This window comes from Gekko japonicus, unplaced genomic scaffold (assembly GCF_001447785.1).
Source record: "Gekko japonicus isolate JY-2015 unplaced genomic scaffold, Gekko_japonicus_V1.1 scaffold37, whole genome shotgun sequence".
Lineage (NCBI taxonomy): Eukaryota > Metazoa > Chordata > Lepidosauria > Squamata > Gekkonidae > Gekko > Gekko japonicus.
In genome coordinates, this window is record NW_015171503.1 from 2,628,281 (window position 1) to 2,700,369 (window position 72,089).

General features: G+C 44.8%; 2 protein-coding genes across 3 annotated transcripts in view; both read right to left on the reverse strand.

Annotated features, from left to right (window-relative positions):
• Positions 1-24,044: 24,044 nt before the first annotated feature.
• Positions 24,045-37,699, reverse strand: TAB1 (TGF-beta activated kinase 1/MAP3K7 binding protein 1). The gene is made up of 11 exons (XM_015419220.1): positions 37,634-37,699; positions 35,497-35,633; positions 34,723-34,876; positions 31,660-31,746; positions 30,916-31,054; positions 30,470-30,583; positions 27,625-27,736; positions 27,379-27,523; positions 26,296-26,518; positions 25,833-25,989; positions 24,045-24,627 (listed from the first exon to the last, which is right to left on the reverse strand). Exons 1-11 carry the CDS (start codon positions 37,664-37,666, stop codon positions 24,420-24,422), a joined length of 1,509 nt encoding a protein of 502 aa, XP_015274706.1. The 5' UTR covers positions 37,667-37,699; the 3' UTR covers positions 24,045-24,419.
• An 11,978-nt stretch (positions 37,700-49,677) lies between these two features.
• The window catches only part of SYNGR1 (synaptogyrin 1), a 36,561-nt gene continuing 14,149 nt past the window's right edge, over positions 49,678-72,089 (reverse strand). The window contains exons 2-4 of one of the 2 annotated variants that reach the window (XM_015419222.1): positions 63,875-64,112; positions 54,832-54,977; positions 49,678-51,255 (exon numbers count right to left, since the gene is read on the reverse strand). In XM_015419222.1, coding sequence (XP_015274708.1) covers positions 51,037-51,255; positions 54,832-54,977; positions 63,875-64,112 — 603 coding nt within the window. In that variant the 3' untranslated portion in view covers positions 49,678-51,036. Of the gene's footprint in view, positions 52,527-54,831; positions 54,978-63,874; positions 64,113-72,089 lie in introns of both variants that reach the window. The other variant, XM_015419221.1, reaches the window with a different exon arrangement.

Here is a 72,089-nt window from a genome sequence, read left to right on the forward strand (position 1 = left end):
ACCGGGAGTATAAAAGAAAGCTCCCCTGGGAATGGCGAGACTAGCGAGCTGGGGAGGGGCCCCTCCCATACGCATGATTGAAGCAATGATTCCTTAAAGGAGAGCCGAAGCATAAGCGTTTAAATTCGTTTTAAGGAGTGCACCAGAGCGATAACAAGTGTTTGGGCAAATTGCAGAGACTTTAAGAAGTTTTTCTTAAACGTAAACAATTCCTAAACATGGCGATGAGAAAAACAGAGAAAGAAAAGCAATCGAAACTTAAGCCACCTGGAAGTATGAGTCCTCGATCGGAAGATACCATTGAGTTTTCTAAGTTGCTAGCAGACTCTTTGTGCCTCTACTGGACCAGATGATGAATATCAATCAACAGTTGACAACATTAAACCAGAACTCTGCAGCTCAGCAGCTCCAACTGAATGAGACTATAAAATTGTCGGAGCAAACAGCTGAGAAGGTGAAGGAAATGGATGTCAAATCTAAAAAGGTGAAAAAAAGGGTGCAGTTGTTGGGAAAGAAGCAAATTTCTGACACAGCTTTTGCAGTTACAAATGGAGAAAGCTAACTTTGTCCTTCGGTTTCAAGGAGTCCCTGAGAACAAAGATGAGAACCTAAAACAACTACTGAGTGATGCGTTGGTGCCAGTTGCAGATTTAAAATCGGAATACCTTATAAGCGAAATGGATGTGGTCTATAGAGCCTATTCCGAATATATTAAGAAGAATAATCTGCCTGGGGAGATTGTGGTAAGGTTCTCAAAGAGACATGAGAGACCAAATTTTGAAAACAACGTCAGGAACACCCTTGAAAATTGGAGGTAACATTATCAGGATTTTAAAAGACATTCAATTTGAAATAAGGAAGAAGAGAAAGAAATATAAAGACTTGGCAATCTTTTTACAAACAAACAACATTCCTTACAGATGGATGGTCCCCTTTCAAACTTAAGGAGAAAAGGGAAAAAATTGACTCTGTTTCCAAAGCGCGTGAGTTCATGAGACTGCAATTGGGAGGGTCGGGTGAGGACGGCAAAGAAGAGGAGGATGGCAAACCCAGTGGTGGAACTGATTCTGACACTTCTACTTCCGAAGAGGGCTCACGTTCTGAAAGTGGGGCTGCGGCCCCCAAACGTGATTACCACTTGAGGAATAGAAAAGACCAAAAAAATGAATGCTGAAGTTCTCTGAATTGTGCCTTATAAGCTTTTTATTAATTATAGATCCTCTTGTGTTTCTCCCCTGGGCCCCGGCAGCACTCCGTCCCTCCCTGCCACCCCACCTTTCAACCGCTGCAGCGAGCGGGGGGAAGGCCTACTCCAGCCCCCCCTCGCCTGCCGCTGCCACACCCGGCCGCACACAGGCCTCCACCCACCCCCACCCCACCTTTCACCCCTCAACCACCGCGGCGAGTGGGGGGAGGCCTACTCCAACCCCGCTCGCCTGCTGCAGCAGCACACAGGCCGCCAGCCAGCCACGGCCCACCTTTCACCCCTCAACCACCGCGGCAAGTGGGGGGAGGTCTGCTCAGGGGGCCCTCACCCGCTGCCACACCCGGACGCACAGGGGCCTCCACCCGCTCCCGACCTAGGGAGTCCCCCAAATTTGCAGAAAAATTTATTTAGCCTCCACGTGGCCCTGATCCACAAATTTAGATATCCACAGCTGGTGGCCACGGGTGGCTTGTAGTATATAGACGAGGGGCCGCAAGACTTGTGGAGGGAAATTCCATATTCCCCCCCCCCATTGCTGAGCTGACGAGGCTCCAGGCTCCACAACAAACAATGAGCCTGGCAGCTAGCATCCACTGCCACCGCCCCTCGGCCTGCAGCAACTCTTGGTGTCCACCATGGCAGCGCTTGGACGTGGAGCAGCTACTGATGTCTGCTACCCTCTCCACTCAGGCCCAGAGTGGCTGCTGGCATCTGCTGCTGTGGCAACCAGACCCACTGAGGCTGCCAGTGTCTGCCACTGCTGGGCCCACTGCAGCCAGCATCCTCCTCCACTGTAGCAGCCATTGGCAGCCATTTCTCGAAGTGCATTGTCTGCACATTTGTAGTGGTGGGAGGGATTAAATCCCCCTATGCATTTTTTGTTGATTTAAGATCAAGTGTACCAAAAAATCTCTTGAGCCTCCACGTGGCCCCAATCCCCAGATTTAGGTATTCACAGATGAGAGCCATGGGTGGTTATTAGAATATAAGATATGACTTTGAGGCTAATATTTTCAATTCTGATGACATCACTACCCACCATCTTTTCTCAAAGGTCTTTCCTTTCTACTTGTAAACAATAGATATTAGTAATTGTTTCCCACTTTCCACTATTGTCCACTCTTTTTTTTAACGTAGTGACCAAGGGCTGCTGTCCACCCAGGGGAAGTTTTGATTATTATTTTTTTGTCTTTGAGTAGCAGAAACAATTCACAAATCCAAAACTGTTTTTCAAGATCTCCTGATTTTGAAAATGTGGCATGAAGAAAGAGGAGCTGCTGTTTGGAAATCCAACATAAAGCTAGAGAAGCATTTATCTGGATCTCTTTAAGAGCAACAAAAACAAACAGGAGTCTTGTGGCATCCGAAAGACTAACACACTCTTATTCCAGAATCAGCTTTCAGGGCCTAGAGCCCACTTTGTCAGACATGTGCCGTGCGTCCACATGAGGCAGACATTTACGTAGAAAGACTCCAGTTTATTTTGGATTAACACTGATGCCCCTCTGGAATTAACAGCGGTACGAATCTTATTCAGTTTGGGGCTTGGTGTGTTTCTGCTTTTCCTAGCCATAAAGAGAGGCAGAAAAATCTCTCCATCACATTTCAGTGAGCTGAAACAATGAAATGGAAGCATGTCAGATTAAATAACAGGCTTTCAGAACAAATGAACTCTTGAACTTGCCACTTCAGAAAGAAATGTTTCGTTCTGGAAGTTAAATGCAAGTTTTATGTTTGTTTATATATTGATTGACCTGCTGGCCGCGACTGCTCAAATGAAACAACTGGCGGCTTTTCTTTTCACCATATTTGTACTGGATTCCATCTTTGTGGGGTCTAATTCCTTGCTAGTCTGTGAGTGTCTGGCTCATCCACATGCTATTGTATCTGGAACTGGCTGCAAGTCTCTGCGGGATGGAGTCTATTTGGTCTTCTGCAGCCTAGAGAGCATGATACGGGTCTCTAAAAAGCATGCCGGAACAAGGATGCTTGTGACATCATTATTTCCCATCCTCTCCATTCCTTCAGTAGCCCCTGAAACTTCAAGAATGTTGACACCACAAGTCAAGGGACCTATGTGGACAAAAGGCCACAGGGTTTATGGTGGGGTGCAATGAAGGAGGAGATCTGGCAAAATAACCCTCCTTCCTCCCACAGCAATGCTGGCCCACCTGGTCCCTCCCCACTACAGGACCCTCCCCATTATTTTTAGATTAAAATGCTATAACTATTTTGTTGTCAGACAGCTCTCTACCAACACACTAGACTATCCATGTCCTCAGAATCTGGTATCAGCTAGAAGAAGTTGGGCAATCTGCCCCCTAGACAACCTATTGTCAGAACAGATTAATACATAACAATATCAGGTATGATCCCTTTCAGAAAACAGGTGTGAAATCTAAGGAGCATAGCTCATATTTTCTTGCTGTCTGCGTCATCAGTGACTCCACAATGGGAGAGTTGTGTCAGGGCCCCTGACGAATTGCTTGCTCCCTCTGCTAGCAGAATGTTATCAAAGGAACTGGCATGTGGTTGCAGCAAGAGCTCCAGCAGCAAAATGAGCCATGTATGTGGCAGAGCGTGACTCTTTCAAGGTCTCTTTGTGCTAAAAGTACTACCAGTTTACCTTGAACACATGCAACTACCTTATATTGGATCAGACCATTGATCTATCAAGGTCAGTATTGTCTGCTCAGACTGGAAGCTGCTCTCCAGGGTCTCAGGTAGAAGTCTTTCATGTTACCTCCTACCTGATCCTTTTAACTGGGGATGCCAGGGATTGAACCTGATACCTTCTGCATGCCAAGCAGATGCTCTACTGCTGAGCCACAGCCTCTCCCCCTCCTTTCCCTCGTGATTTCTGCTTGGAAAGCTGCCTGTTCCAGTAGTTAGGCCTGACTTGAAAGCGGTGTTTATGGGAAGATCTGGTGCAGTGCTTTTGTCACTGTTGTCCACTGAGAAGGTTGACTGGGTGTGGAGGCCAGGATTATGTGGCCTACAGTACCACAGAATGTTAGTTGTGCAGTTACTGAAGTACTGCTCCGTTATCTTCGGGGGGAGGGAAGGAAACAAGTCTTTCACAAATAAATAAATGGGAGGTATGCATTCTCCCCCACTACACGCCCACAATGAGGTCACGTCCATATCTCTTGAACGCCACAAATCCATACCTTGCAGTGATGAAGTCTTTTCAGTACATGGTTGATGCTGGAACACAACTGGAGCTACAGTCAGGTGCACTGGAAGTGACCACCCTGTGGTAGGATATAGGCAGTTACAAACACCAGCTGCTGCTTGTCTTTCCTCTAGGAAATTAAAAGTGGATCCTGGCTTCTTCAATCCATCTTCATAATTACGCTCAAGTGGTTAAGACGCTGAACTGCAGGCTGTGGAAGGTCAGTAGTTCAGCAGTTCAAGACCCGGGTGCCGCAAGACGGGGTGAGTTCCCGTCTCTAGTTCCAGCTCCTGCCAACCTAGCAGTTCGAAAGCAAGAAATTGCAAGTAGATAAATAGGTACTGCTTCGGTGGGAAGGTAACAGCGTTCCGTGTGCCTTGGGTGTTTAGTCATGCCGGCCACAGGACCACGGAAACGTCTTCGGACAGCGCTGGCTCTTTGGCTTTGAAACGGAGATGAGCACCGCAACCCTAGAGTCGGATTCGACTGGCTTTCGAGCAAGGGAACCTTTACCTTTACCTAACATCCCTTTTGCTTTGGGGCCCATTAGTCTTCAGGCTCCAGAAAGGGGCCTGGAATAGGGTTGCCAACCTCTAGGTGGTGGCTGGAGATCTCCTGCTGTTACAACGGATCTCCAGGCGACAGAGATCAGTTCCCCTGGAGAAAGTGGCTACTTTGGAAGGTGGCGTCTATGGCATCACACCCCAGCGAAATCCCTCCCTTCCTCAAACCCTGCCCTGCTCAGGCTCCGTCCCCTACATCTCCCAAGTATTTTCCAACCTAGAGCTGGCAACCCTGGCCTGGGATCAATCGCTTTCCTTGATAAATGCTGCCACCCTCCAAAAGGTGTTCTGTGATTGCTTTTTTCCTCCTAGTGCCAACATCCCCCTTCAGCAGCATCTGGTTTAGATTACAAACGTTTAGTGCTTCCATCTCAGATCCTTGATATCAATTTGCATTTTCCTTTCCAGGCTGGAGAACAGAACTACACACGTTCTCTCTCCCACCCACTATTTCCAGGCTACTTACTCGGCTGTTTTAACATTGCATGAAACTGTTCTGTGAAGAAAAACATTTGGTGGGGGGGTTTTTTTGCACCAGCTTTGCCCTGCATGCTCCCTATTTGGCTGGCACATTCTTTAAAAAGCTGTCCCTAGTCGTGCAGCAGTGCCTTTGTTTTTCTTCCCTCCTGCAGGACATTCGTCTTTCAGAAGGATTGAATTTCATCACGTTGCATTTAATGGGCTGTGTTCCAGCCTCCCCAGGAGCAGAATGTGGTTGGGGTACACCCCTCCTGTGTGCTTGTTACATATCCGATATATTTGGAATCACATTGGGAAATCTGATCGCCTCTTTTGTTGATCTCTTCTTGTACCTCTCTAATGAAAGATATTAAAACATGCATCTCCAGCAGTATCCTATTTACTGCCGTTCACCCACACTCTCCCTTTGGTACTATTTAGACTTCTGTAGCACTGAAAGAAAGTGGTGTTTCTCCTTGTTCTTTATGGTACCGCATCAATACATCCCTCCATGCTGTTATCGCAAACATGTTAATGCCTACATTTACTAAGTAGGCAATTATGTTGAAGAAGTGAGCATAGCCTGACCTATATTTAATCTGTTTTTAACAGTTCTTATTTCTTGTCTCAGAAAGCTGCTAATCGCTGGCTGGTTTAACTAAGCTAAAGTGAAAATAAGTTTTATTAATTAGACATTAGCATTGCACCTAATGAACAGCTGATACAGGGGTGTGATGTACCCTGTCTGGGCTATGGAAATACCAAATCTGTGCTCTGACTAAATTAGGAAACTCACAAATTGTATTTATACATGAGTTACTCTCACCGTGATGTTTAGGGTTTCAGAGATTTGTGGGTATTTGGGGACAAATATGAGGATCATGAAGGAGAAAGGAACAAATTGCTGTATTGACCAAGGAAATGAGGAATGCCAGGCTGTTGGGATGAAATTAAGAGCTCTGCTAAGGTGAGGAGGTGTACTTAACATCTGTAGGGCTTCTGGGTATTAGATTCTGGCTGTTCCCTTTTGCATTGTCCCGCACTCTATATTTGACAATATATAGCTATTTCCTTTGCAGTCAAAATGCACTATTGGTTGTGTAGTCTACATTTGCTGCTTATGCCAGTGATTCTAAATGTTGGAGTCCTGCTTTTCTCACTGGCATGTTGCAAGCCCACTAGGGAAAAAGTGAAATGAGTGAGCTGGGAGAGGAGGCTCTAGAAGGTCTTAATGGCCATGAAATACAACCTGTTACTCAAGAATGCTAGTTTTTTCCCCAAAAAACAATTGTATTAATTTTTGTCAAAGATACATAGTTTAAACAATGTAAACGTAAACAGGTTTCTTCACCTGAAAAGGAAGAATAACACTGAAAAAGAGTAACATCCTAAACTTTTTGAGTCATCAGGAGTGCAGAATACGGTAATAAAGTTTTAACAGTTATATAACATTATCTTGTATTTAGCCTCTGTAATGGTTTCCCAATCAAACTTTTCAAAGGTTATATTTTCTAAAATAGGATACCATTTCCCCAGGGGGTTATATAGCTCACACTCATTTTGATCACTTGAATTATATATAGATATGGTTTCTAGCATGAAAAAATCCCATAATTTATGTCACCAGAATTCCATGCTTGGGGGATGACTATCTTTCCAACTTTTACCTATTGTTACCTTAGCGGCTGTTATTAATATGTTGATTAATTGTTTTCTAACAGTAGGTGGACCATCTTCCGGCCAGAGATTTAAAAGTAATAGCTTTGGGTCGAGAGGTATTTCATAGCCAGTAAGTGTATGAATGCATGTTACGATTGACCTCCAAAAATTTGCAATATGCTTACATCACCACCAATTGTGGAAATAATTAGCCCTTTCCCCGCATAATTTCCAGCATAAGGGAGAAGCTTGTGGGAAGATATGTGAGAGTTTTGATGGTGGTAAGTACCATCTTAGTAGTACTTTAGTTGATGCTTCTTGAATCTCTATAGCTTTGTAAATGTAAGCTTGGGTTTTCCAAACAGATTCCCATTGATCTTCATTTAATGCATATTGAAGGTCGGCTTGCCACGCTGTCTGATAGCTCGTTGGTTTTGTGGTAAGTCTATTTATCAATAAACTATAGATTTTGGATATTAGACCTCTTTTCTTATAGTCCTTGTATAAGAGTCTCTCAAAGTCAGTGAGGGGGAGTGATACTGAATGTTTGAAGTCCGTAGATTCTATTAGTTGTCTTACTTCCAAATATTCATGCCAATGTATGTTAACATTGTATTTTTCTTCTATTTCAGATTTCATCAGCATGTGCTGTCCTTTAAGTATTTATTTATTTATTTATTTATTCGAATACGGGGGGGGGGGGAGGTGTGACAGCCTACCGGCACCTTGGTGGAGGCTGATGTCTTTCGGCTGGCTTCATTCCCGGTAGTCTGCTGCCTTTCTGCTGTTTCTTCTGGTGCTTGGTCGCAGTCTACGTTCTTCCCCCCGCCCCCGCTGCGTCCTTTCGGCTCCGCCGTGCCTGGGGATGACGTCACCGCATGCCTTTTTTCACTGTGCGACAGCCCATCGTTGTTCCCGCCGCTGGCCACCAGGGGTCACTCGTCTGCTGTTGCTTGCTGCCGCTGCTGCATCGCCATGCCAGGTCGCATTCACCACCGGTGGTCCGCCATTGCCGCTGACGCCATTTCCGCCGTTGCCATCCACACACGCCTCATCGAAGGAGGGTGCCCCCCACCCTTCTAAGGTGGGTGCCCATTTATCTACTCGCATTAAGATTTTACGTTTTGCTTTCGAGCCGCTGGGTCTACTATCCGAGCAATGTCAGCCCGCTTCCAGGTGAGGAATGTGTTCCTGTCTTGTGCCGGGTGGAACCATTGCTGCCCCATAAAAGTACTCAATTTTGAGTTGGGAGTAGTCAATTTTGCTTTGTTCTGATACCATACCTTAAGCGTAGCTTTAGTGTATGGGTTTGATGTAAAGTTCCTGTTCAAGAATCTTTGTTTCTCCCACAGCATTTCATGTAGTTTTGTGTTGTTCGAAGTTGCTTCTTCAATCCAGTTCCAGTTGAGGGAATTAGAGCCATGATATTGTCGTACCATCATGGCTATCATTGTTGCCTTATAGTATAACTGTAGATCAGGAGCAGCCATGCCTCCTTTCCTTTTTGCTCTGCAAAAGGTATTGTGTGGGACTCTGGGTGGTTTGAATTGCCAAATGAATTTGTTGATGTCACTCTGCCACTTCTTCAACTGCTGGTCTGAAATAAAAACCGGTAAGGTACGGAAACAATAAAGATATTTCGGCAGAATATAGGATCTTACAATATTCTGTCTGACCAAGTAAAAAAAACAGTATTCCAGATTGTCAGTTGCACCATGTTAGTCTTGTGTAAGTCAGAGAAGTAGTTTTGTGACCATCGGTAGGTGTAGTTTCACTGAATTCTCTTCTTCATGTTTGACGTCACATTAATGGGGTATAGGAATGATTTCTTGTGATTGACTTTTAAACCTGCTACAGTGCTGAATGTGTCCAAAGTTTGTTGGAGTGCCAATAGAGATGATTCAGGCTTTGTCAGGTATAAAACGATGTCATCCGCAAACATACTAAGTTTGAATTCATTCTGGTTGATGGTGACGCCATGTATTTCTGAATTATTTCTTATGGCTCAGGCTAGGGGCTCCATAGCTAACGCAAATAAAATAGGCGAGAGTGGGCAGCCTTGCTGTGTACCCCTACATAAAAAGATGTCATTTGAGGCCGAGCCATTTATCAGAAGCTTCGCCTTAGGTTCAGAGTAGATTGCTTGTAGTGATCTACAAAAAATAGGACCAAATTGCATATGATTAAGAAGGGCGTCTAGGTACTTAATTTCTAAAAAGTTGAAAGCTTTTTCAATGTCGATTGAGACCAGTATAGAGTTATCCTTCTTCTGTTGTCTTCCATAATGTATAATATTTAGGGTTTTGCGTATGTTGTCAGAGATGTCTCTGGCTGCTATAAATCCTGTTTGGTCTTTGTGCACATAATTCCTAAATACTGGCTTCAGCCTTGCCGCTATAACAGAGGTAAAAATTTTATAATCCATATTAAGCAACGAAATAGAATGATAAGATTTGGGGTCAGTAGAATCCTTCCCTGCCTTGGGTATTAAAATTACATTTGCAGCCTTCCAAGTTTCATCTCCACTTGTAATGTATAATATTTAGGGTTTTGCGTATGTTGTCAGAGATGTCTCTGGCTGCTATAAATCCTGTTTGGTCTTTGTGCACGTAATTCCCAATTACTGGCTTCAGCTTTGCCGATATAACAGAGGTAAAATTTTTATAATCCATGTTAAGTAATGAAATAGGACAATAAGATTTGTGGTCAGTAGAATCCTTCCATGCCTTGGGTATTAAAATTACATTTGCAGCCTTCTAATTTTCAGGTAGTTTCCCAGTTCTAATAACTTTATTACAAGATTCAGTAAGCGGTTTGCTCAGCAGAGGTGCAAATGCTTTGTAATACTCTGGTGTGTAGCCGTCAGGGCCTGATGCCTTGTTGCATTTGAGGTTCTTGATTGCATCTAGTACCTCTTGATGCCTTATAGGTTCTTCGAGTTATTGATAGTGGTCATCAGAGAGTTTTGGTAGATTGTAAGCCGAGTTCAAAAAAGTTTGAATATCACCGGAGCTAGGCTCTATAGACGAGTAAAGTGAGGTATAAAATGACTCTAAAACTTCTGCATCAAATAATTGAGGTCTCCTCCCAAAATTATCGGACCTCTCTGGAATTTTATTAGTTTAGACAAACAACTTTTCATAAAACATAGTTGTTCTCGATTTGGGGCATATACAGATGCCACTGTGATGGGGCTTTCGTTCAGCGTGCCTCTCAAGAAAATATAGCGACCCATGTGATCAATTTCACTATTTTCTAGCTTAAATCTGGTGGTTTTAGAAAATAAAATGGCTACCCCCCGTGACTTCGAGGACCCATGTGCTAAGTGTTGCACCTTAAACCATTTAGTTGGAAGCGCTGTGTTGCCTTTTTTCACATAAGTCTCCTGCAAAAATGCTATATTTATTCTTTGTTTTTGGAGATCCTGCGCTATGCGTTTGGCTTTAATTTTAGAATTCAGCCCCCTGCAATTTAACGTAACTATTTTCAATTCAGCCATAACTAAGCATAATTGAAAGCATCATATTTACTTCCATACCATCAAGTCTAATATATCTCGTAAGTGAATTGAGCATAGAGCGCCTAAATATTAAGATTTGATCTTATTAAGCCCCAGGTGAAACAATGTGTATACCACTTAACCAGGTACAACTTTAAGCATAGTGCCCAAGTTTGTACATAAGCAATTGAATTTTGGTGGGCCATTTCAACATAGAAAATTTGAGATATTAAAGTAACAACACTCTTTCTTTGACTTCCCGATGAATTACCAAAAAATAAGTATAATCCCTTTCTGTGTCGAGCTGTTGTCTCCATATATCAAATAAACCCACTCTCAGTGTGGGTGCATTACCCTTTTCTTTTCTACCTGCTTTGTTTTTATGGTGAGAAGATCTGTCCAACCCTGTCTGCATCAAATAATTGAGGTCTCCTCCCAAAATTATTGGACCTCTCTGGAATTTTATTAGTTTAGACAAACAACTTTTCATAAAACATAGTTGTTCTCGATTCGGGGCATATACAGATGCCACTGTGATGGGGCTTTCATTCAGCGTGCCTCTCAAGAAAATATAGCGACCCATGTGATCAATTTCACTATCTTCTAGCTTAAATCTGGTGGTTTTAGAAAATAAAATGGCTACCGAATAGAAAACATTTGCAGAGTAAAGAAATTTGATCAGAATCCAACACCCCCCTCCCCCCTGTAGCCCCGGTGTGCAAGCAGACTACCCGAATAAACAAACATAACCAAAAGACCCATTCCCACTAAGAAGCCATGAAAGTGTCCCTAGATCCCCCACGCCGTTCTCTCAAACATAATAAATTATTCTTTATACAATAACCAGTTAACTCTAAGATTAGTAAACAATTCTATCATTTATGCCAAACAACTACTCTATAACATATCAAATCCTAAACCTGAGAAAGTTTACAAGCTCTGCCATTCAAGGTGTCTAGAGTATTCTGTGAAATCTTCATGGTCTTCGTCCCATCTTTGGATGGGCTCTGTCGCATAAATGGTTGACTGAAGATTCCGAGTCGTGAGCTTTACAGTTAAAAGTTCATACGCCGTCTCATTGGGATTTTACTCCACTTGAACAGAGTGCTTTGGCCATCACGCTTCCACTTTTTAATCTGATTTGGGTCTAAATCCATACCTTCTTCTTGAGGATTCGGCGGAGCTTTCAAGCCAATGGCTTTCAGGAGGATTACGCCCGACTCAAAATCATCCACTTGGTAGTTTTTCCCTTGGTATCTAAGTTGAAGACCACCCGTCTGTGCCCAGCGGTACCTAACGTCAGCTTCTGTGAGGCAAGTGGTAATAGGCTTTAATGACCTTCTAATTTGAAGTGCCTCAGGCGGAACATCCGAGAATGCAAAGATATCGCCCTCTTTGTATTTAAAGCTGTTCTTCGTTTTAGCCTCCTGCAGGACTCTAGTCTTCTGGTGGAGATCCATGAATTCGGCTAAGATATCTCTGGGACCTTTGCGTTTGTCCGCCGCTTGCAGTCCCAATCGGTAAGCTCTCGTCAGCAACGGACTAGTGCCGGCTTCAAACTCCACAACCGTAGTTAGCCATATAGATAAGAAGTAAGTTAAGTCTTCTGCCCCCTCAGCATTTTCCGGGAAACCACAAAATTTTAGGAACCGTTCTCTTGTTCTGTGCTCAAGTAACAGAATTCTTTCCTTAGCCCAGTTCTCATTGTAATGCAGAGAGCCTTAATGTCTTCTTGGTTTACAACAGAGGCTTCAAGTGCCATGTCTGCAGTTTGTGCCTCTTTTTGCATGGAGAGTTGTAGCGTTTCCAACTGCTCCGACATTGGTTTTAACAGGGCATTAATATCAGCAAGCATATCTGCTTAAAAATTTTGAGAGTGTCCATCAGATCTTGCTTGGTTAAAGCACTCTGTTGATTAACTACCTCAGGTCCGGTCGCCATTTAGTTGTCTATTTGGCGCAGGCCCCTCAGGGTTCCTTCAGGGTTTCCCGGAGTTAACGGTGCTTTTATCTGCGATGTTACAGTTTCTCTGGTTTGGTGTTTTGTTCCGTTCAATTTGCCCATATCAATAAGGAGTTTAGAACTGTGTTTGAGTAAGTTTTCCGGCGGGGGAGGGTAGGTGGCTCAGGAGCACTAACAGTTAGCGTCCGCCATGGAACCAACCGATGCCCCGCCCCCCTCAAGAATGCTAGATTTAAAAAAAATGCAAAACATAAATTTCTCAGTGTTAATTGATGTGCAATTCTTGCTTTTCATGTTGGGGCATTACTTTGCAAGCAGATCCCACTAAGAAAAGGTTTAAGAACCAACAGCTTAGGTCATTAATAAAGTTATCCTACATGCTTGTTTCACACAGGTGAAAGGTACTGAGTGGAAAAACTGTAGTCTGTTGAGTGGAGTGATGTAGTGTGATCACTCAGTGAAACTGCTGTGCGTGAAACACCCAGAACCTCTATAGTCAATAACAAATTTGGCAGTGAAAGAGGACTAGACAGGAATCAATGAAAGTCACATGGATGCTGGAGGGGTGGCACGCACGCCACCGTGTCAAGAAACATTTTCTCTTCAGTGGCCTAGATAGCATGACAAGTTAGAAAGGCTTTCATAAAAAGAACAACAAAAAAGACCAGGGATTTTGTTGAAGGGTCATATCTCAGTAGTGGAACATAGATAACAGTCCAACACATGCACGAACCATTTCTATAGGCACGGTTTCCTGAATGCCTTGCAGTTGCTGTATAATTAACTTTTCAGGAACTGGGGAGGCACCTACATAGTGGTGATTCCTATTCAGGCCCTCACAGAGGTGAAGAGACACACACACACACCCCGGGAAATTAAAAAATGAAGAAGTGCAAAAACAATGGTACAAAATTAGTAGTATTATATTTTAAATGTTTACATTTAATACAATAAGAAAAAGAATATTGTAAGACTCTGTAATAAATGTTTCCATTTTTATTTAATGTCAAAAGTGTAAATTTGAGGCTGCCCAAGAATGCGAGGCCTGCGCCAAATGGCCCTGCTGTCCCCGCCTCTCAGAGGCCCTGTTCCCATTTACTAGATGTAGGACTGAGGGAAAGTGAGTTTATACATGGTCATCTAGGCTAGCAAAGGTGGGATGTGCTAACTGAACATTTCTCCCTGTAGGACGAATGGGGGGGAGGCAGGATTTGCATTGGGGGACTGATGGTGGGAGAGTCAACCCTTCTCCCTAATCCACATCACACACAAAAGGGAGCTGCTTTTGCCTTATGTTTAAAAATCCACAGGGAAATTGGATTTGGGATCTCTCTGCAACTAGCTTAGCCCTAACAGTATACGAGCCAGGAAGTTTTCAGTTCAGTTCTCAGCTTGGCTGTCTGCTCATTAGGTTGCCTTCCCTCCTCCCCTTTGAAGTGTAGTGGGTTAGACGCATGTAGAAACCACAGAGACGGATGCAGTGATCAGCATGGTTTACTAGTACACAACAAAGACAACAACTACTGGCCGGCTGGCCAACTATATACACACCTGGGGACACCCCCCTAGGTCCCGTTGGTGGGTTCAAATCTCCCGCCATGGTCCTATTGGTTCCCAAGTGGAGAGACTAGGAGCCTAGTCCCCATTGTTCCTACAGAGTCAAGCTCGGGAGTATTCGCTGGCCCCTGGTGGCAGTCAGTGGACATCACACCTTATAACAGAGGGGCTCAACACTGCCTAATTGCATAGAGCAATTATAAGTGTGACAGAGATAAAATATATAAGAGGCTTTGAAAGCTTTCTAAAATGCTTATGTGATTTATAAAGCATGTACATGTTACTCCAGACAACAGCACATGGCAAGGAAGTGTTGCTCACAGGTCCAGGGCCAAAGCATCTAAAAAGGATGAGAGGCAAGCAAGTTCAGCAGTGAAGTGAGCTCAGGGTGGGGGAGCCGGGGGCATGAAACTCTGGCTACTGCAGGCCACAGCAACGGGAAGCACTGAAAGTATCACCTCTACACAAAGACACCGGGATTTTTCGGGTTTGTTTGAAGGAAAAAGAGAGAAACTTTAGAGAGATGGTGAAATGTTGACGAGTGGCAAAAGGGGGGGGGGGAGAACCTGCTCAACTTTTATTTTACCTCCATCTTTTCCCAAAGGGAGAACTGTGTGCACCAACAGTGGGAGGGCTCCTAGTGTCCTGGCCCCACTGGTGGACCTCCTGATGGCACCTGGTATTTTTGGCCAGTGTGTGACACAGAGTGTTGGACTGGATGGGCCATTGGCCTGACCCAACATTGGCTTCTCTTATGTTCTTCTACCCTAGCAGGATTACAGATGAAGCTTGATTGATACAGCACAACACATTCGCTACCCCCATGAGATCCCCAGCATAAGATCTTGCGCCTGCCATGTTCTTCAGCTCATTTCTCCTCGAAGGCCGTTCCCTTCTCTCACTGGTTGCTTCCACATGGCGCTCTTCTCTACCTGGTTCACTCATGTCCAGTAACAAGATTTTAAACTCATCTATGTTTTACCTGTCTTGTCAGTGACTGATCGTATACTGCTAGTGATCCAGACCCCAACAAAATGTAGGACCATATATACCACTTGAGAGGCTCCCCCCCCCCACTCATCCATTTTTAGGATTAGGACTGCATACTAACACTGGCTAGTTATAGCTTTGCTTGTGGAAGGCCATGCATCCAGCATACAATTAATTGATTGCTGAAACCTGACTTCTCATTCTGGCAGTCTGTGTATTAGTGAACAATGGTAATGCTGTAGTATAGCCAGTGTTTCCTGGAGATGGAAAATTATGTAAGGGGCACTTTTGGAAATGCAACTTGTTGAACGATAGGCTAGCATCTGTCACATCCTTGGTGAATTTAGCTTTTTACTTCCACAAAACCCCAAATCATGCAGCACTCAAACTGCTATCAGTTTGCCAGTTCAGCATTTAGGTCAAAGGACAGTTACCCCTAAAGTCCAAAACTGTTAACATTTGATTTCAAAAGAGAGAACTTTACAAAAATGAGGGGAATAGTTAAAAGGAATCTGAAAGGGAAACATGAGAGAGTCAAATCCCCAGAGGAGGCTTGGAAGCTATTTAAAACCACACTAACTGAAGCCCAGATAGAATGCCTTCCACAGGTTAGGTTAGGAAAGGCACTGCCCAGTCTAAAAGAAGGCCTTCATAGTTAACATTCTGTTAATATTCTGTAAGCCACCCTGAGCCCGCCACGGCGGGAAGGGAGGGATACAAATTGAATAAGATAAATAAAATAACGCAAGTCAAGGAAACTATAAAAAGTGAAGAGGCTTCTTTTCAGAAGTGGAAGATCTGCCCCAGGAACAGGAGAACCAGAGGCTCTGGCAAAAGAAATGTAAGTCAATAATTAGGCATGCAAAAAGAGATTTTGACGAGTGGGTTGCTAAAAGCATCAAGACAAACTAGAAACATTTTTTAAAATGTATCTGGAGCAGGAAACCAGCCAGAGAAGCAGTGGGGCCTTTGGATGATGAACAAAAGGAAGTTGGGAGCTGCGGTGGCTCAAGTGGTTAAGACGCCGAACTGCAGGCTGTGGAAGGTCAGTAGTTCAACAGTTCGAGACCCGAGTTGCCGCATGACTGAGTGACCTCCCGTCTCTAGTTCCAGCTCCTGCCAGCCTAGCAGTTCGAAAGCAAGAAACTGCAAGAAACTGTTACCTTCCCACTTTGGTGGGAAGGTAACAGCGTTCCGTGCGCCTTGGTGTTTAGTCATGCCCGGCCACATGACCACGGAAACGTCTTCGGACAGCGCTGGCTCTTCGGCTTTGAAACGGAGATGAGCACCGCAACCCTAGAGTCGGATTCGACTGGCTTTCGAGCAAGGGAACCTTTACCTTAAAGGAAGTTGGGGAGATGGCCAAGAAGCTCAATGAATTTTTTGCTTGTGTTCACTGTGGAGGATATACCCATGCCACAGCCACTTGTGTCAGGAAGGTAGTCTGAAGAACTGAGCCAAATTGATCCAGGTGGTCAGCAATGTTCCCTCTAAGCTGTGGAGTCTTGTGAGCAAAAATTCTGCTTTTTGAGCTCCTGGCATTAATGTTGTGAGCGAACAACTTGGCTACTGCATAAATTAACTTGCTCTGGAGCCATCCTCCCTGAGCCAAGACAAAAATGTGTGAGCCGCAGGCTGAAAAACTGTGAGCTAGCTCACACTAACTCAGCTTAGAGGGAACACTGGTGGTCAGCCGTGTTGGTCTGAAGCGGTAGAACAAATTTAGAGTCCAGTGGGGCACCTTTAAGACCAACAAAGTTTTATTCAAGGTGTGAGCTTTCGTGTGCATGCACGCTTTATTCGTATTTGGAAAAGTGTGCATGCTCATGACATCTGGATCGAGGTGGATCGGCGCCGCTGATCCTTCTTGATCTTTCGGCAGTGTTCGATATGGTTGACCATGAGATATTAACCCACCACCTTACCGACACCGGGATACAGGGGCTTGCCTTGCAGTAGCTGATCTCCTTTCTTCAGGGTTGGGGACAGAGGGGACAGAGGGTGGTGCTTTGGGGGGGGGGGAGTTACCTCAGCAGCACCCACTAGAATGTGGTGTGCTGCAGGGAGCAATTCTCTCCCCTGTGTTGTTCAACATCTATATGCGACCCCTCGCCCAGGTTATCTGGAGGTAGAGGCTGTCTTGTCACCAGCATGCGGATGACACCCAGCTCTATCTACTGATGGACGGCCGCCCAGACACAGCCCCAGGAGATCTAGACGAGGCGTTACAAGCTGTGGCTGGATGGTTGCGACAGAGCCAACTGAAGTTAAATCCAACCAAGATGGAGGTCCTGCACCTGAGTCGCGGGGGACTGAGTCAGGGGATTAGGCTCCCAACCTTCGGTGAGGCTCCACTGGTGTCATCGGCGGGGGTGAAGGGTCCGAGGGTGCTCCTGGATGCCCCCCTTTCTATGGAGGCCCAGGTCACCGCCACTGCCAGGTCTGCCTTTTTCCATCTGAGGCAGATCAGGCAGTTGACCCCCGGGACCTAGCTATAGTGACTCATACAATGGTCACTTCCAGACTGGCTTATTGTAACTCTCTCTACGTGGGGCTGCTCTTGACTCTGCTCCAGTAATTGCAGCTAGTGCAGAACGCGGCAGCGTGGCTGTTGACGGTGACGCCTGTGCGGGCTCGTATCCACCAGTGCTGCGCAAACTGCACTGGCTGCCTATTGAATTCTGGATCCGTTTCAAGGTCCTGGTACTTACCTTTAAAACCCTGTACAGCAAGGGGCCAGCATACCTTCGAGACTGTCTCTCCCCATATGAGCCCCGTAGGACTTTGAGGTACACGAATCAACCTCTCCTGACAGTCCCCGGCCCTAGGGACGTCCGTCTAGCCTCGGCCAGTGCTTTTTCGGCCTTGGATCCTGCCTGGTGGAATGAGCTCCCATATGAGATCAGGGCCCTGCAGGGCCTGCAAGACTGAGCTCTTCCACCGGGCTTTTGGTTGAGGGGGTGGGCGTCCCTCCCTTTTTCCTGGCCAACCCCCACCAGTGGCCTGGTTCAAATTTGACATCTGGGCACCACTGTTATACTCAGATATGACTGACATCTGAACAGGTTATTTTACATGGTAGTTGTGATTTTATATTTTAATCGGTTATTAAATTATTGTTATGATATTGATGTAATCCGCCCTGAGCCCGCTTTCAGGGAGAGTGGTGTGTGTGTGTGTGTATGTGTATGTGTATATATTATATATATATAAAAAAATTTAAAATTTGGTCTTAAAGGTGCCGCTGGACTCTAAACTTGAGCCCAATTGAGGTGACCAGAGATGAAGTTTTAGACCTTTTGGGGAAAAACTGGTAAGTCTCCAGGTCCTGATGGCATATACCCGAGAGTTCTTAAGGAAGTCAGATGTGAGATTGTTTGATCTACTAACCCATGTATGTAAACTATCACTAAAGTCAGCTGCTGTACCAGAAAACTGGAGAGTAGCAAATGCTACGCCAATTTTTTAAAAAAGGGATCCAGAGGGGAACCAGGAAATTACAGACCAGTCAGCTTAACATCTGTCCCAGGCAAATTAGTACAAACTGTAATCAAAAATAGAATTATTATGCATAAAGAGGAACAAAGCTTGCTGAGGGAAAAGCATGGTTTCTGCAAAGGGAAGTCCTGCCTCACCAACCTTTTGGAGTTCTTTGAGAAATTGAACAAGCATGTAGACAACGGTGACCAGGTAGACATTATAAGCTCGAACTTTCAAAAGGCTTTTGACAAGGTACCTCACCAAAGACTTGTGAGTAAATTTAGCAGTCATGAGATAAGAGGACGAGTTCCCTTAGGGATTAAAATCTGGTTGAATGACAGGAAGCAAAGAGTAGGGATCAATGGACAGTTCTCACAATGAAGGGATGTTAGGCAAAGCACCCTAATTTCCCTCAGGGGTTACCATGAATGTTAGAAGGCCTAGTCAACATTCCTGCAGCTACCATCCTTATCTTTTTAAAGACTAAACTCAAGAATGTAGCAATTGGTTAATCATGGGAACCTGTGCTGAGCAGTATAACCAGATTTTTTTTTGGGGGGGGGGGGATAGGTTCAGTTGCCAACATCCTCTGGAAAGTTCCATTAAAGAAGAACCCTGATTGGATTGAAGAGTCTACCTGATGCCAGATGGTAAAAAGCTAGAATAAAGGTATAGGCCAGAAGAAGTCATGCTAATGCCATGCCAGTATACTTGATATGTTATGCTTCATCATGATGGACTGCAACGTATACAGTACTTTTATGCTACTGCTTAGATTTTATGCTGCAAAATTTACCATCGAATACTCAAGTATACAATGTATTAGACAGAAAAGTTAGCTTGTTTTCTTGTTATTAAACTGTTGAGACTGTACTGTGTAGTGAATTCTCATAACCATTTAATAAACCTTTATATATATTTTAAAGGCCTGGCTTGCTTGCATGCATCCAATCTCGAGGACCCACAGATCTGGGATTTGTTCAGGAGTTCCATGCAGGGGACCAGGAACAATGACCCAGGGGGGACCTGAGCTCAGGTCTCTGACAAGGGAACTAAGCAATGGCGTCCCACAAGGATCCGTATTGGGGCCAGTACCAGTGTTCCCTCTAAGCTGAGTTAGTGTGAGCTAACTCACAGTTTTTAGCCTCTGGCTCACACATTTTTGTCTCAGCTCAGGAAGGAGGGCTCCCGAGCAAACTAATTTATGCAGCAGCCAAATCGCTTGCTCACAATTTTAATGCCGGTAGCTCACAAAGCAGAATTTTTGCTCCCAAGACTCCACAGCTTAGAGGGAACATTGGCCAGTACTATTTAATTTATTCATAAATGATCTAAAACTAGGGGTGAGTAGTGTAGTGGCCAAGTTTGCAGATGACACAAAATATTCTTATGCCATTCATGCAAAAACGAGCAAACAAAAAACTGTTGGGAAATCAGTCTCTGGTTTCCAACATAGCATAGTCTGACAATAGGCTGAGCAATACATGTGGCTCTTGAGATTCTATTCTTTGCAGGATTCCTTCCCCCACCCCTGTAGTTTCTCAGCACCACTTCCTTGCTGGGTTCACAGGAATCAGTGAAGAGACAGTCCCAGCATGCTTAATCCCACCCAACTGTCCCCATCTCATTCAGGAGAGGCAGTGATGTGAATCTGTCAACACTGAGTCACCAAAAAGCAGGCAGACGCCAGAAGCCAAACTGAGCACTGTGCAGCCAGAGGCGTCTGTTTGGCACTCCAGAATCACCAGCTGTAAAAGCACCAGGGGCACATTTCTTCCACTAAGCACTGTTAAAATGCAGTGCTGCATACTATGCGAGTTCAGCCCACCCATCTCCGATCCTCATACACATGTGCTTCTTATGTGAGTTTCTCTGATCATAGCCTCAAAACACCCACTTATTTATATTTTTAACTTTTTCAAAAAATCCCCATAGCAGTATACAGAAAACACTTTAAAAAGCCTACCCAAACCGTAAAAACAACTGAAACTTATCAACTGAAACAATCAGCAGAACAAAAAGCCTCACATATGGTTACTGAAGGTACAACAAAAAGAGCCTCGACTCACCCATGGAAGGATAATTTGACAGCTTCAAGAGGGGATTGGAGAAACATGTGGAGCAGAGATCCGTCAGTAGCTACTAGCCACAGCTAGATGGAACACTGTGTCTGGGACAATGATGCTCTGTATTCCTGGTGCTCGGGAGGCTACAGTGGAAGGGCTTCTGGAGATCTGGCCCTGCTGGTGGACCTTCTCATGGCACCTGGGCTTTGACCACTGTGTTACATAGAGTGTTGGACTGGATGGGCCACTGGCCTGATCCAACAAGGCTCCTGTTTATGTTCTTACTAGAAATAATGCCCGTTGCGGAAATAAATACAACGGGATCTAGAAAGAGGCTCTGGGAGAGTGCTCTGGCTTTCGGCAAACAGTGTCAGTTTCCTGTGGCGACCTAAGCAGAGTTTAATGACAGAGTCCACTGTTTTCTCCAGAGGGACTGATCTCTGCTACCTGAAGAGCATTTGTATGTTTGAGTTATCTGTAGCCCTCACCTGGAGAGTGGTAACCATTGTTACCCATTCTCCTCTCCCCTATGAGGTATGTTATGCAACTGAAAATTCCAACTGCCTTGCGGGGGGGGGGAGAGTTTGAGGTGTGGAATGGACTGAAGTCCAATCAGCTTCCATATGCAAAAGACCAGGTTGTCGCAGCAGTTGTGGTGTGGGCGGGACCCGGGCTTTGCCTTCTGATTGGTGGTGATATATGCTGAGGAGCAGTGCCATCAGCCATACACTAAGGGAGTGCATTTTAGAATTAGAACTTTGGCACCCACTATTCAATTATATATAAGGAGAGATGCTGTAAGAATCAACTCAGGAAGGGCATTCCAGAATTCTGGAGCAACAAGGCCCAACTTCTCATGGACACCAACTCAGCCTCAGAGGACACTTGCAGCAGGGCCTTGTTAGCTAATCTTCTAGATAAGGGCGAGGGGTTCACAGGGGAGGAAGAACCCCCCTGAAGTTATCTGATATAAGCTATTCAGGGCTTTAAGGGTTAAAATCAGCACTTTGAAGTGCACTGATAGCCAGTGCAGTACATCTATCCCAAAACTCCAATCTGCAACAAATAGATCAGGTTGAACTTCTGTATATTCTACTACTGCCATCTCCTGGCTCCTCTTCCTTTTTGAAAAAAGTTTAGTAGCCCTCACAGTTTTCACAGTATTTATATCACAGGGCACAGCTTGAACAGAGAGTATGGCAAGCAGCTTTCCTGGAAGGAATTCTGGTAAGCCAACAGCAAGACAGCCATGAACCCAATTTGGTGATGAATTCCTAACCCACTCATGACTACTGGGTTTGACAGCAATCCCATCGCAATCAAGATCAGCAGAGAATGGCTACAATATCTATGCCCCACCTACTGACCTCCACCCCATGATGATCAGGCATGATGGCAATCAGGTGCTCTGAACAGCTACCTTATAATTGTGGCTTTTCCTTTGCCTGGACGTTTGCCTGAGCCCCAAGCATCTGACAGACCTCCCTGTTTTTCAGAGGCTGGGAATAACCGAGAATTGGCTGGTTTTACTATCATTTTTTTAAAAAATTGTAAGATTTTGTTTTCCATTTTAGCTTGTTTCAAGCTACTGTTGTGCACCAGAAAATAAGCTAAAAATCTAAGTGTGTGAAGAAATGAATTTGACCCTAAGCTCTCAGTATTTATCCTGCCTTTCCTCCAAGAAGGTCAGGATGGCACAAGTGGCTACCTAGCATCACAGCCCCATTTTCTTCTCACAGTTCTGTGGGGGGGGGGGAGTTCAGATGAGAGAGCATGACTGGCTCAAAATCACGCCATGATTTGGTTGTCGCTGTGTGGGAATTTGAACCTGAGCTTCTCCTGACCTTCTAGCCCCTAAACGTCACTGGCTCTCTTCCATCTGCCTGTGACTGGGAAAACAGTATCCATTTTTAAACAGGCAGCGGACGATTTCTTTAGCACAACAAATTTCATCTGGATTTTCTGGTATTTTATATTTAAAGAAAGGACCAGGGACACTATTATTCTTGCTTTCGTCCTTTTGTTTCCTGGCCCTCCCTTCTTTTTGACTTTTCAAGTACAGTGGTGACCAAATGGAAGCATTTCTCAAAGTACCACTAAGTGGACACCACCAGCTTCAAAAACTCTCAGGGCAGCCTTTATCCCATTTATGTTATGGCCTTGAGAAGCCTCCAGCTCCCCACAGATTAAAGCAGAGGCAGCAGACTTTATGGACAGAGGACAGTGGTTCCAGTGCTTCCTGCTATTAAGAGAAATAATTGACTATGAATTATTCATTGTTCTAGCCAACCTTACACAACCCCTGAAATCAGATCCACTGCACTATGCTTGCATTCTCCTTCCCTTCAGTAGCAAGCCTCTAGGCAAAGGAAAGTCTTCAGTTCAGTGGTATAAATGGCACCCTTCTCAGCCTCAAGGCAGGCATTACTAAATAAGCACAGTTATGTCTTGTTCCCAGCCTCCTGCTTAAGGGGGCCTGCTGCTTCTCCCCCACAACCTACTGTCTGTCCCCAGGTGCCTTGGAAAGTCTGACACATCATGACTAAGCTAAGGAAAACATTACAGCGTCCTTTTACCCTGGAAGAGGGAAAACTTCACTGAAATGTTGATAATACAACAGCAATTCCCTTAACATGATCTTCATGTTTTCTCCTCAACAACTCAAGAAAAATGTCAGGAAGGAGAATGGGGATGCTTTAATGGGGTCACTTATTCAACAGGCTTAACTGCAAAAATGTGAGATAAACTGAACCATTGTACATTGGATTAGAGTTCACTGTTTTTTCTCAACTGAGTTGTACTATCACCATTCCTGTCCTCCAACTGGAAAATAATCAGAAATGAACCGGATATCTTTGCCTGTATCCTTAAGTAGATCTATGATATCAGATTGCCTCTAAGCTGTAAAAGAGTTTTTGAAATGAACTGAATTTCCCTCCCTTTCTAGTGGGATTTACCTTGAACAAACCAGAGAAGGCTGTTTCCTAAACTGAAACTATTCTGATTAGGAAGGGCAGAGGGACAAGTTAGATCTAGCTTCAAACTGTATTTTCCTCCCTTTCCCAACTTTCAGCTTCAGTGGAAAGGGCACAATGACTACCGGGGTGGAGAACTAGACCCCAACAATATTGGCCCTCTGATTAAAACCTTTACTTCCTATGGCACAAAGACCTATTGTTGATGATGCAGTGGATCCCGCCTTTCAGAAGCGGGGGCTGCTCTCCTCCCTCACAAGGTGATTGATATGAGCCTCACAGCTGACTAGAAGCCAGCAGTCCCAACCCCATTAGGAGCTTTATTTCAGGGTGCTGAGGATTTTACATCTACTTACAGGGTTCTAAACATCACAAAAATAAAGTGAAAACGTGTCACATAAAAAATGACAAGAATCTATAAGTTATAATTTATTCTGTAAAATAAAGGTATCTTTCATGGCTTTAATTCAGTATCATGATGAAATATTTCCAGGACCCAATCTTGAGCTACAGCGCAAACACACACGCATACAGAGACATCCCTTTACGCACGTGGTCTTCTCCACAACAGTCCTGCCTGGTGACTGTAATACTACAGGTATAGGGAAAGGGTCAGAACCCGCTCTAGTGCCTGCAAGGTCTGCACAGTGGCAGGGGCAATGAGAAAAGGGGTCGATGCACGTGCCTGGGTCCTGGCAAGCTGAGAAAAAACACTGCATTAGCAATCTCTCTGAACATTAGCCTCGTCCACAAGGGCCTTCAAGGCGTGCCTCACCAGGCTCTATTTCCCCACCTTATACAAGTTCATAGGAGCTGATCTCCTTGGATTATGACACAGTCAGTGCCCCCGTTTCGCTGTGGTCCATGTTCCAGAGGCGATAGAACTCCGCAAAGTCCACATAGGGCTCAACACGCCCATCTTCATCCGGCTGGAGAGAGTGAGAGGGGCGGGAACGGAAGAGGCCCCCATCCGAGCTTGAGCTGCTACTCTGGGTATGAGTGTTGGTAGACTGGAGGGTCACGGTGGGGCTTTGACTGGAAAGAGAGAGAGAGAGAGAGAGAGAGAGAGAGGCACACATTCACTTCAGTCATCACAAATGACCCAGCAAACACAATCTGAGGTCTTCGTATGCTCCAAGTAGTATAAACAGCAAATCCCTCACCCTGTCCCTAGCCCCAGGCTAGGGACAGGGTGAGGGATTTGCTGTTTATACTACTTGGAGCATACGAAGACCTCAGTATGCACCAACTATGACCTTGTTTCTACTAGTTGGCGCAATACAATCAGAAGCTAAAAGTAGCCCAAATCCTGCAGTTAGGCCATTTCACAGCCAAACTTGGCTCCCTGATACATATGTTTGCAAAACACATTTGTTGCATTTATACTTTACACTTTCAGGTGTACATCTAAAAAAAATCTAATGTGAGAAGACACTCTTACAACAGTCACATACTCGGAATAAATTATGTAAATCAGGAAAGGGTCATACATTTACTTCATTAGCATTAATATATAAATATAGGATTTCTTCAGTGCTAAGAAGGAATCCAAGAATTTTGCGTATTGATGGCGGGGGCCAATCTGTGTGTGTATGGGTAGGAGTAAAAAAACACAGCCTATAATGCTGGAAGCTCCACCAGTGTATATTAAACATCTAGCACCTGTTTTTAAAAGGAATAGGGAAGGGACATGCTGAAATCCTGGCATGGTCGTGCTAAGAGGCAGGGGACAAAAAGATTTATCAGGAATAGGGAAGAAGAGAAGAAGAAAATAACGAGATTGGATTTATATCCCACCCTTCACTACCCAAAGGTGTCTCAGAGCGGCTTACAAACTCCTTTCCCTTCCCCTCCCCACAACAGACACCCTGTGAAGCAGGTGGGCCTGAGAGAGCTCTTGACAGAAACTGCCCTTTTTCAAGAACAGCTCTTATCAGAACTACGACTTGCCCAAGGTCATCCAGCCAGGTGCAAGTGGAGGAGTGGGGAATCAAATGCGGTTCTCCCAGATTAGAGTCCGCGCACTTAACCACTACACCAAACTGGCTCTTTACAAAAGAAAAGGAGTTTTCAACCAATTTTATCTCTCCCTATGTGCAACATACTTAATGTTACGGTGTTCCTCCTTTGTTACCCCACTCCTTGTGTTTATTACTTATATTACCTCTGATGAGCCTTTAGCAGAGACTCCCCAGTAATTTTCAGACTTTTACCCACAATTATATGAGGTAGAAGCTTACTTAGTAAGAGTTGGCGTGGCTTCATCCAATGTGGAGCTACTGTGGGCACCGTTGACCATCTGGCCTTGGGAAGGCATCACAAGGGACAACGTCACGCTGGTCTTGCTAGTGCTCTGGCTGCTGGAGTATGGCACTGACACTGGGTAAACCCGGCCTCCTGAGAAATGGAATCAAAATATACCATGGAAGGGTGAGAAGCTCTGGAAACCTTAACACCTATGTCATGTTATGAGTGACTGGCATTTCCCACGGACAGCGACCAAAGAACTTGCTTACAAAGCTCCCACTTTCCAACATCCTCTTGGCTTAGGCATCACACCACCGCAAGTCTCAAAGGGATATGTCAGTTTCTTCAGAGCTATGAAAGGTTCACCTCCAACACTAGGTGATTACTGCTTGGCCAGAGCCATCTCTCCCTCCCTCTTGCCCACACACTGAAGCCCACTATTTACTTCACCCCTACCTTGTGTTGGGGTCAGTGTGGGCTGGCTCATCTCACCCAGCGGATATGCAAAATTCCTCACTAGCAGTGTCATGTCCTCATGCCGAGAGCAGAACTTGGACCGTTCACCGCCACTGGCGTACGTATCACAGTGAATGCGCTTCACTCGATCCACAACTGCCTGTGCTACAGAATCCAGTGAAGTTTGCTTGGCAAACTCAGTGGCAATCATGGCTGCAATTTCCTGGAGAGAGAAGAGTAAAGGAATATATTCTGGAATCGTTGCAAAGAATATAGGGCCTTTTAGATATGGGTTGACTGTGTGGGTCCCAACCACAGAATTGGCCCACAAGTGTGCACACCCATACACTCACCTATGTGAAAGAAGTATGCAAACAGGGCCTGCCCACCCACACAGTTGAGTTCTTTGAACATCCTTCCAGCTGTGTACAAACTGCTCGCTAAGAGGGTCTTTCACTAGGGTGGGGGAACTCCCACCTGCAATAACAAACCCTACATGACTTCTGTGGAGGTATCTTTGTGAGGACCATGGAAACAAAATTTGGCCTTCAGGGAACGAAGTGTTCACAAACCAACCTGCCCCAGGGCTCCACTAGCATCACCTTCCTCTGCTGGGATAGTGCAGGACAAAGAGACAGTGTGTGTTTCCCCCCACCTCCTTGACTGCAATTTCACTTGCCCACCCTCTTCCCTGCCAGATCATTAGAAAGGAGAACTTGGAGTTAAGGACATGGCTTTGCTTCCCTGAAGAGGAAGGTCCTTAGAAACTTGCTTATCGCCATGGTCTCCGGAATCTACATCCTTGTAACTATGCAATTGGCTCATTCAGCAGCCACAGTGCTACCAGGGACAGTTAGATTTGAGCCCAGTAGCATCTTAGAGATCAACACGATTTGGGAGGCACAGGGTTTCAAGAGTCAAAGCTCCCTTCGTCAGATACCTCGTCACGGCTATCTAGAGCAAACAATAGTAGCCCATACTGAAAACTCTCCAAACTGCATAGATACAACTGTCCCAACATCTTAGTGCACAAAATGTAACACTGGCCCCACGGGCAGTTTACAATTGCTCTGGAGCTCTTACCTGATTGGCTTGCCCAGGCCCATGAGCTGCTTCCAGAGCTTTGTAGAGTCCTTCGGACATCAGAACAAGAAAACCTGTCACTCCATCTAACGGGTACCCTCCGTGGATTTCAGGCTCTGCTATGATAGGTTTGGATTTTGCAGCACTTCAAAAAAGAAAGCAACATTAGTACTGAACAGGGAAGTCAGCAGAAATGGAAGAAGTTCTCTTCAAAGTAAAAGCTTGGGGCAGGAACTTTTGCCTCACCTGAGAAGTTCAATGTCACTGTAGCCATATTTGACCTTATAATCCCCAATGCGGCGAGTGCTCTCCTGCCCACATACGGTTCCTACTTGCTTTATCTTTGCTGCATCCAAACCTGCCAGATAAAGAATCAGCTATTTGACTTTGATGCATGTGCCAGATCTCTTGTATTTGCATCCCAGCACAGGAAACTGCCCCTAGCCAAACAGACACATCAACTCTGAAGGAAAATCTATCTAATAACTAAGGGAAGACGGTGGACTGAACAAAGAGGGGAGGAAGAGAGCAGTCATTATTCATGAGAGCAATAAAGAAGATACATGCACTCAAGGAGCAGCCATTTTTGTGTGTCTCAGTCCTCACCAATGTAACCTGAGATCTTTTGTACCAGCGAGTGGTATTACTCCGCAAAGAGCCTCCAGAATCCATTTGAAGATGGTCACATTTTATGGGGGGGGGGCTTTTTCTATGCCCACTACAAACAACACATTTTCTCCCCCCTCCCTCTTTTGCTTAGCATCTGTCATAAGAACATGAACATAAGAGACGCCAATGTTGGATCAGGCCAATGGCCCATCCAGTCCAACACTCTGTATCACACAGTGGCCAGAAATACCAGGTGCCATCAGGAGGTCCACCAGTGGGGCCAGGACACTAGGAGCCCTCACACTATTGACCCCCCCAAGCACCAAGAATACAGAGCATCACTTGCCCCGAAGTCCCTATCTATACCTTGTGGCTAATAGCCACTGATGGACTTCTGCTTCATATGCTTATCTAATTCCCTCTTGAAGCTGTCCATGCTTGTAGCCACCACCACTTCCTGTAGCAGTGAATTCCATGTGCTAATCACTCTTTGGGTAAAGAAGTACTTCCTTTTATCTGTTCTAACCCGACCGCTCAGCAATTTCATGGAGTGCCCATGAGTTCTTGTATTGTGAGAAAGGGAGAAAAGTACCTCTTTCTCTACCTGCTCTATCCCATGCATAATCTTATAAACCTCAATCATGTCACCCCTCAGTCGTCGTTTCTCCAAGCTAAAGAGCCCTAAGCACTTTAACCTTTCCTCATAGGGAAAGTGTTCCAACCCTTTTATCATTCGAGTTGCTCTTTTCTGCACTTTTTCCAAAGCTATAATATCCTTTTTAAGGTGTGGTGACCAGAACTGCACACAGTATTCCAAATGAGGTCTCACCATTGATTTATATAGGGGCATTATGATATTGGCTGATCTGTTTACAATACCCTTCCTAATAATCCCCAGCATAGCATTGGCCTTCTTTATTGCAGTCACACACTGTCTCGACATTTTCAGTGAGTTATCCACTACAACTCCAAGATCTCTCTCTTGATCAGTCTCTGCCAGTTCAGACCCCATCAATGTGTATTTATATTTAGGATTTTTAGCTCCAATGTGCATCACCTTGCACTTGGCCACATTGAACCCCATTTGCCATGTTGACGCCCACTCGCCCATCCTTGACAGATCCCCTTGGAGTGCCTCACAATCCTCACTGGTTTTCACCACCCCGAACAACTTTGTATCATCCGCAAATTTAGCCACTTCACTGCTTACTCCCATCTCCAAATCATTAATGAACAAGTTAAAAAGCAGTGGACCAAGTACTGATCCCTGCGGTACCCCACTGCTTACCACCCTCCACTGAGAAAATTGCCCACCTACACTCACTCTCTGTTTTCTATGAACTAGCCAGTTTTTGATCCATAAAAGGACTTGTCCTTCTATCCCATGATTTTTGAGCTTACTTAGGAGCCTTTAATTTACCCGGTATCAACGTCAGACTGTCCAGAGAAAGAATTCTGTGAAACACTAAAGCCAGTTACACCCTACCTGCAGGCTTCATAGACGCCTCTGGTAAATTGGACCTTTGGCCTGAACTCTTCCTAATGTTATGCTGTTCACTCACGTTATGACTTTTAACTGGTTCTAATAAAGGTGTTATGCTACTGTTGCTGTTTGGATTTTCGGTGATGGACTAATACAGCTGCCTACATTTTAACCTAAACGCATGCCTCTGAATCCAATAAAACTGATCCTGGAAATCATAATCAACCTGTGGCGTAAAATCTGTTATACACGGCAAAGTTCTCTGCAGAGTGGTAATCCTAATCAGAACTCTCGTGTGTGGCTAAGGATTGTAAAGTAGCTCAAGCTCAGACGCAGTGGCTTGCCCAAGTTTACCTAAGCCAACTTCATGGTTGAGAAGCTATTCGCTTGGTCCCTGTATCCAGACTAGGGCTGTAACCTCACTCAGTTAACCAAACCAATTCAAGTTGTGCAGCTCCATTAAAAAGAAAAAGGAGCAGAAGCCCCAATTAAATGGACAGCATCCAGTGCCCCGAATGAGCTTTGGAAAGACATTCTCACAGCTTTCTGCGCATTTCCGAAATCCACAGTCTAGCACAAGTGATTCTCCAGATCTTCTCCAGGATTGGGAGAAGCTGTTTGTAAGTGGATTTGCTCAGGACATACATGTAACCACACATACACATACAAGGCATTCAGTCTGGTTTATATGTTTCTGATTCCGTCCATGTGGAGTCAAAGGGACTATGTAACAGGATAAATTTAAAAATGACTTCCCAACCAGTAATGGCAACAGACCCCTTCCCTCAATCATTTCTAATGTTCTGTTTTGCATTCCCTACAGTGGCAGAGAAGGGAGAGCAATCGTTATAATATAATATTGGCAACCACAGAACCCATCAGCAATAGTAAAGCTCTGCAGGGCAAAAACCTACCACAAAATCCCTGTATTGGCAGCCATTTCCTTATTGATTCACCTGAGTGCCAAGACCAGTTTCTCTGGGTTTGCCACTTACTCACCCAGCTGGGAAAACCGGAATAGCTCATCCTCATTCTCCGTGGTGTGGTCCATGTTGAGTTGTGTCACTTGCAACCCATCTACAGTAGATTTGCACAAGAGCGCACGGTTCGTTCCTGTGGAGGAGGAGTGCATGATGCAAAGGTGTAGGAAAGGGGAATGAGAGGGCCAGCAGGGGAAAAGATATACACATGGCCCCTCAGTGCAATCAACCATTATCGCTCTAGGGCAAAACCTTGAAGTGGGGCTTGCTTGGAAATACCCACGCCTTTTCCTCCCTTTCCCAGGAAGCTGTATTACTTGACAGAGGTACTTGCAGCCAGTCTCAGTGGCCCTTTAAGAATGAAGTACATGTCTCATACACAAAGAGAATTTAGTAGTCCAACTGCCCTTCCCTTCATTGCTCAGTACTGCACTCAAATCAAAACAGTGCTGAAGAGGCACACACCTACATTGGCGATGTAAAGCTTGTTGTTAAGAATGACTGCCACAATCGCCATGGCTCCGCCAGAGATTTCCTTTTCTACAGCCTTCAACCGCTCCATGATTTTCTGGTACTGAGATGGCAGCTGGTGGTGAGGCACCCCCTGGAACACAAAGTTACGGAAGCCACCTTAAAAATCATCAGGGTGCCAATCTTGGTACAGTCTTAACACAGAAATTATATCACATTCTTCATGCCTTCGGTATGCCCATCTTTAAACAATTCGAGGAGCGGTATTTCATTTATTGCACATTAGTTGTTCATTTAATTCCCCCTTTGCGAATGAGCGAATCTCTTCTCTTTCAAGGCCTCTTTCTGGTGAAACAGGGATTTTAATCCCCTTTAGTGGAGCCAGGGGGCTAACTTTCTTCAGGATTACTTAGTGGAAGAATACAAAGGTCCAGATTTGTGCATACAGCACAAAATGAACTCTCCGTCCTCATGATAGCTTTTAGTTCTGCCTACAGGAGCTAAACCAGCTCTGACAAGTAAAGATTTTAGCTGTTCTGTCATAAACAGCTTTGAAGGCCACCAATAGGAAGCACCAGATGAAGGTAGCAATTTGAAACATAAACACTGGGAACGAGCCAAGACTGTTTCCCCTGCCTCTGAGCTCTCACAGTAGACCTCAAGGACCCTCAAGGAAAATATACAGTTAAGGTTCCCTGTTTCCAGGAATGCTTCTTTAGGGTCAAGAGGATACATTACCTCTGGAAGCTGGGACTGGAGGCTGGCCTTTTCTGCCAAGGCATCATCAATGGTCTCCAAAAAACTCCTCTCCACCACATCAAAAGCCTGAGGAGGTCAAGATTAGGGTTAGCATAACAATATATTATTAAAGCAAAGAACACATTTTTTTTGCACAATCAGCTACATGGAATTAATCAAATGTGGTTTTTTTTCTTGCACAGTGCTTAAGGACTACCACAAGCAATGTTCCCTCTAAGCTGTGGTGTCTTGTGAGCAAAAATTCTACTTTGTGAGCTACTGGCATTAAAGTTGTGAGCAAACAATTTGGCTACTGCATTGATTAGTTTGCTCTGGAGCCCTCCTTCCTGAGTGAAGGCAAAAATGTGTGAGCCAGAGGCTAAAAAACTGTGAGCTAGCTCACACTAACTCAGCTTAGAGGGAACACTGAACAAGTTTCACAAACTTTTTCAGGAGCTTCTACAATGGACCGATGGTACCTCACTCAGTCCAAAGGGAACTTTTATCATTTTAATCCTCTTGTGGATTAAAAACTGGATAATTAACAGGAAACAGAGCGTGAGTATAAGTGGGCAGTTTTCACAGCAGCAGGCGGTAAGCAGTGGGGAAACACAGGGCTCGGAACAAGGTCCAGTGCTTTTTAACTTGTTCATTAACAATTTAGAGTTGGGAGTAAGCAGTGAAGTGGCTAAGTTTACGGGTGACACTAAGTTGTTCAGGGCCATGAGAACCAGGGAGGACTGAGAGGGATGTTGAGGCTGGGCTGGTGCACGTCATTTGAGACAAATGAGGTTCAACATGGGCAAGTGCAAAGTAATGCACATTGGAGCCAAAAATCCTAACTATAAGTATATGGTGATAGGGTCCGAACTGGGGGAGACTAACCAGAAGAGAGATCTTGGAGTTGTGGTAGATAATTCATGGAAGATGTCAACTTGGTGTGTGACTGTAATAAAAAACACAAATGCTATGCTGGGGATTATTAGGAAGGAGACTGAAAATGAATCAGCCAGTATCGTAATGCCCCTGTATAAATCTATGGTACAGCCTCATTTGGAATATTGTGTACACTTCTGGTCACCGTACTGCAAAAAAAGATAGTATAGCCTTACAAAAGGTGCAGAAAAGGGCGACTAAAATGATCAAGGGGATGGAACACCTTCCCTATGAAGAAAGGTTAAAGAGGTTAGGGTTCTTTAGCTTGGAGAAATGACGACTGAGGGGTGCCATGATAGAGGTTTACAAAATTATGTATGAGATATAGAAGGTAGAGAAAGAAGTACCTTTCTCCCTTTCTCACAATACAAGAACTCATGGGCACTCAGTGAAATTAATGAGCAGTAGGCTTAAAACAGATAAAAGGAAGTACTTCTTCACTCAAAGAGTAATTAACACATGGAACAACAGAAGTATAGTGTCCAGATCACGCAAAGTGATGGTATCACTTTACTCCGCTCTGGTTAGACCTCACCTAGAGTGCTGTGTTCAGTTTTGGGCACCACAGTTTAAGAAGGATATAGACAAGCTGGAACACGTCCAGAGGAGGGCAACGAGGGTCTGGAGACCATCCTATGAGGAAAGGTTGAAGGAGCTGGATATGTTTAGCCTGGAGAGGAGATGACTGAGAGGTGATATGATAACCATCTTCAAGTACTTGAAGGGCTGTCACATAGAGGATGGTAGAGAGTACTTTTCTCAGAAGGTCGGACCAGAACCAACGGGTTGAAGTTAAATCAGAAGAGTTTTTGGCTAAACATTAGGAAGAATTACCTAACATAGTGATTCCTCAGTGGAACAGGCTTCCTCGAGAGGTGGTGGGCTCTCCTTCTGTGGAGGCTTCAAAACAGAGGCTAGATGGCCATCTGTCAGCAATGCTGATTCTGTGAACTTAGGCACATCATGAGAGGGAGGGCAGGAAGGGTTGCCTCAGTGCTTAGTTCTTGTGGCCCTTTCTTACATGCCCAGGGAAATGCTGGTCACCACTTTGGGGTCAGGAAGCAATTTTTCTCCAGGCCAGTGTGGCTGGAGATCCTGGTTTGGTTGTTTTTTTGTCATCTGCTGGGCGTGGAACAGGGGTCACTGGGAGTGTGGTGGGGAGGTATTTGTGAATTTCCTGCATTGTGCAGGGAGTTGGACTAGATGACCCTGGAGGTACCTTCCAACTCAATGATTCTATGAGTCTACACGTATAGACAGCTTCAAGCAGTGATTGGATAATCATCTGGAGCAGAGGTCCATCAGTGGCTATTAGCCACAAGGTATAGATGTAACATGGGGACCATGGTGGCTTAGAGGTTAAGACGTTGAGCTGCAGCCCAGAAAATCTGTAGTTCGGCAGTTTGAGACCCTAATGCTGCGTGATGGAGTGAGCTCCCGTCTCTGGCCTCAGCTCCTGCCAGCCTGGCAGTTTGAAAGCAAGAACCTGCAAGTAGATAAACAGGTACCGCTTCAGTGGGAAGGTAACAGCGTTCCGTGCGCCTCTGAGTTTAGTCATGCTGGCCACATGACCACAGAAACGTCTTCACACAGCGTTGGCTCTTCGGCTTGGAAACGGGGATGAACACCACCCTCTAGAGTTGGATTCAACTAGCTTTCAAGCAAGGGAAACCTTTACCTTTAGATGGAACTCTATGTCTAGGGCAGTGATGTTCTGTATTCTGCATTAAAAGTGCTTTTTAAGACAAGCTTTTATACCCTCAAAATGGATGGTATCCAGATTTACTTACTTATGTACATTAAGTCCATCTTTCTCACTGAGACTCATGGATGATTACACAATGTAAGCCAATGCAATCGACATAATAAGACACCTGATAAGCAAGATAACACATATCCATAAAACAACTCAGCACTGACGAGAGAAAACCAATCCCACCGTTGACAGCAAGAACAATTTAGAGACGCAAGGTATCGTGGCTGCACGGCATCAAACTGAGGATGTCACCAGATTGTACTTTTTGCCACTTAGTAAGCTGACCCACAACAGTGATCCTCCTCTTCTTTGTGCTGCAATTGAGGGGCACCAGTTTTTTCCTGATATCCTCACAGACAGAATTAAAGTACCTGCAGCAGGACTTTGCGCACGTCAGCATCATCGTGATCTGCATTCAGCTGGCCCAGCAGGAGCTCTGCAGAGAGCCTCTCCCCCACAAAATTCGTGATCCGGTTACCATCGTAGCCATTGAAGACTCCATAGAGGTAGCAGTTGTTCTCACTCCTGCCAAAAGGGGTCAGGGTGGAGAGGATAAGACAGGGTCATTCACCACGTAGCCTAAGAAAAGCAACCAGACCCACAGAGCCCTGCAATAAGTATGACCAGGTTAAAGTGAACTTGTTAGATTGAATGGGTTGGATCCAGTGTTCCCTCTAAGCTAAGTTAGTGTGAGCTAGTTCAGTTTTTTAGCCTCCGGCTCACACAATTTTGTCTTGGCTCAGGAAGGATGGCTCCAGAGCAAACTAATTTATGCAGCAGCCAAATCGCTCGCTCACAACTTTAATGCCAGTAGCTCACAAAGTAGAATTTTGAGCACTGCAGGAAGTCAAAAGGGGGGGGGGGTATATGGAAGAAAAAAGGGATTAAAAAAAAAAAAAAACAAAGTAGAATTTTTGCTCACAAGACTCCATAGCTTAGAGGGAGCATTGGTTGGATCCAGACTAAAATGGCTGCAGAACCCCTTCATCAGGGTCTCCTATTTCCCAGGAGCAACATTTTGTGGGTATCAGTGGGAGGAGGGAGACAGGTCCATTCTACTGATGGAAAATTTAATCTGGATACAACCCACTAAGATTATCAGTTTTGCCGCTAAACCATTCTACCCCCTTCTGTAGGCAACTTACCTAAATTTCAACCAATTATCCTCCAAGGGGTGGGCTTCTGTTCCTTTTCCATCTGGAGTATATAAACGGTTGGGGGATGAACCCACGCCTGACAGCTGGCAGACGGGCAAGTCATCTGTCCAACTTGGTTGCTGCTCCTGAGTAACAACAGGAAAGAGCTTCAATACAGTTTCTAGCAAAGGCATGAATAATGATCACCCAGGTTGAGATATCCTTTCAGTTGCCTCATAAAGTAGGGGAGAACAAAAAGGTAGTGAACAGACTTCTATTGATCCCGTCCCCTTTCCAACCAGCATCTAACGGTTGCCATTTTCTTAATTTACTCATGTTCTTTCTTGCACCCACTCACGTGCACCCTCCTCCTCCTGCTAATACATTACTCCTGCTTCCTATAAAAAAATTAAAAATAAATATAAAAATATAGTAAAAAAACAAAAATAAAAAACATTACTCCTGCTTCCTCACCTTCCATCATTCAACACACACCACCTTCAAATTAAATGCACAGGAAAAATCTACTAGTGCATTCTGAATATGTGCATCTTTTTAAATTTGTGTGGGCGCACACGTTCCTGGAAGTCATGGCTGACTTCTGGCAACCCTAGTGGGGTTGGGAGGCAAGGATGTTCAGAGAGGTGGCTTGCCTCTGTGTCATGGCCCCAGTATTCCTTGGAGGTCTCCCATCCATCCAAGTACTTGCCAGTGTCAGCCCTGCTTCGCTTCTGAGATCTGACAAGATTGGGCTTGCCTCGGCTGTCCAGGCCAGGGCCTGAATATTTGCATCCTGAGCTGGTCTCAGAAAGCAAAATAAGATAATGTCCATACATTTTAATCAGCAACACTGTATAACAGGACTAAGGCTCTCTTGCCTTAACTGTTGTACTTCCTCCAGGCATAATTTGGGTATATGAGGTATATGAGGCGCATAAAATGGATGGCTATTAACATAAATAATGAGGGAACTTCCTATCCTACATCTACACATAAAAACGACCATCAGCCATTCCAAAAAACTCTGGAGATTTCAGAGACCTTCCAAATACCATTTTCCTTAGAGACTTCATAGGAAGGACCTCACAGAAAAGGGACCCACCCACAGGTTTGTAATTGCTGGTTTTGCCTGACAGCTACTTCTGCAGTGACCCTGACAGTACGTTTGGATCAGCGGTGACTGACACATGGTTTGGTTCAATTCACTTTACTACTGCATCATGTCAGCATGTTGTTCATCTACAATGCTGAGGGGCTCAAGACAGCTTCTTAAACAGGTCTGCACAACTACAAGCTGGATATAGCCACCCTGTGCTGTAACTTGCTGGATACTTGATACACACACCCTTTTAAAATAAATTCACAGCAAAATTAGGTTTAGCTAATCCATAGCTACACCCCTCTTCTTCTGATGGGCCAGCAGGCCTGCAATGATGGAACCCCCCACCGCTCCACACGCTGTCTACAACAGATCACTTTCTGAAACTCTGAATGCCAGGAGATCCATCTTTTTTGTTCCTTACAGGCACATCTGTGAAACGAACTGCAAGCATAAACCTCCTCTCTTGAGGAAATCAATCCACCCATCTTTGAGTCACCGAGCCCAAAGCCATCCGAGAACATATTGTTAGGTGCAGCTTTTCCTCCATTACAGCATATCTGCAAGACGAGCTATATTTCCCACTTTTATACCATTCTTAAAAGTACACTTCACTGCCTGGCAATAGCAATCTTACGCCAATCCTACCCCTCCTAAGCTAACTGGGAAAGGGGATGAGTAGAAGGAGGAGCTCCTGACTTTATAGAGGCAATTTCAGCAGGCGCGGCTTTTCTCACCCCCGCCCCATCCCATGACAAAACTGCACCTACCAAAGTACGCTGTGCAGGTACTAAAGTGCAGGTAGGGACATTACTCTAGTAGCCCGAGGACTGGGCACATACACCTTTCCTTGCAGGGACAAAGCAACACAGGAGGATCTCTCATACTCTCCACCTACCCACATCTTTCTCTCACCCGCCGCCCCCTTCCCAGGAAAAAAAAATACTCGGGCACCCCCAACTTCTCCTTTGACCCGGGACATGCGTGGGGGGGGGCTTTCCCTCTCTATGGTTCCCCCTTCCCCAGGGAAGGGGCTAGGTCGCTCACACTCTGCAGGAGACTCCTCCTCGCCGCCGCCATCTTTATGCAGGAGCAACATCCTCCGCCCGATACAGCGAGACAGGAGGAGGAAAGGCCAAGAGCACCTTCTGGTTTCGCTTATAGAGGATGGCCTGAAGTCAGTCACAGCGCCGCCCGCAGGACAGAGGGAAGAACAGCGGGTCGGGGAATAGTCCACCGTCTCGGTCTTTAAAGCGGGAGTCGGGCAGGCAGGGTGTGGTCATGGTTATCCCGCGTTGACGGGCAACCGAGGAAAATGAGCGCGTATTCAGAGCAGTTTTGGTGGATCTTCCTTATTTTGAAAAGACGGGTCCCTAGGTGGGAGGGCACTTGAAGTGCTGAAACACGGAACTTGTGCTCTCCATCTTAATGGTTTGAATTGCCGTGGTTTTTCCCAGCTGTGCCTTTTAGTAAGAGTATGACAGGCAGAAATCAAACAGGTGCATTTCTCATGGGTGCAGCTTCTGTCTGTCATAAAAACATGGAGCCTTTGTCGAGGAGACAGCAGTTTCATTTAGAACTGACAAGATATCTCAACTGTGTCCGTATAGTTTAAAAACATTTACACTTACACTAATATTTGTGTTTGTTCACCACAGCGAACATACCTGAACGTATGTGAAGTTCGTGTAAATACATTTACTCCATTTTCCCCCAGCCTTTCTTCCCAGTGGAGCTCTAAAGTGGCTTACATGGTTCTTCTGTCTCCCATTTTATCCTCACATCAATCCTGTGAAGGATTGGCCCCAGGAGCACCCCCAGTGAGCAATGTTCCCTCTAAGCCGTGGAGTCTTGTGAGCAAAAATTCTCCTTTGTGAGCTACTGGCATTAAAGTTGTGAGCGAGCGATTTGGCTGCTGCATAAATTAGTTTGCTCTGGGGCCATCCTTCCTGAGTTAAGACAAAAATGTGTGAGCCGGAGGCTAAAACACTGAGCTAGCTCACACTAACTCAGCTTAGAGGGAACACTGCCAGTGAGTTTCCCTGGCAGAGTGGGGAATCAACCCTGGGTCTCCCAGGTCCCAGTCCCACATCCCAACCACTGCATCACACTGGCTTACAAACATACCCATCCCACAACGCCTCCCCACCCTCTGTTCTGCTCCCCATTGCCCTAGTTTGTAAGTTGGTGGTGGTGGGGAGAACCTTTCTGTCTTTTGCTTATGGAACTCAGTAAATAGCCATTTCCTCCATGAACAATGTAGTAATGAACAAAAACTAAATATAAGTGACTGAATCTTTGTAGAAATTGCATTGTTGTGCCAGTGCCTGCTAGGGTTGCCAGGGCCACTTTGGCCAGGGGTGGGGGTAGGGTTGCCAGGTCTCACCTTTGCTGTGGTGGGGGGCTCCCCGCTCCTCCTCGGGACTTTGTGATGATGTCACTGGTAGTGACGTCATCATGCTAGGGTCGTCATGCAGTGATGCGCTAACATTCTGGGCAAAAACACTATGGTAACCATAGAGTCCTCCCAAAAAAATGCTAGCATGTCATCACACGATGCCCCTGTGTGATGACATCACTGTTGGTGATGTCATTGTGTTGGCAGGTGATGTCACTGTTCAGGGGTGGGGCTTCCTCCGCCAGCCAGTTAGCCAGCAGTGGATTGAGCCCCCCAAAATCGGGATTCCCTGCCCCGACTGGCGGGATGGCCACCCAAAGGTTGGGAAACTCCTGGAGATTTGGGGATGGAGCCTAGGGAGGGCAGAGACCTCAGTGGGGTACAATGCCATAGAGTCCACCCTCCAAAGCATCCATTTTCTTCAGTAAAACAGATCTCTGTAGCCTGGAGATGAGCTGTAATTCCAGGGGATCCTCAGGTCCCACCTAGAGGCTGGCATCCCTAGTGCCTGCCTATTCTTTGCACCTTAAAAATAAAGATTATGTGCTCCCAAATAGTTTTGTAGACATTTAAATCATTTACATGCTTAGGGCCTGTTCCAGGGTTTTTTTTTTGGGGGGGGGGGCTGGGAAGACAGAGCTCCAAGGAGCTCCATCTGCTCATCATCAGGCAGCTCCTCATGCCTCCCTGTCAGCTACGCTGCCATGAAAGTTGGGGAGGTTGGTCTGTGTCTGGTTAATTGCTATTGCTTTCCTTTCAGGTTAATTGCTACTGCATTCCTTTCTGTGATTTCTCTGCTGTGCGCCAAAACGCTTATCTATACAGATGTGGAGGAGGGTGTTGTAGTGTCTGGGATTTCCCTAAGTGCCGTGGGAGAGTGCTTGTTCTCAGCTTCAGCTACCTAATGGTACTCAAGCCTTAGCCCGCGTGCGGGAGGGCGCCTAATTGGCCAGTACTGTGGGGGGGGTGCATACAAATACCCTATATCCTATTATGCCCATGGGGCCGCCGCCATTCTTAACAGTGCCTATGTTACTGCATCTATAGCTCTGGAATAAAAGTATTACCATTCCTGAATGCGTGTACTTCATTGTTGGCTGTGGGTTCTGACACTCCCTTTTCACACCCCACCTGCTCCAGGCTCTCCTGTTGCTCATGCTCACTTGCCGTACCACCTGCACACCCAACAGCACTGGCCGGTGTATGCAGTTACTTGTGAGTGCTGCTGACATGACCACCAGGGCCGCCACCACTGCACACACCACCCACATACCCTTCCTTAAGGCCATTGGGCAGCTGAGAACACAGGTGCTGAAGCAATTAAAGTAGACCGATGGAGGAGGGCATGCCGACAGGCAGCAGAGGAGAATGGTGGTGGCGGCGTCAGCAGCAGTAGGACCGACGAGCGGCTATGGGCCCTGGGCAGCTGCCCCACCTGAGGGCGTGCTGATGCCACCCCTGCACATGCTGTTTTAAACCATGTGCTAACATTTTGGAGTTTTTGTTTTGCACGTAATTTTGTGTTTCTGGCAAAGAACGGCATGATGGACTTGGGCCATATTTACAAACCAATGAGAATGTATGGGCAGGAAAACATTATTGGAACTATGCCAAAAACTGTGTCAAAAGCTGCAGCCTTTGCAGATATTATGTAAGGACCAAATTATGTTGCATGCAAAAATGGCCCCTTTTACAGAGGAAGAGGCATTTCTTTAACTCCTTCCCTACCAAGTGTATTCTGCACAACTGGGTTTCAAATGCATGTTTATCTCAACACCCCCGGCAGAAAACTGCCTGAAGAACGATTTAGAATAGAAACAAGGTAGGCAGAGAAAGAGTTAAGCACACTTCCCCATTTTCCTGCTTCTGATCTCCTCTGGCTTTTCCTCTTTAATGGGAATCTGTGAGCTGCAGTTCGCATGCAAAGGATAGATTAGCCCCAGAAACTGTCCTTTCTCCCAGGAGAGGGAGCTCCGCCTATTGCCAAGAGTTGTTTATAGAGAAAACATTTCCCTTTTGCCACAGGCTGCTGGTCTTACCTCTGGAGTCCGGCAGTATTCCATCTTGTCTCTAGCCTGTACGCAAAGACATGGGTCAAACTCCCGTAGCAATCTGGCACTGAGATTGTAGCAATATTCGAATAGCATCCTGCTCCACCTCTCTGTTTTCTGATATGCTGCTGATGGAGGCCTTTCTTGCAATCGCCTGTGCTGAATTAAAACCGTGGTGCCGTCTACACCGTGCTAGTGTCACATCCCTCGTAACAGAAATCCAGCAATGCCCAGCTACAAAGGCAAGATCATATGATCATATTTATCTGGAAGTAAATTCCATTCAGTAAGTGTCCCATTTCTCGCTTTGATTTTTATTTATTTATTTTGTCTTACAGCATAAGAACAGCCTGCTGGATCAGACCAGTGGTCCATCTAATCCAGCATCCCCTTTCACACAATGGCCAGCCAGTTGTCTTGAAGGGCAAAGGCGGCAAATAGGCCAAGCCCCTCCCCCTATGTTGCTTCCCCCAGTCTTGATAGTTTAGCGGTTTAGTGCTTCTGGATATGGAGGCTCCCCTCAGTCCCCATTGCTCGTAGCCATTGATGGCTGCCTCCTCCATGAGTCTAAACCCCTTTGAAAGCATAGCTGTGCTCAGGGCTCTAGTCGGGGGGGAGCTCTCAGGTACGGAGCTCCGGAAGAGAACCTCTAGGGGGCGGGGCGGTCATGTGGTGAAGCCCCGCCCCCTTCTTTACCCCGCCCTCTGCTTCGATCCTCATTCCGTTTGGGAATGAGGATGAAGCAGGAGGGTAAGTAGCCGGGCCTTCTGACACACTTCCGGTGATGTCAGGGGGTGTGGCCTTCTGTCACTTCCGGTGATGTCAGGGGGCGTGGCATATGCAAATAAGTTATGCTAATGAGTTATGCTAATGAGCTCCGGCAGCTCTTTTTCTACAACAAGACCCCTGGTTGTGCTTACACCATAGTTTAATTACTTCCTCACAATGGTATTCTTGAATGGATCCTTAACTCGTTCCTTTTGTTAGCGATGAGTCTTTACTTCTTTATTTTCAGCCAAAGTGACTGTTTATTAATTTCATTTTTCCATTATACTTTCATAATTCTGTACTTACAATAGTAAAGAAAGTTAATGAAACGCAAAGTGAAAGTGTGGTAATTAAAGCAGAGGTATCAAACTCATTTGTTACGAGGGCTGGATCTGACATAAATCTCACTTTGTTGGGCCAGGACATGTGTGCCATAAAATATAATGCCAGGTACCAGAGATAGAAACTGTATAACAGACAGCAGCTGGTAAGCTCTGATTTGGTGTATCCTCACTGCAAGGCCCCGTGGGCTGGGAGGGGGGTACAGAGGAAAACCCACCGGGCAGATGCTCCCACGATGCTTGACTGCTACAGACAAGGTTTTTCGCTGTGCTGAAGCCACAATAGAGTGGCTCTGCCCACTCTCCTCCAGCACTTCCTCCCTTGCACTAGTTGCTCACAGGCCACATAAGAGCCCTGGATGGGCCAGATCCAGCCCCCGGGGCCTTATGTTTGACACCCTTGAATTAAAGCATCTTCCTCCCAAGAGACCAAGAACTGGTTAAAGAGCCATTTGGTGGACCATAGGTGATTTAAAGACCATTTCATTTATGGCCCATGGCAATGACTATCAAGGCAATCTTGCTTGGTACCCCATCAAGGAATAAGCAGAAACATTAAGGTGAAGATAGCCAAACTTTGTTGGTCTTAAAGGTGCCACTGGACTCAAATGTAGTTCTCACATCTGTTAACTCTCTTATTTTCTGTAGGCTAATTTGCTGCTATTACCAACTGTGTTATTCCAATCTCAGCTATACTTATGCATCTTGACTCTAATTAGCCCTTACTGACAACTAACCCTCCCCCACCTATATGTAATGCTTGAAGAAATCTGTTTCAATGTCTCTGAAGAAGTGTGCATCTACCCATGCCAAGTCTCTCAGTTCTTGCTTATACCCAGAATTGAACTTTATTGGTCTTGCGAGTGCGACTGGACTCAAACTTAGTTCTCACATCTCTGTTAACTCTGTATTTGCATGCTAATTTGCTGCCATTCACAGGTTTTACCAACTGCTTTAATCCAAACTTACTTATGCATCTACACTTTAAATAGCCCTTCTTGGCAACTAACCCCCCCCCCCCCATCCCCTCTCTACCTATATGTAAGGTGGAAAGCTTATACCCTGAATTAAACCTTGTTGGTCTTAAAGGTGCCACTGGACTCAAACTTTGTTCTGTATAACTTGGTTGACTTCCAGGCTTGAATGTCTTTCGGGGGATAGCTGAGCTGGGACATTTTTATACAGTATTGGCAGGGGTTTATGGCGTGATTTTTGCTCTGGGTGTGTACACATCATGTTTGGGGGGAAAACATGTCCTTTGTTCACTACTTCCTAAAATACAGACACAGGTGAATAATAGGATACATTCCTAAAAAAACGCTAGGAAGGAGCAAACCCCACACATCTTGATTACATTTTTTTTGTTTTGAATGTAATAACTTTATTGATAAGACACACCAGTAGTTACCACCTTCACTTTTTAAAACCACAAATATACAGGACATCGTAAACACAGGTGCCGAGATGGCACGATTTATGTTAGTTGACTGGGGGGGGGGGACAGACTAAAGAGAAGAGTGGGTCAGTTGGGAACTGGACATTTGGGGATCCTGTATAGACCAGGGCACCCTTTCATTGTCACATATGTATAAATATATATGAATAGTATCTTTATATATAATATATATATATATACTATACACAGGCAGTAATGCTGCGCACGAGGGGTGCAGAGATCCCAAATGAAGGTGCCACAGGAGCTGTAAAATTGTCGGAAGAAGTGGTCGGTGTGGCGCATGAGGCAAAATGAATCATGATTCAGCTTCTCAGTTATGTTCCAATTATCTGTTCTGGTATCTGAAATTGTGCCTGTACACTTTGAAGGTTCTGGGGGGGACTGGCAGGATCAAGCACGGAGGCTTCCCCATTTATTCACAAGATGAGTGAGGTAACATAAATGAGGTAAACATATGTGCATGTCTGAGAGTCAAGGGGAGACCTTACTGTGCCTGCAACAGCTAAGGAATTGGAATGACAAACGAGATGGCGCACATTCTTGCCTGTTTGCTTGCACATCAAAACAGCATCTAGCTCAAAGGACACACATTTGTTTCCATCACTACCTTCTCTCCTCCTTAGCAGGGCACTTAGGAGTCTACAGGTGGCCTGCACAATCTTGTGACTACCAATTCCAATGTGGGTCACATCTGGTCATCCACTATTTCTGGTCTTCACTGCTCTGGCCTTGCAACATAGGGAGGGGGGTATTGAGCAGCTGGCAATCCTAAGTACCTGATTAGTGGCTGCATTTGTCTCAGTGGCTCTGGCTCACAAGTTGTGCAGGTCCTGGTCTGTTGTACTGTTTGGCAGAGCTCAATCCCTGATGCTGGTAATGCTTATTCTATTTTCTCCATCTGAGTACATTATAACTGGAAGTTTCATTCAAACAAGAGAAAGCAGTATTGCACAGAACAGTCTAAGTGCTTTTTAACCTCACTTTAAAGCTGCTTCACCTTTTTCAGCAATAGCCAGGAAAACGAAAGTTTCCCACAGTAGACACATAAAGTGGGACACAAAGCACATAATCCTCAGGGACATGGACATGGGACCAATACTGAGCTGCACCTGCTTGGTGCATGTCTACTACACCTGAAAGCCACACATTTGTCCTTGATGCTTGAAAGATTTTCTAAGGGAGATGCTGGAAGTGTTTCAGGCACCATATTTATCATGGGGACCCAAAACAGTTTACATCATTTTCCTGTTCTCCATTTTATCCTCACAACAACTCTGTGAGGTAGTTTAGGTTGAGAATGTGACTGGCCCAAGGTCACCCAGCAAGTTTCCATGGCGGAGAGGGGAATTTGAACGTTGTTTTGATGCCATATCCCTGTGTAGCTTCACAGCTGCAAAGCTGCTTCCAGCAAAATTATTAAAAAGCAACTACCTCACTTCAGCTTCTGGGTAGCCAGAACATCTCCTTTGCCTTACTTAATGATGGGCTCACTAAAGGGTGCCATTTTACCAAGATGAATAATGTCTCCTGTTATCATGTCCATTTTCTGGCCAGAGGGATACACTCCCCCGCTACTGTGCAATTAAAAACCCCCAAAACCTCTAGTGTGAATGCACCCCAAACAATTCTTTCCACTACAAATAATGGAACAAAAAGAAAACATGAGTATGGAATTTTTATGGAATTCTCGCTGTGGAGCAAGAAGGCAGACAGGGATTATCAACCAGGATATGACCAGGATGTTTCTATGTGTAAAAATTTTCCCCACATAATGGAGGTAATGGCAATAACCCAACAAAGTCTGTTTGCATAAACTGTGATAAATACACCTAGCTGTTGGGATTCTGGTCAATGAACTTTTCCAAGTTTGACTATGGACAAGTGATGGGTCTTGTGAGTGGCACGGCATGTAACTAGGGAAAATATTCCTGTTTGGAGTTAGGAATCCATCCATATGTGACAGTAAACGGGGTGCTTTTAAAGGAGGGGGGAGGAATAATCAGTTTGCATGCATCGTTTGAAAGTCTTGGCCTACCTCCCCTTCCCCAATAAAATCTGTGCTAGGAGAACAAATGTTGAGGAGTAGAACATCTCCTGTTCCACCACAACACATGAAAGCATGCAGTCAACACCAATGAAACTTTGCAACAACACTGGATTTTCCACCCTCCCTACCCTCCAGGCCCATGATTCTCTCTTTCCCTCCAGGAGGAGAGACTAATATGAAGGACCACTCCCTGACCTCAGTCATTAAAAAAAAACACTCAGCAAAATACCCACCCACAAGCCTAAATATTAGGCCATCCCATTACAAGAGATAGATACTTTGGGGGTGGAGAACCCTTCCTCCTCCCTCAAGCTCTACACAATATTGCTTTCAATCAGGACCACATAGATGAGGACTTAGTTTCTTTTTACGTGCAACAGAATGTGCTTTCCCTGCTCTCCCTCCCCGCTAGCTTCTAGCTACTCACCAAGTAACACAAGTCTCCAGCAAGGAGCCCCCAGTGGGAAGGGTCTAGAGGAGACTCACATAAACCACCGTGCAAACCACCCAACTGGGGTAGCCCCGACAGTCATTATAATGGCTCTTCCCCATTCCACCCCTGGACTGAAATTCCATGGCCTCAAAGTCAAAGGCTGTTGGGAAAACAAACAAAACACACTTAAGAATATGTAATCATTCTAAGCAGTCTGTTGTTCACTCTGATGCAGCTGTGCCTTTTTATATTTCCCTCTTCCTACCTGTTACTAGTGGAGGAAAGGTCATTTTCACAAGGGTTATTTGCCCCAGGTTCAATGTTGTTGGGAAGCGGGGAGGGGTTTTTTTGCTTCCCCGCAGCAACATGATGCGTTCATGCACTTCACAGGGTCTCCCCACCTTTTCTCCAATCGTTCTCAAATGTCCTTTGCTACAAAAGTTAGGGAGAAACAGCAGAAAAATCTGGATGGCTAGGGAGTTCAGATTTTCCAGCCCACGCCAGTCATTTCCCGACACTGTCCGTATAGACATTTAATAGCCAATTTTTAAAAAAGAAAAATCTCCAGTGGCCTGGGGAAGGGGTAGACAGCCACTGCTGGGGGATTGGGGCAACAAAGCTGCGGGGAAACCTGCCCTATGGAAGCCCCTAGGCTGTAGTGGCATCCATACCAGCACAGAGGCACAGCACCGACGGAAAGACTGACTGCTTCTAAGAATCTTATTTTTAAAAAAGGGGGAAATGGCTACAAATTGGCCACAGCAAACCCTTTTTGTAACACTGGAACAGTCAGTCACATGTAAGGTGGTCTGGCCGAAAATTCCTGTCCCTTTAGTATAGGCTTAAAGTGTAGACATTGCAACTGAAGCTTGTCAGGGCATGGGGATAAATAACATCCCCCTGAATCTGCTTAAAGGGACAAGAGACTTTTTCCCCTCCAAGCGAGCTAGCAACTCTAGACAGAAGTAGTAAACTAAAGAAAAATTGTAGTAGCTTTGTGAGACTGAAGTTCCTGGTTATGAAGACACACAGCTGGCCATTTTGACTTCTATATAGGGAAAAGGTCATGTTGTCAGAGGCCCGAAGTCTTAGGGTTGTGTTTCACTTCTTTCCCCTGGACTTCATGTTGGGTTCCTCTTCTAATCTCTTGCCCCTGAATGGTTAGCATGGCATTAAACTGCAGATGCTTTTGGGGATATAAGCAAAATGTACTTCAAGCGTATTCTCTTAACCATTTTATATGTTCTATATCTTCAGGAAGTTACTTTCTTTTTAGTATCCAGTCTTAAAACTTCCCCTCAAGCAAAGGTATTAACTTCTTCGGAGTGTATCTGCTATTGCACTATGTGTCATCTCCCACACCGGCACATCACAAACCAAGGCATTAAAAGGGTACTAAGAGTTTTCACTCTGGCTTACCCTTGGGATAGGGCAAGTAGGAACAGGCAATGCTGTTTAAAAAATCACAGTATCTGCCCAAAGTAGCAAAGCCTCCTTAGAGACATCAGTGGAACGGCTCTTGACAAAGATTGATGGGACAAGCACTTTGGAAGCATACTTGTCTGATCTTAGTTACATCATCATTGCAAAATGCTAAGCATTTGCCTGAGGCTGGGGTCCCCCCCAGTGTGGTGCCCAGAGGTGCCATAATGCCTGCAGACATCCTTCTTGGCATCCAGCAAGTGTTTTTAGAAAGCAGCTGGGGCTTTCTAACCAGCAAGACTTCTGATTGGCTAAACAGATTTTTTTTTAAAAAATGTTGCTTTGGCAATAAGGGCCACCACAGCACAAGGATCTTCACTGTGTGACGGAGGGTAAGCTGCAGCATCCTTTTTGTCACTGCCTCTGCCTTCTGCAACAGCTATTTTGTGGCAGCCCCCCACCACATCGTGGCAGAATTCCAAAGGTGCCCACAGGCTCAAAAAAGTTGCCGACACCTGGCCTAAAGTCACACTACAAATTCTGTCCCGTTAATACCTTATTTTGTGATGCACTGGTGGAACATTAATGGATCTGACCTTAAATCATGTTTAGGCATTTACTTTCCTAGAGGTATAGAATGCATGAAACTCTTAAGGCCTCTGCTACTGACCCCAAAGTACACAGATCCAGAAAGGCACAGAGGCCAGGCCACTAACTTTTAGGTGCCGCAAAATTAGCAACCGAGACGCAGGATCAGGCACTAAGCCCAGGGTAATGCAGCACTTCACTGTGTTACTGCTTTGGATCACTTCCAAGATTACATTTCCCTTCTCATGGGTAAACAAGAGACCGGGGGCTCAAGTGGCATTGGGTGGGAGCAGACACAGAGCTGAGAAGCTGTGAAGTGTTTTTCCACCTGATCTTTCAATACACATCTTTTCACTGAGTGATCACTGTTGCTTAGAGTGCCATCCTCAGAAGTTACACCCTTCTACGTACATTAACTTCACTGGTGGAACAGCAAATATGAGTAGATAATAGATATTCCAAACTGATTAATCCCAAAGAATATGATTTTTGGGAATGTGCTCCAATAGGGGTTGTTTTTTTGGGGGGTGGTGGTGGTAAGAGATGTGTTTTCTCTGTGATTCTCCTAACCATCTGAAGATTCCCTTGAAGGATTAGTCTCAAATAAGGAAAATAGAGAAAACATACAGTAATAAGAGGGATACTAAGCATAGCAGCTGATCTTAGCCAACATTGGGCAGGGGGTTAGACTAGATGGTCTGTATGGCCCCTTCCAACTCTATGATTCTATAAACTGCCTTTCTTCCAGCTGAGCAATTCCAGCTGGTCCTTGTCCACGGTGGTGTGTGACATGGTTCGTTCTGCACTCAAACTAAATAGTCTTCCCCCCCAACTTCAGGAAAGCAAGAGAATTTGCCCAGTGGGACACAGGTCTCTGTGCCACTGGGTGAAGGCCACAGGGCTCACAGGGTTGAATGGCAAGACTTAACCTCCTCCTTTAAAGCTAGCTTTTCCTACAAGTCAGCCCAGTTACTTTTTATCTCTTCATTATGATGAACAACACTGTGGACTGCAATCAATGAGACCAACTCTACATGGCAAGGTAGCAAATGGTAAAGAGTTTTGTTTCACTACTTGTTACACAAAGCGAATTCACTGTCCTATTAATAGAGCCTGGCTAATTCTGCAAATGTATCTTCCAGGCAGTTTTTCATCCCAACATCTCTCTGAAGCCTTACCTCCTATATCAGCAATCCTATGTACACCCTTCTCTCAGGAGTAAACTCAGTTGAACTGAATGGGTCTTACCTCTGACCGATCTTGGAAAGGATAGGACTGCATAACAATTCTCATCATCTGACCTGTGGAGTATGATTTATTACTAAGGGAATCATTCTAATTATTGTTTCCCTTTCAGCATGTTATTTTCTTGACTACATAAGTTAAACTCCATAGAAACTGAGGACACCTTTTTTAAAAAAAGAGTAATTATTTTGGTATGCCTTAGTATAGCCAGAATAATTTTGTTCCATGGAGTCTTGACTTGCATAGCCAAGACATTTTAGTATTTTCAGGGAATTTCAGCATGTTGGACTACTCTTGCAAGTGCACTGATACACTGAAGGTTCATCACATCTGACTGCTGAACAGAGATTCTGTATCTAACCCTGGTGGAAGCCTTATTAACTGGGCATCTAAATCTGAAAACAGCCTCTCTTTTGGATTTGGGATTCCATGCAATTTTAGCCCAACACTGTGTTCAGTAATGAACAAGTCACATGTTGGAGCATTTATAAACCATAGTTCCACATGCCAAAACACACTGGGGGGGAAATCCATGTTGATTTCACCATGTAAAAATAATCAGCTTACTTGGTGGACATTGACATGTTCCTGCCCATGTTGATAAGTGCCAACAAGTTCTCTCATACACCCCCGAAGCACATATATACTCTCAACACCTTTTTCTCAGTAAACTGACAATTAAAAATTGGTCAATACATTAGACTGTGTGATAAGAGGGCTGGAGGAGGAGTTTTTACCCACTCCCCACAAATATAAACCAATACCCCATGACTAAAGCAAACTGTCATAGCTCTTCTCCCTGTCCCTGTTCAGCTTGGTTTACCTTCCACCTGCCATTTTGTTCATAGCAAGATGGTCATGCAGTACTTCTGCCACGCAGTCAGAATGCTGTCGAGCACTTCAAAGAGCAAGCTGAGAGAGTGGCCAACTGCAGTCCACACTTATGACAGAAGCCATCCATGGCAGATTTCCCATGGGGGGAAAATGCCGATAAAGCTAACCTTGGAAAAAATATCCATACAAATTAACCAAATCTGAGAGAGGCCAATGTCTTTTTTTTTTTAAGTTTGGAACTGTCAAGTTGGGAGTTGACGTGGGCCCTAAAGCCGAACTTGGTGAAAAGGTAATCTCAGGCCTACTTGACATCTCTCGCTCTGTGCATCCCATGTCCACCCTCCACTGCCTTCTGCCTCATCCACCTTTGCCTGACTGCATGCCCCTGTGCTCACTGTCACCCTGAACATACAGTTTTGTCTGCTCATCCAAGTCCCGTTCCCTGTCTTTGCTGTTTGCACTCACGCACAGACTCTGGCTCCATCTCTGGCCCATCACCTATTCCAACCCAGCTGTTGTGCGTTCAGGTCCTTCCCTCTTTACCCCTTACAGAAAGTAAGAGCCAGATCTCTTCCCACGGCAGCTTTCTATAGAAAGGGAAAGAAGATTCTCTCTTTAAACAAAGACAGTGAAACGCTTTGGATTCAACAATTCAATCTCGGTAGAGAATTCAGAGGAGCAGTGAGGCATTAGGTTTTTCAGTTTAAAAAACTACGAAATTAAAAACAAAGACCCTAGAAGGCTGGAGGGTGGCTCAGAGCCACCTGCTGCTCCAAAACACACGTGTCTGTTTTGCACCTTGGCTTGTTGGTGGCAGAGAAGAGTGGGCAGAGGGGAGGGGAGGGGAGAGGAGCTCCCCGACAGCTCTCAGTAGTTCTGTGTTTGGTACCCCTGTGTGTCAGCATCAAAAGCATCCAGCGAAGGAGGCTGCTGGTACGTCCCCATACTAGCTGTAGTGTCATCCTCATTTGTGTAGGGCGCATAAGGCATGCCAGCCTCCTGGCTCGGGTCCATGTAGTCCTGGGAGAAGATGGCCGAATCGGCACCAAGCAGGTATCGCTGGAATGCCAGAAATGACTGGCCCACCTTTAAAAGGAGGATGCGGCAGCACAGGGAGAATTTTTTTGGAAGGGGAGGGGGGAACAGAAAGGAGAAAGACATGGAAGGGAGGGGAAAAGAGAGGGAAAACATACGAAGAAACAAACAAAAGCAGGGTTAGTAGTGGTTAGTGCACAAGACATCATTAGTGCATGAGACGTTGGAATTAACAAGCTGAAAAACAAAGACATTCAAAAACAGTAAGAAGGTTTTGACACACCCCACAGAGAGCACAAGTCAGGGAAGAAACCAGAATGCACCCAAGCAACTCTTCCCCTTACCATCTCATATTTCACAGTATTAAGAAAAGGATGGCAGTAGAAAGATTATGTGCATATTCCAATTCAACATACAGATCACGGTGCTTATTTTCAGGGCTAGCTTAATGCATGTTGCAGGCTTCGGCCTTGTACAATCCCATGTTCATTCCAGTGGCTGCAAAGGACAACTGTGGGCCCAGCACAGAACATGCTTTGTTGTGCTAGCATCAGAATGGCTTGGGAGAAAAGGTTTCAGCTCCTTTTTCCAAGGGGCCCATCCTGCACATGCAGACACACCATCAATAGTTCTTGGGAGGCTAGGTATGCCGGCAGACTGGGGGGTTAAGGCAAGATGGTCATGTTCCACACACAGGAATCATCAAAGCAGTGGTCAAGAGGCCCAGCCTCATCAGAAACAGTTCTTGTGCTACGCTTTTTGGAAAAACTAGGATGGAGAAAGGCTCAGAGATCACCAGCTGCCTTCCCAACACTATCAATTTGTGTTGGTGGGATAGCAAACCAGAAAGACACAAGAATGAGTAGAAGTAGAAAGTGTATTTTGGCAATAACCCGTGGCAGTTAAATAATATTAAGGCTGAGAGAAAGGTACATTGGTACTATTTGGCATTAGTCGGGGTGAGGGGCACAGAGGCAGGAAGAGGAGAACATGAACAGGACACATTTTACTTTCAGCTATTCAGCACTAAAGGGCAGGTAGAAGCTCTCCCAAACTCCAAGGCATCTTGGTGTTCTCATTCTCCTCACCACATCAGCTGCACAAACACTCGATATAAAAAATTTTCTGCCTCTCATCTTCCTTCCTGCCCCTCAGCATGGAGCTGGAAACATTTTCACTCCAGCAATTTCCTCTGCTATGCCCAACCTTTCTGGACACTAGCATTAGGACAGCAGTGGTGGAGAGTTAGGGAACAGAGTGTTGTATTCTTCCTGAAAGGTAATCTCTCCAAGTCTCCGATAAGCCAGAAATGTCAGCGTGCTCTGTAGGGAGAGAACAGGATGTAACAAGGGCCATTAATGAGGAACAGGATTCAGCAAGGCCCCCTTGGTTAAAATAAGGCATCCTAAGCAATAAAAGAAGAAAGGGAATGCTGGGGTGCCATTCGAAGGACTCCCCTCCTTTTCCAAAGGAGACTTCGCATGACCACAAATACTTCCTTCAGGGCGCTACTGCACGCCCGCTAAAAAGGCCTCCATATCAGCCCAAGGTAAAAAGCTGCATTTAAGGGACTCTAAAAGAACTGGGCAGAACTAGGTCACTGAAAGAACTGTAAAATAAGAGAAAGTGTGCTCAGAATGCAGAAGTTTTGTTACCAAAGAATAAACAAGCCATCTGCCTGTACAGAATATGTGCTAGACAGCGGAATATCTCCTATGCCACAGATAAATATTGGACACTGTGTCAATTTTTCTTTTAGTGGGCAGAAGTTGTCTGTCTTATAAAACTTTTTATTTGCTGCATTTGTCAATGAGAAACTTCTAATGAGTCTGCATTTAAATCTACATAGGCAAATGAGGGTCAGATGGGCCTTGACTCTGCAGGGTAACAAATTTCCTTGAAATTCCTCCCAGTTTTGATGATATGGTAGCGTATGAGACAACAGTAAACAGCCAGTGTGAAAAAGGGTCACTGGGCTGCTTTCACAGACAAGCATTCCTCTGCCTTTACTTCCAAACTGGATGGATATATATATAGACAGATACAGATATATCTCCATATATAAAAGTATCCACCTGAAAGTGTGTTCTAATCATCCTCTATGTCTTCCTCATCCTCAATATGTTCTCTCTCAAACCTTTTAATAAAAAAATGCAGCAAGTATATTAGCACACTATCCGGACAAGAAGGTATGTATTTTCAAAGGTCTCACCCATACTGCTGCCATTTTCCTGCAGTCAGTCCCTCTGGCATTTTCTGTGCCATGCCACAGGAGAAAACAACAACCAGTAATCACTACAGCACTATAATGCTGTTGCAATGACTGTTCTTTAAAAAAACAGCCCTCTGGTGATGCAGTAGGAAAAAATGTCAGCCTTACTTGGCAGAGTAGTATGCCTAAATGGTTGGGCTGGCCCTGACCTTGTCCTATACTGAATGTAAACTAGAGGCCCCCCTTCTCATCTTTACTGAAACAAACAGAGGGCAAAAGGTGGGGCAAGAAAGCCTGAGAGGAGATTCGTAAGAGTATTCAAGGTGCCATGCAGCAGTGGCTGAAATCAGTGGTAAGCAGAAAAAGAACAGGAGCTTTGCTACACTCTGTTCTCTCAGTCTTCACATTCTAACCTTGCTCATCTAAGAGAGAAGGCAAAGGAGCCAGACTAGGGTTGCAGCCACACATCACTGGATACTGTACTACCGCTGCACTACAGCAGTCATATGCCGCTGGACTCATCTTGTACACACATGATAACCCAGTTGCGAACAATCATCATAGTGGACTGACAGTACAATATCCAGTGATGCATGGATACAGCCCAGCTTCTTTCTGCTGTGGGGTGACCTCTGCTCTCCTGCCCCACATTTTTCTACACAAACCTCTAGCTCTACAAGGATCAGCCAATTACCACTCTGTACAGAGCTGAATTCTTTTGAAAAAGAAAAGAACCACTTGTTTATTGACTCAATCCAGTTTGGAAGTTCCGAGTCTGTGTAAAAAAAAACCCAGAGTAGCATGGCCCCAGCATGATAAGGGGGTGGGAGAAGGAACGGTTATCCTTTACTATGCCCCTGATAATCCCAGCCCAGACCCCAAAGCCTATTAACATGGTATGGTCAATTTGCAACATTTATTTGAGGAATATTTTTTTAAAAAATCTGACTTGTGAGCATGTATTGTGGAGATGGGATCAGACAGACCCTACATTATGAAATCCGAACATGGCCCAGAGACATTACAATTGGGCCCTGTAAGTGAATAAATCCAAAGTGTTTATGTCTGTCTTTGGCCTAAGATGGCACAGAGAACCGTACTGTCACTCTGCCCTACCAGGTGGATCTCGAGTTCATACATGACTGTGCTAGCTCTTCTTGGCATCCTTTGGGAAGACAGACACAAAAGACAGATCTGTGCAAACAACCAAATATTTAAAGTTACATAAAATTTGGCACATCAAACTGTCCAGTAAGTTTTGGCTGTAGTCTGTCCAGTGATTTATTTGGATATACGTGAAGACCTTTTGGATTATGAAACCTGCAAGAAGGAAGTTCCACTGCATGTAATAATCCTGGGATCTGAAGTAACAGGATGTATTAAGAGAACCACAATTACTTAGCTGCACTACTTACCCAGGTGAAAATGGAGAAAAAAGAGAATGCAATGGCTGCCCGGGCTGCATCTGTTCCTTCATTCATCGGATTGTCTTCTGGTTTTGAAACTCGCCATTGGTCAGCCAGGAAACAAAAACTGACAAACCAGAGGAATGCCCACAAGCCTTAGAGAGACCACCATCAAAATGAGGAGGAGGAGGAAGAAAAGGGAAAAACAACATATGCGTAAGTATCAATCCTTCCATTTCCCTAGCAAATACTAATATATCGCATCCCAAAGCATTTTATGGACCGGAGCACATTTGCATAAGGCAGAGTGTCATGCTAAAAAGCTAATATGAAGAAAAGGCAGGTGAGAAAGTGGATGCCTATCTCTCCCCCCTTGTGAAGGTTTTCACCTGCAGACGCTCTGTTCCTCCAACCTTTTTTTATTTGGCCTGATTCCCCCCCACCAAGACTTGAATTAAGCTCAGCTCAGGGCAAAATGACCTTGGTGGATGGTATTCACAGGGAAGAGGATCATTATGTGTGGGTTAATACCTTCTCCCAACCATCCCTGCATTGTTGTTACCTTGGTGAATGCAGATTGAGAAACATGCTTTAGTTCTGCCCTAAGTGAGGAAAAACAGACATTATGTGACTTGGGGAAGAAAAGACAGTTTCAACAATACTGAGCCTGTAGCCTAATTCACAGAAGGTATTATCAGTGACTGGGCCCCACAAAAGTAGTGTCACTAGCTCATATCTTCCTGAAATGCAGGCCTTCTGCAGAATTAAGCCACATTATAAAAACTGTCTGGGAAGCACAGCTGAAGGACAAATGTCTGCAAAATCAACTGCAGAGGAACTACAGCCAGACTACATACAGAGCAACTGGAACATTGCCAAAATTCTAGGGCTAGTTTCCTTATTCTTAAAGGAAGAAAACTGCCACAGAATGATTAATATAATCCTCTTGAATGCTCTCTGGCATGACTGGACTCTTTCTATGGGTGGATCTGACAAACAGTAACAGGCACACAAGGAGAGACAGACAGATACATTTCACACATACAAATCCAAACTCTAGAAATATGGGCACAGGATCAGAACCGTGCAGGAGAAAAGACAAATGGTGTCCCCCACCCAATGTTGCAATTATTTTGAAAAAGGAATGGCTGTTTGCAGTACATAAACTCATCCTACTTTCACCCCTGGTAAAAAATGGTATTGCAGGTGTTCATACTGATTAGAAACCCTACAAAACCTGCCAGACCTGAAATAAATGAGACACATGTCTCCAGTGTGGGAAGCAGAACCTCTCCCAAGCAATGTTCCCTCTAAGGTATGGAGTCCTGTGAGCAAAAATTCTACTTGGTGAGCGACTGGCATTAAAGTTGTGAGCAGGTGATTTGGCTACTGCATAAATTAGTTTGCTCTGGAGCCATCCTTCCTGAGCTGAGACAAAAATGTGTGAGCCGGAGGCTAAAAACTGTGAGCTGGCTTACACTAACTCAGCTTAGAGGGAACCCTGCTCCCAAGCTACTTTCAGTTCTCTTAGAACCACTGCCTCCCGTAAGAGGAAAATGCATCATTAAAGCAGGGGTGAGTGTGGGTCAGCACTTTAAGTGAGTAGTGCCCAATTTGGAACTATCTGGTTATCTAACCTCTTCCTTTGCTGCATTTTGAAATGGAAATATTTCAGCAACTTCAGCCAAACCAGGCATGACACTGGGAATTTCATGAACGGAGCTCCCAGATCCACTTCACCCCCCTTTTATACAAGCAGCAAACAGGAACAGACAGAGACCAACTGGAATCACAGAGAAGGAAGTTCAAACCGTCTTTCCTCCCTTTCACCGTCTGAAACAGCCCCACAGAGCTACTTGAGGAAACAAACAAAAACCAAGATGATTCTGCAATCCTGATGCAAATCAAGTCCCTAAATACTTGCTGGTGTTTCTTTTTTTAATGAACTGCAAGGGAGCTCCATTCATAAAACTCCCAGTGGCACACCATGCCTGGCTCTTACTCCTTCTTGAAAACATGTGGAGAGAGTGACATGAATAAACACTCCCTTGTCATAAACACATACAAGGCAACCTATCAAGTGCCTGGTCACATGATCTTATGCTACATCCGTCTAGTTCCATCTACACTGACTGCAAGCTGTTGTTTGTGGTCTCAGGCAGGGCAGGAGTCTTTAAACATAAGAACATAAGAGACGCCAATGTTGGATCAGGCCAAAGGCCCATCCAGTCAACACTCTGTCACACAGTGGCCAAAAATACCAGGTGCCATCAGGAGGTCCACCAGTGGGGCCAGGACATTAGAAGCCCTCCCACTGTTGACCCCCCCCCCCCAAGCACCAAGAAGTCAGAGCATCACTTGTCCCAGAGCCCCTATCTATACCTTGTGGCTAACAGCCACTGATGGACCTCTGCTTTCCCTAACACTTGCCACTGAAGATCCTTAGTTTAGCCAGAGTTTTCAGGGTTTGAACCTGGGACCTTCTGCATGCAAGACTTGTGCTATGTCATTGGGTCACAGCCCTTCCCAGTTCTTCCAGAGAAATAATCAGGGCCTTCATCCACCTGCGCTGGACTTGGGCTGGCGTCCCAAGCAATCATACAATGCCTAGGAACACTGAAAGGGCTTCATGTACATTAACTCAGTATCTGTAATCATGACAAACCACCCAGTAAGACAGATCTAGAATGGTCCTTCCCATATTCCAGATCTCTAAACAGAGACAAAGAGAATGGTTTACTGAATGCTTCCTAATGAGTCCTGCCATAAACTCACTATAGCAGGGAGCTCACTCCTTAGCTTATGGAGAGCCACATTCACCATTAGCAGCAATCAAAAGGGCCACATGATACGGTATGGCCTGTGCACCGCCCCAAACACAGGCATACCAAAATATAAGATGCAGCTAGTAATATTAAGTATGTAACTATAACTTCTTAAATTGCCAGGATAGCTCTCTGCATGCAGGGTTGTCTCTCCCTGCCACAGCTGAACGTTAGCCAGCCCTTGTCTATCTGGAGTGAGGGGAAGGGCTTCCCACACTGCCTTCTCCCTCTCTCCTCAGTTGAGGCACAGCAGATGGGGGCAGAGAGAGGGAGCCCAGCACCTGGAGAAGGCCCAGCTGGCTGTGGAGAAAGGTGAGTGAAACCACCAGCATCCCACTGTGGCCGGCCTGCTCTTTTCTTGGGTAGCGGCCCAGGTGCTGGGATGAGAGCACAGAGGCTGCAGGGGAGGCAGGGTTTTTGGAGAACACATTCCGTATGAGGAAAGGATGAAGAGTCTGGGACTTTTCAGTTCAGAAAAGAGACACCTAAGGAGGGACGTGATAAGAGGTTTATAAAATCATGCATGGAATGGAGAGAGTTGACAAAGAGTATTTTTTTTCTCCCTCTCCCAAAATACTAGAACTCGAAGGCATCCAATGAAACTGATGGGCAGTAGGTTCAGGACAGACAAAAGGAAATACTACTTTACACAGAGAGCAATTAAAATGCGGAATTCAATGCCAGAGGATGTAATGATGGCCACAGGAATAAACAGCTTTAAAAGGGGATTTGATAGATTCATGGAGGATAAGCCTTTCAATGGTTACTAGCCATGGCGACTGAGGAGAACCTCCACATTCAGAGGCCCTAAGCCTCTGAATCCCAGAGCCAGGAGGCAAAATCAGGCGAAGGCCTCGGCCTCTATGCCCTGTTGTTGGCTGTCCAGAGAACTGGTTGGCCACTGTGTGAGACAGGATGCTGGACTAGATGGACCACTGGTCTGATCCAGCAAGACTCTATTTATGCTCTTATGACAGGCCCTTTATTTCCATCCCTAGAATGAGGCTCACACCTCAGGGAGATTCACCTCTTACCCATCCTCTAGTCTCTCCAGCAGTGGCTATTTCAAGGTGGGACCCATCTGCCAGCCACAGGCCCTATCTACTACACAATGATCTTGCTCACTTTCCTGGCACCTGGGAAGAATACCACACTGGGGAGGAGCCACAGGTAGCATGTCAGAGAGCCACCTGTGGCTCCCAAACTACTGAGTGGGTATCACTGCACTGTAGCTTATAATGCAATCCTATGCACAGAAATAAGCCTCGCTGGGGTGAGGCTTACTCTCACATATGTATGCTTAGGGTACCTTAGAAGCACTATGCTAGGGAAGTATTTCTACATGAGGCAGGATGGTGTAGATTATCACACTAGAATCTGGGAGATGCACACTGAAATCCCCACTCCACCACGGAAGAGTGCTTGGTGACCTTGAGCACATCACACACTTCCAGCTAACCCACCTCACAGGGTTGTTGCGATGATGAAATTAAGAAAGGGTGAATATTGTAAGCCAGTTTGGGTCCCCATTCGGGAGAAAAGTGGGGTATAAATAAATATTGTGCCTAGGAGTCTCAGAGCTATTTGAAGGCTGCACATTCTACAGATTATCACCCATCGCTGCATTACAAGACTTCTTACTCATATAACATTAATGGCTGTTCCCTTATGTACTACAGAATTTGTCAAATGGGATGGAATTTCTCCCCAAACAGTTTGTAAGTTTAATTACAAAACCAAGCAATGCAAAGCAAACGACCACGGAGCTAACAGCCCCCTCACACTATCCCGCTCCTCACCAACATCACCAACTACAGGAGACCAGAGTAATGCCTGGAATTTACACTTGAGTGCCTTTAGAATCAAGCTCACAGAGTGACATGTACGTATTAAACATGAATGGATGGTTTACTTTAAGGGTGATAAAGTGAAATGGTTTGCTGTACTAATGAAAGAAAATATGATCAACCTGACAGTCATGGTAGTAACGAACAAGCAGGATGATTTACTTCTCCAAAGGAACTTTGCTACCCTGCAGACCAAATATCCCCTACAAATCACTCTTGGATCTAAAAATGTCACTTGAGAAGGTTTAATACAAGCTGTTATTCATCTCTTAGAGAGACAGAGGAACTGCCAAAGCTGTTCCTGGATCCTTAGTAGAGCTATCTCCCCCCCACACCACCCCCGAAGTATTAATGAATAATGTGCCTTAGCCTTTCCCACTCATACACATGCTACATAACAGGCATTTCTCATTCTCTCACACACAGAAGGAAATGCACTTCCAAAATGACACTTGCCATTCATAGTACTGTAACTGTATTAAAATAATTTTTAAGCTGCTCGATATATTAGGGGCAATTTTTAGACAGTCAAAAAACATTCACTGATAAATCATCTATCTAATTCTAAATCTGGCCTCAGAATGTAGATCCAGATTTCTGTAAAATGGGACCACGTAGGGATAGGGAAGATGTTCTACAAACCTGCAGGAAACTTCAGATTTGCAGAAAAACCCAAACCTGATTGGGGGGGGGGGTCTAAAAGAGTTTTTAAAAGCCACATGTGCAGACATCAAAAGGAGAAACACCAGGAAATAAAAGAACAAAGTTTGAGTCCAGTGGCACCTTTAAGACTAACAAAGTTTTATTCAAAGTGTAAGCTTTCGTGTGTAATACACACTACTTCAGACAAACGGGAATAAAATCTCTTTAAGGGCTCCTTACAAGAAAAAAGAGGGTGGGGGACAGCCATTAGGAGGGCCCAATTGTTCCAATCTGTCTGAAGAAATATGCTTTGCACATGAAAACTTACACTTTGAATAAAACTTTGTTGGTCTGAAAGGTGCCACTGGACTCAAATTTTGTTCTGCTGCTTCACGTGTGGGGCGGGGGGGGGATGGAGAAAGAGGACAGGTGGGAGGGAAAGTAAAGATAGCATGAAGAATGAGCTTTCCCTCCTACAAGTCCTTGCAGGTCCCCCAGCACGTCTGAGCTAAACCAACTAAGCACTACAGCTCCAGTTACTTCCAAATAAAATATTATGAGCCTGTTTATGAGCCTGACACATACCCGACATGTGTCATTTGCTGCACATGAAGGACCTCTAAAGGGAAGGGAAAACAAACCCAGTCTCTTCTAACTGGCTGCCTGGAGGCAATACTCCCTCATCAGCAATAACTGGCTATTTGCAAGCCTACTCCAGAATGTCTGCTGTTCTAATTAAAATTGTCATGTCTGAACAGACCTTATGTTTTGTAAGGAATGGGATGAAGTGTCTGAGCCACTATTAATCAATACTGATTTGGAGTTTGAAGAAAACCCCTTCACTACATGACCGGCGTGCTTGAATATGGGTCTAGTAGGAGCAAAAAGAATGTACATTTTTAAAGGAGACAACAAATGGACAAGCAGAGTAAGCATTTCACAGTATGCTTTGCATGGTGTGTATTCTGGCATCAGTAGCTGCATGTGAGCGCAGGTTTGAATTCACTAAGCTTTGAGAGGGGATTTCGCTTTCAGAGGAAACTAGATTCTTTACCTGATTTTGCAACTTAAAAACAAACACACTCTTTTAAAAATTTTATGGTCTATATATACCTGCCTTTCTCTTAAGCATGTCAGGGCCCAAGGTAGATTTGAGTTATAGTCTCTACAGAGCACATGAGAGTTAAATAGAGAACTTCCTTTTAATGCTTTATTGTCTATGTCATTGACTACATTGCTCCTTTCCTTCTATATAAAAAATATTAGTTGATGTTTAAATGCTTTGGCCTGTATTCAGCCATGCAGTTACAAAGACCTGAGGGCATTTCATTATTCTTAAGTGGGGATGGTGATTTTGGCCATTTTTCCTCTCCCACAGCAGGCCACAGCAGGTTCCTCTGAGTCCACTAGTTCTCCCACAGGAACAAAAGAGGGGGGTGCTTAATGGGCTGCAGGTGGTGGGGCTCCCAAAACTTTAAAAGTCTTTGGGTCACTAGAACTGCACAGTTGGATATAAGCTATTTTTCCTCTTGAGATCTTCAGAGGAGACTATCTGAACTATTTGGTCCTATGCATTAAGAGTGCTTCATGTTGCCCTGGCCTGGATAGTCCAGCCAAGCCTGATCTCCTCAGATCTCAGAAGCTAAACAGGGCCGACTCTGGCAAGTACTTGGAAGGGCAACCTCCAAGGAATACCAGAGGCAGAACACAGAGGCAGGCGAATCAGGCCACCTCTCTGAAGAACATCCCAGCTTCCAGCAGGGGTCACCAGAAGTCACCATGACTTCCAGGCAAGCACACAAAATCACACACACACACATGCACACGGGCGCACATACACACAAAATAAAAAAGAGTGTTTCATGTTGATGACCGATAACTGGGGAGGGAGACATAAAGATTATGAGCCAGAGAAGATGTTGCAGTGCTCTTTTTGCACTGTGTCCCATGGACCCCTGTGGCTTCCTGGAAGGTCATTAAGGGTTCCTCAGTGAGAAGGTTGGCAGTGGCAGAGCTGTTGCCCATACAACATAACTTGCCTACCATTACTGTGGCTAAGAAAATGACTTGTGATATCCCTGAAGTCCCTGGTTCAAATCTTGCCTCTGCTGGAAATTCTCTAACTGGCCTTAGGGAAGCCACTCTTTCTCAGCTCCCATCTGCAATATGGGGATAATAATACCAGCATTTGAATGCTGAAAGCTCTGTGTAAACACCAATTATTTGTATTAGAAGTAAGAGTACTACCACTACTTCTCTTCCTTATCACTTACCAGTGTTATGTTAATCCTACTTTGCCCTCATCTTTAACAGTTAGGAGACCTCCTCCTCAACTCTGAATTGACAGACTTTTCTTTGTGTGTTTCAAACTGGCTTCTCTTTGTGACATCTCCTCCAGCTCCCACCCTTCTGTTGCTTGTAACTTTAACTGCTATGGATGCCTTTCATGCATATGACGATGAAATGAACTGACTCAGAAAAGCTCATGGTGTAACAGATTCTGTTAGCCTTCACAGTTCCTTTGCATGTCTGTTTCATTTTATATTACCCAGCAATCCACAGCCACAGTGAAGCCTTAGGTATGTTCTAGTGTCTTGCTGTCGGTTTATCTGTGCACAAGCCTCACCAGCAACGTGGATGAACCAAAAAGACACCCCAAAACAGGTTTCCCTAATATGGTACCCAAGGGCATCATGGTACTTGCCAGTACTTCCTCTGGCACCCACCGAGCTTTTCAGAAAGTGGTCAGGGCCTTTGTAGGGCAGGGCTTGTTAGTGGCTGCCCTCCTTCAAATGAAAGGGTTTTCCAAAGATGCAAGAGCATCAGCATCAATCGAAGATCAGGAAGACCAGTAGTGTCCAGACTTGTGGTTTCATTCCCCCTTCAGACTTTCCTCCTTTTTTAAAATTCCCCCTTCCCTTTCTTCCTTCCTATCCCACCAGGCTTTCTTTCATTTCTTTTTACTCCCCTTCTGCTTTTCTTATGTGAAGCAGAGAGAGAGGCATTGGTGTTTGGCTCTGCCACTGTTGGTAGCCACTTTTGGGGTGGCACTCACCACCCCCTCTCAGAATTCCAAAGGTGCTCAGAGGCTCAAAAAGGCTGGAAACCGTTGCCTCAGAATATGCCACTGAGTCCTCCGCTACACTTAAGAGTTTCCTTGCAGGCTTGGACCTGCCTGAAGATGGTTACAAATGACTGAGCTATTCGATTGTAGACAGGCTGAGTTAAACCTTACCCGACAAGCATTTTCTGTTAGAACTGCCTGGTGTTAAGAATCTGTGGTGGTTTGTTCTGCAGGTCTACATCACAGGAGGAGTCTTGTGATAACTTCCCATTTAATCTGGGAGCTCATGTACACATCGGTGCTCAGAGAAAATGGATAAACATTTGGGTATAAATTAGCATGTGCAAGAGATTTTGCTTTTAACTGTGTGTGCAAACTTGCCCTGGGACTGCCAAAGAGAAAAAAATGAGGATAGTGAGAAAGCATGAAGGGAGGGGGGGTTGGCATAGGAAAAGGTGTTGAAAAAGGAGAGAGAGAGAACCCAGGAATCAACAAAAGGTTCCCCTTCTCTTCATGCAAATATTCCACCGATTTCCTCGGCTTGCTGGTAAATAGCAGCCTCCAGAGGAAAGCTCATGCTCTGGAAGTTAAAGATTGGTTGGTCTTGGATGCTACAGGATTTTCTTAATATCCCTACAGAATCTCGAGTAGTGCCAATCTATGGAGAAACTCACCAGACACACCAATATCGGAGAGTACAACTTTCTTGCGATCTTTGACACTGCTGATCTGTGGAAAGTAGACATCTAGTGCCAGGTAAAGAAGGCAGCTGAGGAAGGCAAGGACTCCCACGGTGATACCGTAACCGCAGGCATCCTGGTTGCGATTGAAGATGCAAAACTCCTCTGATTCATCTTGATGGTTAAGGTAGCCTTCGTTCACAATGGAGCCAAACACAACAATGGAGAAAAGCTAGGTACAAAGAGGCAAGAAAAGGGTTAAAAAACAACTCTCTCTGCAAATAGAATCTACTCCCAGGGCATAATCCAACCAAAGCCAAGCACTGCAAAATTCTAATGATTTTGGAAGGAGAAAGTTAAGCACACAAATGCATGCTTAATTCTCTCATTAAAATAAATGGGACTTAAACATGTTTCACTGTGGTTGGCCTGTACAGCAGGTAACCTAGCACCTAGATCTGAGTGGACCTCAGTATGCTGCCTATTCCAGTTGATAGATTATCCATTGAAAAAGCAAGTGTTTATTTTAAAACTACAAAAATCTAGTAGTCATTTACCACTATGATTCGCTCACCCACTCAATCCTCCACCTGACATCTCATTGCAATATATTTCCCCCATCTGCTAACTCATTTTTTTCCTCCACCTCCTGCTTCCTTTTGTCTATCCAACTACTAGTATCCCACATTCCACTCATTCTAGTGATGTCTTATGTTTCACTCTTCATTCATCAGCAATCCAGCTATCCCTATTTTGTTACCTTTCCAATTATTCTGTTTGATTGCTACATCTTTCTATCCTGTACCACACATTGTCAATTATCTTTCATGATCCAGAGATATGCATATGATCAAACAGCAGGCTGACTAGTCAGTTTCAGAAGGAGTTGAATCCTCAAACCAAGATTTGTCCAGAAAGGTTCAGAGACTATCAGCCGCTGCTCCATGTCCCTTCCATACCATAACTATATCTAAACTCTTAGTAGTACTATGAGAATACTGCACAAGAGTATTTAAACTGCTGTTTTATGGAAAGAGAGGGATGACACGTGGTCCCTGGTTGGCTACAGCTCCTATATATTTAGGGCTATACACTTGCCCTTCCTGCTTTATATGTTTAATACATTAAACGCTAATATACACTGTCATAGTCATGGTAAACATAACTATTTTTTAAAGAATAAAACAGCTCTCAGGCTCCTGAATATTCCATCTCCACAGTGTACGTTCTGTTTCAGTATCTAGCATCCTTTTTAAAATCATCTATAAAGATCAGATTTATATACGTATTCAGTATATTTAATAATAATCAAACTTAAGTATGAGCAAACGGCATATGTTTCTTATTTCCTCTTTATTTTTGTTTAATTTTGTTTTATCCAGTCCAAACAGAATTTCCAGGTCATGTATAATTTCTTAAATTTTATTCTTTAATTTCTTAAAGAATAAAACAGCTCTCAGGCTCCTGAATATTCCATCTCCACAGTGTACGTTCTGTTTCAGTATCTAGCATCCTTTTTAAAATCATCTATAAAGATCAGATTCATATATGTATTCAGTATATTTAATAATAATCAAACTTAAGTATGAACAAACGGCATATGTTTCTTATTTCCTCTTTATTTTTGTTTAATTTTGTTTTATCCAGTCCAAATAGAATTTCCAGGTCATGTATACTTTAATAAAAACATTCTAAATTTTAGAATTCAATCAGATTAAAACAAATTAAAATTCAATGCACTAAAACATATAAAAACAAACACGTTACAATTTACCAAAGATCTGAGTAAGTAACAGTTTCCTTCTGGTATCTATCTAAGTAGATGACAGGCAGATGCATTAGTCCATGGCTCTCAACAGTTGGGGGAGCCACAACAGAAAAGACCCCTTTCTCTGGTACCCACCAACCTAACTACTGAAGGTAGGAGCATGGAAAACAGGAACTCAGTGGAAGAGAAGGGGAACCTTCAGATACACTGGTCTCTAGGGCTTTATGTGTCATAATTAGCCACATCCATCACAAATTAGAAAAACGAGAAGACAGAACTGTTTTAACACTAGCAAAATACAATCACGACTGGAGGTACAAAGCAACACCATGGCTATGTCCTAAACCAAAAAGAGTTTGCAAAGTGTCCATGTTCCCTGCTTTTGTATATGTAATGAGTGTGGCTTCTCATCACAAGCACAGTCTACCCTTCATGACAAAAGGATTGGTAATGTTTCCTCACACTGCTTAACAGTTTTAGATATGCCTCTCTATGGGTGTTAAAGCAGCCTCTTATGGCTGAAGCAGCCTCTTATGGCTGAAGGGAGCAGGCAGGTGTGTGTCTCCAGAAGAACAGTGATTCAAGTGTCAGACTAGGATCTGCAAGACCAAAGCCCCACTCTTCAATGGAAGCTTGCTGGGTGACCTAGAGCCACTCACGCACAATTAGCCTAAGCTACCTCACAGGGCTGTTGTGGGGATAAAATGGAGAAGGGGAGGAAATGTGGTAAATGGGGGGGAGTGGTGAAGAAAGCAAGGACTTGGGATATTGGAGGAGACAGAGGGGGGAAAGCAGAAAGCCACTGCTGTGATTTGGCTGAAGAGGGTAAAGGATCTCTCTCTCTGAGGATCTGATGTGAACCTCTGCATCTGCTAGTGTGCAGGGATACCTCTGTGCCTCCACCTGGACTCTACCCATATATGTATAAATAAAGCAAAAAAAGTTGTAAAACAGCATGGACCCTTCCCAGTGTTCTCTCTTCCAAAGCAGACCAACCCTGGTAAGCACTAAGCCCCTGAAGTTCTCACCACTTTAGAGAAGAGGGGCTGAATTATTTTTAAAGCACTCCCCATTTAAATCAGTTTACTTGTTTTTTTCAAAATCTGTTTTGTTTCCATGAAAAGAGAGCAGAAACAGACTGCCGAAATGATAATGGGTTGGGGGAAGAGAAGAAATGGGCAAAGTTATGCATTGCGCAGGGCAAGCTGCAAGCCCCGGCTTCTGGAAATGTTGGTCAGACCCCTGATTCCATTGTTACAGCCTGTGCCTGCCACATATATATGATAAGAATAAGACACTGATGAGCAAGGCAGACCAGAGACCACACTAATACAACTCTAAGTATTAACTACGGCCCCTGCCACACCGGGGGGGGGGGGAGCATGGCCAAAGTGTGGCTTTTTAGAGCTGCACCAAAAGAGACACACGGCGGCGGGATCAGATAGATCCCGAGCCGCCGCGCAGTTCCTCCCCAGCACGATCAGATGCCGGGGGGGGGGGAGCCACTGAAGGGAGAGTGAGGCAGCCGGCTGCGCATGTGTGTGTATGCGCAGTTCAGTCGGGAGCCTCAATTGCTCCTGCAGACGGGTGCGCCGGCGATCTCACGGCCACGCTTGCTGCGGCGTTTCAGGTAAGTCCTGCTCTTTTGCAGGTTCTTTTTTTATGCACATTTTCGGCCTGAAGGGCCGGATCGGGGACGGGTGCGCGCCGCTTCCCAAATGTTGCGGTGCGATCACGCCTGTTTGCTGCGCCCCCAATCTGTCCCTCTTCCGGCCCTAAACTGGGGCCTACAACTAGCTAGCACTTTGTGACATCAGATTGTTCATATGGTTTTATATGGTTTTAACCTATGTTATAATTGTTTTTATGTTTTATCCTTTGTAAGCTGCCCTGAGTCTGCTTTGACAGGGAGGGTGGGGTAAGAAGCAAATAAATAAGTAAATAAATAAATCAAATGTATAAATTTTAAGGAGATACCTAGGTGGCCCAGGCTAGTCCAATCTCATCAGATCTCGGAAGCTAAGCAGGGTTGGCCCTGGTTAGTATTTGGATGGGAGACCACCCAGGAATTTCAGGGTCACTATGCAGAGGAAAGCAATCGCAAACCACCTCTGAACATTTCTTGCCTTGCAAACCCTGTGGGGGTCACCATAAGGCTGCTGTAACTTGACAGCACATTACACACACAGCAATACTTTCTTCACTGTCACATTTCAGCAGTCAGGGCCTGCCCCAGGAATTCCTTTTCAGGCCCCACAGTAAGCTGAACAAGGGAGGAGAGATCATCTGTACCACAGACCATGTGATGCTTCCATTGTGATGCCCATTTCCTGCCATTCCCTCCTGAGTACCATGTGACGTCTCCACAACTCAGCCCATTAGTATTTCTTGAACACCGTACAAGGAAAACTGTCACAGTGCCTCAACATCCTACTACTTAATTTAGGGAGATCTCTTTGTTTTCGACTGAAGAATGTACATGGCTCCACTCTGCACTCTCAGCCCTTCAACATCCCATGATCCCCTTCAGTCACGAGGCTGCTACACGGCTTCTCTCACTCTCTCTCTCCCCTTGCTCCTTTTTAAATTCAGTTATAAAAAGGAAATTGTTCTGTTACATAATATTCCTCACAGGATTTATAATCAAATCTACTTCAGAAAGAATAAAGCAAAAGCTCTTCTTGCATGTGAGGGACCAACTGCCAAATATAAAAGGGAAGGTGGTAGAGGGAAGAAATCTTTCGAAATCCACAAGAAGAAAATCCAACAAGCCTCTGGTTAAAGATTATCCAACTCTCGTTTTGTTTGTATTCAGCCATTTACCGTTGCAAATTTGGAATATTGCTGGAGAACTAGGAATTGACTTTGTTCCCAAATACATTTTTACTACTGCATTTGGAAGTCATTATTACCACTATTTGGATTTCTCTAAGAATATCCTTAGGGTGATCCACAGCCACTCATGCTCATACTCTGGCAGACATCCTGAAGTACAACTTTCAAGACTGAGCTCAACTATGGGTGGAGACAAGACATGATATTACAGGAATGGTGAATGTTGCCTGGTAGTAGCTCCATTACTCCCTAGACAAATATACATTTTTCACTCTACAAGACGACCAAAGACTGGAGGGCCTGGCATGATATGGTCCATGGGGTCACAAAGAGTCGGACTGGATTGTGTGACTGAACAACAACAATGACAAAAACAAAAAATGAGCAACAGAGGATTTCAGTTTAGCTTTAAAGGGAAAAACCAACTGTGCAGGTCACCAATTCTAGCATTCACACATCCATCAGTGCATCTTTCTTCCACAATCCCTAGAACCATTTGCAAGTTATTGAAAAACTTTGTTACTTTTGTTACAGAACAAAATTTGAGTCCAGTGGCATCTTTAAGACCAACAAAGTTTTATTCAAGGTATAAACTTTTGTGTGCATGCACACTTCTTCTGATACATTGAAATGGAAGTTACCAGTCCATACATACAGGTAGAGGGTGAGCAGCAAATTAGCTTACAGCATAATGAAGAAGTTTAATAGATGCAGGGACCAAACAGGAATAACAAGCTTAGTTTATATAGTCACCATTTGTTTGGATTTAATTACAGGAAAACACAGTGGAGCAAATAAATATAACAACATTGCAGATTGATGTGTAAATGTACCCTTCTTAACTGTGAGATGTTGAGAGTAATTAACAAAGACCCTGTTGTTATGCTCCATCCCCCCCCCCCCCAAGAATTAAATCCAAACAAATGGTGACCATATGAACTAAGCCTGTTATTGCTGTTTGGTCCTTATGTTGTATACTAATTTGCTGCTCACCCACCTCTACCTAAATGTATGGACTGGTAACTTCTATTTCAGAGTCTGAAGAAGTGTGCATGCACACAAAAGCTTATACCTTGAATAACATTTTGTTGGTATTAAAGATGCCACTGGACTCAAATTTTGTTCTGTTGCTTCAGACCAACTTGAATCTAACTTTTTGGTACAGTAAGTCTTGTGAAGGATTAATCAAATAAACCAGAGTTCCCCAATGTCATTACCGTGGTGTCTACCAAGCTTTTCTGAAAGTAGATGGGGCCATTGTAAGGCACAGCTTGTTACTGGCTGCCCTCATTCAGATGAAAGGGTTTTCCACTGGAGAATAAGAACATAAGAGAAGCCAATGTTGGATCAGGCCCATGGCCCATCCAGTCCAACACTCTGTCACACAGTGGCCAAAAATACCAGGTGCCATCAGGGGGTCCAGCTGTGGGGCAGGGGGGGGCAGGACTGGTAAGCACCAAGGCTTTTGTTAGCCAGTCTGTGGTTCCATCCCCCTTCAGACTTCCCTTCTTCCCAGCAAGGGTCTCCACTTCCTACGGAAGCCATTTCTGGTTTTGTTTCCACCTCCTGTGGAAGCCATTTTTGTGATGGCACTCACCATCACTCCTCAAAATTCCAAATGTGCCCACAGCCTCAAAAAGGTTGAGGACCCCTAAAATAAACATATCCATGCTCTTTATAAAGGAAAAGCCAGTACCTATCAGAAAAGATTGCAGATGTTTGCTAGATTGGCTTATATGATTGTTATTCAAAGAAGTTTCAACAAATGACTGGACTTCTGCCCTGACCTGGGTAGCCCAGGCAAGCCCGATCTCATCAGAGCCTGGAAGCTACATAGGGTTGACTCTGGCAAGTAAGTGGATGGGAGACCTCCTCAGAATACCAGAGGCAGGGGCAGGCTTTACTCCGCCACCTCTCTGAATTTCCTCCAGGTTGGTCACCAGAGGTCGCCATGACTTCCAGGTGCACACGCACTCACACGGACACATGCACATATGAAAAAAACATTTTTAAAAAAAACACACCAAATGACTGACTTCTGAGTAATCTGGGGCTATTTCTGGTTCCTAACGTAACCTGGTAGCCCAGGCAAGCAACACCCCAACATGGCAATCCGTAATTACAAGGGGAGAATGGAACCTGTCAGGGAGCCACTCCATTGTGGCTTCAGCACAGCAGAACAATTTTGTCTGCAGCAGTCAAGCATCTGCCCAGTGCTGCACTGCTGCCTCTCTAGTCTGCCTGTATGGGTTTTCCTCTGCACCCCCTTTCCAGCCTATGGGGCCTTACAGTGAGGCTACACCAACTTAGAGCTTACCAGCTGCTGTCCTTTATACAGTTTCTATCTCTGGTACCTGCCATTTACGGCACTCATGGCCTGGCCCAACAAAGTGACATTTATGTCAGATCCGGCCCTCATAACAAATGAGTTGGACCCCCCTGCTCTAGTCTATAGGACCATGGTCACATATAGTTTTAGAGCTGGTCAGATAAAGCTATTCAGTTTAGTATCAGTATACCGGCAGTTCCTCTGACTCAAAAATTCTACATAATCTCATCCAGCAGTTTGGAATATATGCTTAATATGAATAAGAGGTCCAGATCATGTCTTAACGTTTTAAAAGGTATTTCTAAGGGACTACATCTCCCAACAGACTGACAGTATTAACATACTGCTGAAAGATCTAATAGAATCAACATGGTGCAATTTCCCTTAATACTCTGTCATTTGTAGATGGTTGATTACAGCTCCCAAATGGGATCAATAAGTGCAGTTCCAATGCCAGAACCAAGTCATAAGGCAAAGTATTCAATAGAGTCTGAAGCTGTAGAGCAACTGGCCATTCATCAGCAAACTTGCCCTATCAATGAAGATTAGAGATCAGGCAAGGGCTATGCAGCAAAGTGGATACACTGGACTTGAATAAATGGTGGCCAACCACTGATATAGAGCTGTCTGGCACTTAAATTTACCAAAAGTAGACACGGATTATCCTGCCAAGATACAAGTCCAGCTCACAGTTAGTTGCCTACATCTCTCTTCTCCTGTGACCCTAACTAAAACGGATTGGAGCAAGCACCATTGAGGCTACATTACTACAAGTTCAATCTGCTGCCAAATCACTTCGCTTCAAGTCATGTTGAACATGAGTATTTTTATCTAAAAAGTCACAACCAAATAGCAGTCTCTCTGGCTACAGATTTTTGTGCAAATCATGGCACTGGACAGGAGAGGGGACTGCACCCACAACCATGCACTTAGCTCTGCAAAGCAAGAAGCAGTACGACCCCAGCTCTGATAGCTTCAAAGATGTGAAGTATCAAAGATGTGAAGCAACAGATTAGGATGTGCAGGGTCACAGTTTATGCTGACCACAGCATTGTGCAAATCATTCACCACCACCCCGTGCAAGTGTGCTGCCATCTTTATTTGTGGCAATACATCTGGAATGTGTGAGAGGGGAGATCAGATTCCAAAACCAACTTTAATATTGATCTCTCCTGAGATCCTCTTCAGGTATATATCTTGGTGGAAGACGTGAACTGAAACCACTAACGCTACATTTTTCACAAATGCCCAAAATTGCCCCCCCCCCTATTTTTGCA

Coding starts and splice junctions, on each gene's coding strand:
- TAB1 (XM_015419220.1), bottom strand. CDS start 37,666: ATGGCGGCGGCGAGGAGGAGTCTCCTGCAGAGT. Junction 31,055..31,659: donor TCCAGTCCCAGCTTCCAGAG/GTAATGTATCCT, acceptor TTTGTGTTCCAG/GGGGTGCCTCACCACCAGCT. Junction 26,519..27,378: donor GGCCTGGGCAAGCCAATCAG/GTAAGAGCTCCA, acceptor TTCTCTCTCCAG/GAAATTGCAGCCATGATTGC.